Raw genomic sequence first — 69,650 nt, 5'->3', positions numbered from 1 at the left:
CCCTGCAAAGAAATACAATCCCCTACAGCAGGCAAGCAGAAGCAGAGCCATCCCTCTCTGGGAGCATCCCACATTGGCAACAGTTGGATCCCGTGCCCCTCGTTGTGTTGCAGGCGGAGGGCCGGGCCGCGGCATCGCTCAGCGTCAGTGTTAACCCCAGCTCGTCAGCGAGCCCTTGCGCCCGGCGCTGCGGCAGGCAAGCGCTGCGGGGCAGGGCACTGACGCGGGGATTAAAGCAGCCATGATTCACCCCCGCAGCCGCCACTGATGGCCGCTGGCTCCTCTCACCAGGGACGAAACCTCTGCAGAGGCATCGGGAAGGCCGGGAACAAGCAAGGGGAATCTCCAAACAGTCCTGGGGACTTGAGAAAAACTGCAGAACTTCTGTGGATTTCTGGGCAGACGGGCATGCACAGGAGCAGCAGCTCCCATGCAGCAAAGCTTGCGCATTATGAGTGTGTGGAAGGCATTGCCTCCTCCACCACCGTGATGGAAGGCTTGGGTAATTAGCTAAGCCATTAATGCTGATGCTGTCAGTCATTAATGAGGTATGTATTCACAGAAGGTGAGCAGGGCGCATGCACTGAGTCTCTGGGTGCTGGCAGCGAGCAGCAGAGGACATCGGCTTCAGTCAACGTGCAGGTCCCGGGCGCTCTCGGACCATGCGTGCTTGACCATACCTGCTGCGGCAGCAGGCTCACCCCAGCAAGGAAATACAAGAAAAGCAAGATCAAACACACCAAAAGCAGGTCACAGAATTGCCTCTGCTGCAGCTGGGCAAGACAACTACTCATTAGGGTGATTACAGGCAAAGGAACTACCCCAGCTCTCTGCTAACGAGTGGTGTGGGCTGCCTGACCGGCGCAGGTCTCTGCAGCCCAAACAAGCCCCAGGGCTGTTATTGCACGTTCAGCTATGGCTGGCAGCTTGGGAGGTTTCCCCACTGCTCCAGCTCATCCCAGTCTCCTGCCCTGCAAAGGGTCTCCTGACCCAACCAGCGCTGGGGCCCCAAATCTCTGTGGCTGCAGCACACCCTGGGTAGGCTCACTGTGCATCCTCAGGGTGCAGTGTGGAGCTGGGGTGCATCCTCAGCCCATCTGAGCAATGCTGCTGCCATTAGGAGCCTGCAGCTGATGTACAGCCAGGGGGATTGAGGTGCAAAGACCTTCACTTCCCAGGGATGGTGCAGGGGGACTAAGGGGAGTGAACTTCAGCCAGGCCCACCAGTGAGGCCAGTGGAGAAGCACCCAGGAGGCTGCTCACAAGCAGAGTGCTGAGGGTCTGGTTCTCCATCACACATGATCATTAAGGCATTGGCCTCAAAAATGCCTAAGGAGGATGTGCCATTGCTCAGGTTGTGTTTCTGAGAGATCCTGAGTGCCCTCAGCTCCTGCCCGGGCAGTGCAACCTTTGCCTGCCCACCCATCCTGCCTGGCTCCTGAGGTGTGGGCATGTGCCAGCACATCAGATGAATGAGAGGTGCTCAGCCTGTAGTCCGGGACCTGCAGCAAGACCTCCAACACCTCCCCACGCAGTGGGTTTAACCTGGCGTGCTTCACTGTCTGCGTTGCATCGCTCATTGACTGTCCCAGCGTTAATGTCCCACAGGGTCCCTGTGGCTGCTGCTTTAGATAAAGAGACAAATGAGCGGAGAGCCACAGGGCTGCCTGCTCAGATAAGGTGCTGAGGGAAGCACAGTGCCTGGGCCAGCAGTGGAGGTTCTCTTTGCGGTGGAGGTCCCATTTGCGGTAGAGGTCCTGTTCATGGTGGAGGTCCCATTTGTGGTAAGAGCGGACGGCAGTGTGGGGCTGCCTGCTCTGATAACGGGGTACGGGTCCCCAGCGCAGAGGGGACACGTGGGAACACCCCACCATGACACATGCACGTGTAACCACAAACATCACTGAAAATAGACTGTGGAGAACTGTAGGAAGAATCAGACCAAGACACTACTTTTCTGGCTGAAAAGGCATGATAAAAATGGGCCAAAAATAGTGGGAGTTTTGTGCAGCCTGCAGCGAGGGGCCAGACTTGGGTGACAGAGGGCCATGGAGCCACCCCACATGCTCGAGCCACCAGCCCGCCCCACACAGCAGGGACTTGGCTGGACCAAGCATGTCCCCGTCCCCGCTGCACCTGCCTGGCAGGCCGGGCAGCCCCTTGCTGCCAGCCCCCACCTGTGGAAACGGAAGGAAAAAAGGGATTTGTGTTCGCTGTGGGTGTGCTGCACACACCAACTGCTGCCTGTGAATTGCTCTGAGCGCCTCTGATGAAAGAACCGAAGAACAAAGTGTTATTAACATATTGCCTGCAACGCGAGTGGCTACGTGGGGAATGGCACCCGCTCCATGCCAGGAGCCACTGCCAGCCCTGCTAGGCCCACCTCTGCTGCCTTGACGAGCTCTTATCCCCTCCTTAAGGCAGGGAACCCTCCCACCGAGGCTCCTCACGGCCATGCAACCACTTTTCAAAGGAAATCCCTTTTTATTCAATCTTCAGAGGAGCCTTTTGGTTCACAGCTCACCCTCTTCCAGCAGTTTAGACTCAAGCCCCCTCCCTATCTCCTGAGCAGCCCTCCAGAGCATCCTCTTCACCCCCGGGATGCCATCCCACAGCCGTTCTGTGTTGACAGCTCCCCTGGTGTCCCCGTGTCCTGGGACCCAGCTGAGAGACAGAAAGGACCAGACCCAAAATGTGATTTCCATGGAAAATGGGAAACCACATCCCAAGCTGCCACCCTGAAGTCACCCTCCCACAGCCCCGGGGTGCCTCAGCTGCAGAGACATGCCATTTCATCAATCCAGCTCTTCTCCAAGTGATGCATGGCCGCTGCTCAGGAGCCAACACTGCTGCAGCCCCTAGAAAAGCCTCAGCCCAAAAACAAATGAAAAATTGTGAAAACACAGTATTTGCTCAGCTCCCAGCCCAGCTGCAAAGGAGGGAGCTGCACAGTGCAAACAGTAACGCCAACGCTAGAAATCACTTTACTTGAATGTATGCATGCGGGGTAATCATTATACAAGTAACTGCAAATCAGTCTGAGAAAACTGTCTCCTGCCTAGAGACTGCTCCTGAGCAGAAAAAGAGGCAAAAATCCTCAAGTTAATTAAAAAGTGCTGGCAGCTCCCATAATACATGAAAATAAAACCAGCACGGCTTGCTGCTACCGCTCTGGACTGGCCTCTGTAAGCATCCCTGGCTCCCCCAGCGACTGCAGAACAGGGCTGATCTGCCAGACTGCTTCGGGACGAGGGAATCTTCCAGCAGCAGGGACCTGTAGCAGCAATATTTGATTTCTTTAGAAGTGTACTTTCTTTAAAAAACCCTTATACCATTCATTAGAAAACTATGCATATTAAAAAAAAACCTATATATATTTTCTTAACCAAAAAAATTACCTTTGTTAGAGATTTATGTTAAAGGATTGGCCTGAAAGGTGCTGCTCCAGGCTCTCTGCCCCATCCCTTCCCTGAGAAGAGCTGCCTGGCGGCAGCGCCGCCATTCCCGGCCAGTGGGCCCTGGGCTGCGGCACTGCAGGGGTGGCTGCACGCACCTTTCCCTGGGACTGGGTCACGAGTTTGGGGTTATTGAATGTTTTTCTTACAGCCTCAGCTCCTGGGCTGAGGTGAAGGTACAAGGATAGGCCGCCCCAGCCCCACAGTGGAGCCACCCGGGAGTACCTCCACTGCACCCAAAACACCCACCCGGGCTGAGCCCTCACCGTCCAGCATTCCTGACACTACAGAAGGCACAGAGGAAGGCTTGCTGGTGGAAAATAAAGGAGTTCTGCAATGCTAGTAATACTAAAACTCAGTTAACGAGTGCTAATTTGCTGTCAGTTTGCAGTCACCCTGTTTGCAAGCGCTCTCCAGCAATGCCCCTGCGCCGGCTGGGAAAGCATCCTCCAAGCAAGCACCCGATGTTTTCTGAGTGCTCATCGTTGCTCACAAGCTCAGAAACGATCTGTTCCTTCTGGGAGCAGGGCCCGCAGGGACAGGTCCTCACGTCCCTGGGCACCTCTGCAGGAAGCAAGGGCAGCTCCTCGTCCCCCCTTTGCAGGTGGGGAAGCGGGTGCTGCGGTGGCACCACATGTCCTTGGTGACACGGGTGCGGCTAGCGAAGTCAGGAGCCCCAGGCCCTGCTCCTGCCCTGCAGGACATTGCTGCTCCATGAGGCCAGCCGGGAAGCAGCTCATTGCAGATGCCCCAGAGCACGTGTTGCTGCATTTTTTTGCTTGTTTCACCCCCTCTAATACCTCCTAAAGAGCTTCTGGGCTGGGGGGGTGGAGAGGCCCCGCGTCCCCCCAGGGCTGCAGCCGCTCCCTGTGCCGGGGGATAGGTTTGGTGGGGAGATGCCATCAGGCGAGGATGTCCCCACTTCCATCCCAGCTGGCTCCCACTGCTCCTGCAGCTGCTGCCTCCATCCTCCCTGCCGTGGGAAGGTTTCTCATCCTTTCTTCTCCTCTGGTTTTGCAGCCCAAGTTCTCCCCGGGGAGTCGCTGTCTCCCAGCCTGCAGCCCCCTGCGGCAGGGGGTTTGGCACGGGCGCATGGGCAGCCAGCATCACCCCAATCCCGCTGCTCCTGCCAGGCTGGCCCAGTGCCAGCAGGGACCCGGCTGGGGTCACCGACCTCATCCCCCTCCAAAAGGCAGGTCAGCCCCCGGCAGTGAGCCCCAGGACGGGCATTAAAGGCTGGACTTAACTGTCGCAACATGCTGCACCGTGCGTACTTTTTCTCCTTAGTGCAAAATTACTTTTCAAAAAAAATTAAACATTTTTTCTCTCGTGCAGGCGCCAGAAATCCCCTGTGCTGAGCTCCGTAAGGCAGCCCGGCGGCCGGCAGCCCGGCGGCCCGCAGCCCGGCGGCCCCCGCCGCGGCCGCCAGGGGGCGCGGGAGAGGCGCCCGCCGGCGGCGGGGGCTGCAGGCGGCCCGGCTCCCGGCTGCTCAAAGAAACTGATAATTTTTTTCCCAAGCGTGGGTTTTGCTCCTGTTTTTTGGGGGCACCCTTGGCCGCGCGGCCTCTGCCCACGCGTGCCGGTGTCGGGAGCCGGCAGCACGGCTACAGAGAGCCGCAAAGTCCCGGGCCTCGCACAACCGGCTTGCGCTGCGGGCACAGCAAAGGCGGCACCGGCTCCTGGCTGTGAGCTGCCCCGGAGCTGGGCCCAACCCTGCGCCGCTGCGTGCGGCTCCTGCATCTCCTCCTCTCCTCGGTGCAGGACCATCGGCCTGCGGCTTGGCTCTGTGCGCACCGCGGCAGCGCCCAGCCGGGCTGCGGGGTTGCAGGGGAGGGTGGTGCGGTCACCGGCCCCTGCAGCCCCTGTCAGTGCTGCTGCTGGAGGAACTGGGAGGTGGACATGATGCAAACCAGCTAATCGGCAGCCATAGGCGCCATTAATCACCCGAGCAGCTTTTTGACGAGCGAGCGTGGCATGACCACTCGAAGGGCTTTGCTGCCCGGCAAGGCGCTGGAGGGGCTGTACCCTGGGGTGGGCAAAGGGGGTCCCTGCCAATGCAGGTCAAAATTGCCCTTAAAAACTGCCAGAGCCCTTGAAAACAAGGTTCCTGTGTTTCTGACCGTTATATGAATTTTTAAATCTGCTTTCCAATAAATGTCATGGTTTCATTTATATATACTGCAATAGCTGTTACTGCTATGACCGTCAAACTCAGTGCTTCACTTCAAGGTTCCTTCCCTTTTTATTTCTAAAGACTTTCCCCATTCAGTGCTTTATTTGAGACAAAATTAAATGAAATTAACATAAACTCATATCCTGTCCCCAAATGACCTACCTGCTATTCCAGGACCGGCAGTAAAGATGACTGTAACTGAATGGGTGAACAAAACCAGTTCTCTGTTTTCATGTGGATGACTGTGCTCAGTAGCAGGGGTTGTTTTTGCACGGGGCGGGGGGGCAGCCCTCCCTGCTGCTCACACCGGGGCTTTCCTGCAGGCATGGGGGAAAGCAAAGCGCTTGGGAAACGGGAAACATCCCCGTGGGATGCAGGACTGGAGGAAGCTGGTGACTGCCAGGGTGGCTCCCGCAGCAATTTCACATGAAGCCAATTTCCTTGCAGAGAAAGCATGCGGGCCAGGAGAGTGTTTACTCACGCAAATGCTGCTCGTGGACTATTTTACGATTCCACACAGCTATTAAATAGGACAAAGTTTGTTTTTGCCTCTTGCTGCAGGTTTATCTGGGGAGTGGCGCTGCGGGCGGCGAGGGGGTGTCCCGGCTCCCGGACTTCGCCCGGTGCTGGCAGGGCTTTGCCTCCGGGCCAGGCAGCAGGGCTCTTGCAAGCGTCCAACGCCACTGCGCGTGCCCGGCCTTCCGGCACCGCAGCCCAGGCCGCTGGGCCCCCAGCCACAGCTCTGGCACAGACCTGGGTTGTGGGGGCATCTGCAAAGGCAGACGAGCGCAGAGTGGGGAAAATGCCTTCCTCATCCGGAGAGAAGGGATGTAGGGATGCATCTAGGGCCAGGGATGGCAGTGGGCAGGCGCAGGCAGAGGGAACATTGCTGCTAGGAGCAGCAGCAGCCCTCTCCGGCACGTTTCAGGTTTCATGAAGCAGCACCGGTTTCTGCTGTCCTGAATTAACAGGTACCAGGAGCTGCTTGAGCCTTAACCGCCTGCAGCTGGCAGCGGGGCAGAGGCTTGCTGAGGCAGCACAGCCACGGGCTGCCGGACTTCTGCTGAGGAAGGAAAAGACATTCAAGCACCTACCCAGGGTGGTGGAACAAGGGTGAAGCACTGCCAGGGCTCCCACTTGTGTTCCCCATTTGCAGGGTTCCTGCTGTCCCAAAATCACTGGGCCTCTGCAATAAAAATTCAGGCCTGGGTGAATAAAACTACCCCAGCTTGAGGGGCACGGCTGGCAGCATCACTCCGGATTTCGGCATTTTCTCCGGTGCCTGGTGTGGGAAGGCACGCTGCCCCGCGCAGGCTGCCTGCACGCCTCTCCCAGCCCCGTGCAGGCTTTCCTGCAGCACCAACCAAAGGCGCTGCTTTTTTATTGCAGTGCTCAAAGCAGTCCAAACCAAACACGGCTCCTGGCCCACTCGCTGTTCCCTGCGCAGCCCAAAACCTCATTTTCTCAGTGAGAGGGGCAGCTGGGATGCTGCCGCAGATGCGGCGCAGCTGGGGCAGCAGGAGCCGGCAACAGCACAGGCTTTTGGCCGCAGGTGAAAACATCTGCTGATGGGAAGCGGGTCCTTTATTTTGCACAAACCCAGCTGGTTCCCGCAGCCCGCTCAGCACAGCAGCCTGCTGCCAAACCCCAGTGTGCCATGGCCGGTGAGACCCGAATCCCTTTCAGTGATGCTTCAGCACCGCAAAGGACAGCAGGAATGTGCTGAGCGCTGGCAAACTGGGGTCAGATAAACACATCCCAGATCCCTGCACCCCCGCCTTTGGGAGAGGTAACCCCCAGGTCAGGAGTCCGCAGCCAGCCCTGCTGTGCAAAGGGCAGCAGGCAGCATTATCCTGAATGTGGGGTCATGCACCCCAACTTTTCTCCTTTCATGCATGCAGATGGGGTCACAGGGGGACAGCCAGCATTTGCTGCCAGCCCCTTCGCTGCTGTTCTCTCGCTGCTGTCCTTGCTTGCAGTTTCCACCTCCGCTGATGAAAGCCAGGGCTGCAATTGTTTGCTTTTGGTGCAGGGAGCCCAGCACTGTATGAAACGCCTCATACCAGACCAGTCAGCTTAGTTTAGTATAAAATTGCCAGCACCCCTTTCTTCCTGAACCCGCACCCAGTCTTCTGGGGCTGGGAGTTGGGATTTTGGGGACAGTTGGCCTCTGCCACCTATGTCTGCACAACCCGACCCCATGGCTGTGGGGAGGGAGTATGGCCATGGCTTGGCCCAGGCTGCTCCCCACATCTGCTGGGAAAGGCAAATGCCTCTGTCAGGAAAGTCCTGTCCCTCGTCTGCACCACCTGTGAAGTGCCACCCAGCCGGGCTCTCGGCCGGACTCCTGCGACCTGGGCGGTTAGGAAAGCCGCTGGCTCAGTGCCTGGCTCTGGAGCCAAACCAAGCCGGGGCCGTGCTTCCTGGCTGCCCTGCACACTCCCAGGCGCCGGCCAAAGTCAAACCCCGAATGCCAGCAGGGATTGCTTCAGCTGAACCCCACTTTTATTTCCATCAGGGATGGAGAAACTCCTCCAAATAAAATAGGGAAAATGTTTGTTTTTGTCTCATATACACAGGGGTCCCACTGCCCCAGGGTGGCTTCAGAGCCCCTGTGCCCCCATGGGGTGGTGTGCCTGCCTGCCCTTCCCCAAGCTCTGATTGCTGGTTTTGCTTTTTTGGTGGTTTTAGTGCCTCGTGGTTGTGCTGCCAGGGCACGGGCTGCCTGCCAGCAGCTTACCCGGAGCCCCTAACCCTGCCACAGCTGGGCTCAGTCCTGCGTGGGGTGCAGGCTTTGTCCATGGCCCCATCCTGTGGCCCCCACATCTGCCCCTGCTTTGCTGCCAGCGCTCTCCGGGGACACAGTGCTCTGTGGCCAAGCAAGCAGCATGCACTGATGGTGCACAGGGAAGCCAGGTCCTACAGACCTGGGGCAAGCCCGGGCTCTTGCTCTGCTCTGCAGGGAGGCAAAGCCGAGTGTGCCAAAGCTTGCAGAGCATTGGAGGCTGGGGGCTCTGCTCCCACAGGTGTCCGGGGCAGTGCAGGCAGGGATGCCCTGGCCTGGGAAGGTGAATGTGGATGCTGCTGCCTGCGCTAGCTGGAAACAGCAGGGCCAGCTGGAGTGCTGGGGTCAGTTCAGCGACACAGGACCGGGTGCTGCTGGGAAAATGCAGTGACTGTTGGACCAGAGGCCACCCCGGGGAATGTGCAAGCTGGCGTTTGCTTTGCAAAGGCAATCGCTGCCCTTGTTATCCAGCAGATTGAAAGGGGAGTGAAAACGCTAGCCCGGAACACATGGCTCCACCACACGAGTGTTGCTGGGGTGCTGTCCTGCTCAGCAGTGCAGGCAGTGCGTTTCTGCAGCGCTGAGCAAAGGGCCAGACCTGGGACCTTCATGTAGCAACAGGATGGCTGGGAGGTCAGCAGAGCTGGCGAAAGGTCCCACGTGAGACAGAGCAAGGCAGGAGACCGAGGGAGCGGATTGCTGAAAATGGGAATGGGGCCACATGAGCATGGGGACAGCACAGAGCTGAGGGAAAATGGAGCTGAAAGGCCCCTGGCACTGCGCTGTGGGGCTCATGGTGTAGGAGCAGCAGTGGTGGCCAGGACCACCCGGTGGGCAGCCCCCCACACTGCCCCAGGAAGGGCCTTGGCCAGCTGCCGGCCCCTTCTGCAGTGACGGGGCTTAGTCATCTCTCACTGACACCGTTTGATGTTTGGTCTCATTCCCAAAAACTTAAATTAAACAACTTGGTGCTCTTACGTGCAGGAAACATGTCTCCGGCTGGCTAAGAATGTCCTCCTGCGGTGGCAGCTCCCACTGAACTGCAGGCAGGTCTTGAGTGGCCATCTCCTAAACCCCTGCATGTTAACCCAGTGCTCTCCAACCTGCCTCAAACCACCAAGCAGCTAAAACCCATGTCCCCAGATAACATTTGGGGCCGAGGGTCTGCCAGCATGGGGAGAAGAGCTGAGCCCCCCCGGATGAGCCTGACACAGCTCCTGGGCCCCCTGTCTCTGTGATGCTGAATGCGGAGGGGATTGCAAGCATCAGCCTGGCGAATTATGAAAGTCAGGATGAAAGGGCAGGGGGGGAGCAAAACGCCCCAGACGCTTTTTGGCAGGCAATGAAAGGAAGGTTTAGCAGCAGCTGCCAGCTGGGAGCTGGCGGAGGGACAACTGTGAGTCCGACTCCATCCCGGGCTCCCCAGGACGGCAGCCACAGTGCATCCCCAGCACAGCCACTTTCTCTCTCCTCACTGCAAAGCAGGAGGGACCCATGTGCCTCCGAGGCATCCTTCCTGCTTCTCTGGGCAAAGCAAGGGAAGGAAAACTGCTTCCAGCTGGGAAACCTGCAGGGAAAATGCAGTTTTAGAGCCTCGCCTGCCGTCATTACCAGTGCGGGTCAGGGAGCTGCTGCTACTGAGGAGAGAGAAAAGAGGCTTCAGCTGCTTTTCAGTTGCCTTCAAGACAGATTTAGCTCTGTGGCCGGCCACAGATGGGGCTGCGTGGCCAGACTGCCTGTGAGATACAATCAGATCTCGCAGTGAAGCCGGAGACTTTAGTTGCTAATAGAGATACAGCAAATTAACCGAACTTAATTCGGAGGGTCACCACACAATGCTTCCACCTGTTTTGCTGTGGTTCTGCCATCTGCCACCCCTCTACCTGATGCAAAAGAGGCTTTTTTCCCTTTCTCCTGACGCCGTGGGCTTCGTTAAGTCGTGTCGTATCTCATCAGGGCTGCAGCGGCAGGACAATGGGCAGTGAGAGCTGAGCTGAGGGAACATATGCAAACTTTTGGAAGCTTTCCTTGCCAGAGCCAGTGCAACCAAGGGGCTACTCAAACCACTCTCTATATTCTGCTACGGAAAACAGTTTCATATGCAGATCTTGTTTTCCAAATGGCTAATTAAGTGATTCTGCAAGCAGCGTATTGAATGTTGCTCTGCATCTCTCAGCTGCGCTCACTGGCACGCTGCACCATGCTTCAGCAAACACCGCCTTGGAAAAGCGGCTGCTGCTGTTTACGAGCCGAAGGAAAACGCTAACACAAGCAAACCTTTAAAGCACACACTGCCAAAAGCTCCGCGAGGGACCGTCAAGGGTCCCGTCTGCAGCCCCAGTCTGCTGGAGCTAGTGGGACCGTGCCAGCTCACAGCCCAGGTTGGGCAAGCGTTTTGGCACTCACCACGGGAGGATGGAGGCCTTTAGGTGTGACAGCTGAGAAAGCATGATCTTTGACACAGCCCCCATTAGAAGAAATCCTCCCCGGAGGTCTCCCAGGCTGAGACAGGCCATATGGCAGCAAAAGTAAGTTCCCGGAGAAACCCCAAGTTCAACCCCGCGCTTGGAAACCCTGCTGAGGGGCTGGCCAGGGCGAGATGCTGCCCACCCCCTGGCAGCCAGCTGGCCTGGCGGGGCTGGGGGAGTAGGTCTCCCCCACTGGGCTCAAACACCCACGGTTTAGCTAAGTCAGCATCAGAAAAGCAAGCTTGAGCACCCAGTTGCAGAGCGGTCTTATGGCTCTGGCTGACATGAAGCATTGCTCTACCATAGCAGCGGTCGAGAAGAGTCCAGCACGGCTCCCCCCATCAGGGATATTTGCAGGTGCAAGGACTGGCAGGCATCATTTGCAACATCACTGCCACCAGCAACACACTATGCCTTTGGTCAGCACGCGCAGGCTCTGGGGCAGGAGCCTGCCAGCCGGTGAAGCACGGCCTGGTGCGCTGGTGGCTCTGCTGAAACACCACCGTCCCCGCTGCCGGTGCAGTAAGTCAGGATAACTCTGTGACTTCGGACTATCGCAGGCTTCAGACTGCGCTCAGGAAAGGTATTTCTTGCAAGTATTAGCACAGGCTGCAATGCCTGTGACTCACCAGCAAATTATAATGTGGCCTAGCAGAAGACAAATTGGAGAGAGGGAACAGATCACTCCTTACAGCAGAAGGATGCACGCTGAGCTGCAGCTGTCGGACATACCAGCCGTGCGCCGGAGCTGCTGCTTGCCTTTCCTTACTGCTCACGTCGGGAAAGGTGCTGGTCACTGTGCTGCTGCTGCCCCCCCAGCCCAAGGTGCAGGCAGTGTCCTGGCGGCCGTCGGGCTGCACAGCCTGCAGCACTGGCCCGCGTAGGAGGGTGATGTGGCTACCCAGCAGCTGGGCGTCAACATCACCTGCACGCGGGACCTTGCACCGGACCAAACACAGCGGCAGCCGCGGTGCTGATCCGCGCGGCAAGCACGCGCCGTGCCAGCCCCGGCTAACCTGTGAGCTGGGGGCCAGAGCTGCTGAGGCTGCCTCCAAAGTTTGGGGTTTCTCAACAGGCCGCCCTACCTTTCCCAGCCAGCAAGGCTGGAAGTGAAACTACACTGTTTACTACACACAGAGCACGTATTTCAAGATTCTGCTGCCTTATTTGCCTCCTCTGGGTCTAACACCGGTGTCCCGAGTAGTACAAGAGGTGGTGGGGTGTCCTCTAAGGCAAGGCTTGGGGTAACCCCCACCCCGGGCAGGGATCGGATGGAAAGGTCTTGCCCTGCTTCTGACCTCCCCCATGCAGGACAAGGGGGAGCTAATTCAAAACCAACAAAAGATACCACAGCAGACGCACGGAGCAGAAACCATGTCCCAGGAGACGCCGCAGATGTGAAAGCCAGAGCCTGTGTGAAGGAAACTGTGAGCTCCTGGAAGGACAGTGGCACGTGGGGGCAGCAGCCCCCCTGCTCGTGTCCCCAGCATTGCAGATGCTCCCCAGGGCTGTGGGCTAAATCACATTGTGCAACTCCGGACAGGCGCTGTCTGCAGCCCGCGGGTCCCTCCCACCTCCCCAGCTGACTCTTGGCATAAACGCAGCTACGTCGGCGCTGTCATGAACTGCAAAATGCTGCTCGTAGCATTATGCCGAGGGATTGCCGTATCACATTTCTGGTGAAAACCGTGCGTCAAAATATTGTTTGCTTTCACTGCTGCCAGTGCTACAGACTGTACCAGATATTTCACAATATTGTGTGCTGAGGTTTTAAAGAGCTAGTGAGGTTATTTCCTGAGCGTGCCGGCGTTCACTCGAAGGGGAACAGCAAGAGTGCACTCTTTGTGGTTGCAGGGAAGACGGACAACTTCATCCTAGCTGTGAATTTAAAGGGAAACATGTGGTCTTTGGAGGCCCGACAGGTGACGGCGCCAGGCTGCCCTGACAATGCCCCGGTTCGGAAAGATGTTCGCAGCTTTGCCAGGCCAAGCTCTGCCCCGCGCTACTGACTGCAAAGCCAGAGCGAGATGCACGACCTCTGCAGCGAGGACGTACCTGGCCCTCGCTTAACGCGTGACCTGGCGGTGCTCCCGCGGCTTCTCTCCGAGGGTACAGCCCGTGCTCCCAGCTGTTATCTCCAGGTATCACCATTAATCGGCGACGCCTGCCGCTGACTCAGGCGACGCAAACGGCAGGCAGCGAAGCACCTGCGTCGCAGCAGGAGTGGGCAAACTTCGCGTTGCTCGGCCCCGCCGGCACCGAGCCAGAGGCCTGGGGCTCGGCCTGGCCTAGCAAAATAAAACACAGGTGAGGCGTTTAAAACGGTGCATTCGCTCCGCACAGGCGCTGCCCATCGTGTGACACCCGGGCTGCTGCGCCGACCCGCGGCCCAGCTCTGCTCCCCAGCGCCGCAGGCAGGGGGGCACGGGCCGGCGCGCGCTCAGCCAGGGCTCACATCCGTGTTTCAGCTTTTTACGCTTTTGGGAACGAACGTGTGTCACCTCCGCACGCAGCCGGCGGCTGGACCGGCCCCGCCGAGCCCGGCCTTTGCCCGCTCCGCACCGGGACCGGCGCCTGCCCGTTCCTGCGGGGCGAACCAGCGCTCCCCGCGCACGCGCTGCCCGCAGCGGCCGCGCTCCGCTGCCCCGCGGCGCGTGCTGCCCGCACCCCCCGCCCCACTCTCTCCCCAGGCCACGCCCCTCCCTCCCCTCCCTTGGCCAATCAGCAGCCGGCGCCCCGCCGGTTCCCGTGGCGGCCCGGCCGGCCTGACCCCGCGCCCGCGCCGCGGCTGCCGGCCGGTCTCGGCGGCGGAGGGGGAGCGACCTCATTTGCATGAACCAATGGGAGGGAAGTATGCAAATTCGGCCGGCGCGGGTTGGCCGGTCGCGGGTCGGATAACGCCCGGGGGGCGCCTTTGTGCCGCAGAGGCGGCGGCGGCGCGGAGGGAGCGGAGCGGAGCGGAGTGGGGCGGGCGGCAGCGGCAGCACCGGCAGCGGCAGCACCGGCACCTCCGGCACCTCCCCGCGGCTGCACTATGACTCTGGAGGAGCTGCCTGGGGACCACCGCACCGCCGGGAGGTACGGTACGGGTACCGGGGCGCGGGGGCGCGGAGGGGTGTCGGCCCCGGGTGACTGGAGGCCTGTCTGTGCTTGTCCCGGCGGCAGGATGGAGCAGGCGGGGGACGCGCTGGAGGAGGTGCTGAGCAAGGCGCTGAGCCAGCGGAGCCTCACCCTCGGTGTCTACGAGGCCGCCAAGCTGCTCAACGTGTGAGTGACCCCCCCCCCCCCCCGCGATCCCCCGGTGTTTCCCCCCTCCCCGCCGGTGACCGCGGCTGTCCCCGCAGGGACCCGGACAACGTGGTGCTGTGCCTGCTGGCGGCCGACGAGGAGGAGGCGGGGGACGCGGCTCTGCAGATCCACTTCACGCTGATCCAGGCCTTCTGCTGCGAGAACGACATCAACATCCTGCGCGTCAGCAACCCAGCGCGGCTGGCCCAGCTCCTGCTGCCCGCCGCCGGCCCCGAGCCGCCCGCCGACCTCCACTGCGTCCTGGTGACGGTGAGCCGGGGCCGAGCGCCGCCGCCGCCCGCGCCTGGCAGCATTGCCCTGGCTTTCCCCGCGCCTTGCATCGCGCTGCGAGTGGGCGAGGACGCGCTCGTAGGCCTTGAGCCGGCGGCTCCGGCCGCCCCCCGTCCCCGGGGGAGGCGGGGTGCCGCAGGGGGACCCCCCGGTGCCGGGCGGCTCCCCCCGAAGCGGGCAGCCGGCGCGCTGCGGCAGCCCGGCTGCAGGGCATAACTCGTCTGTCCAGTAAGCAGTGATGAATGTGCAGAGCATGTCTTTTATCCTGCAAAGCCTGGAGCCGAGCACAGTTTCAAAATGTCATTTGGTAAAACCGGGACTGACCGCGCCTGGGCACGGCGGCGGCCCTCGCCTGGGCTCGGACCCGCGTCTGGCAAGCGGGCCGGCACGGAGAGGGTGCCACCGGACCCGCGAGGGCCCAAAGGAAACCTCCCCCCCCTTTTTTTTTGTCCTTCCTCCCCTTCTTTTTCCTTTTCCCACTGCCCTGGAGTCCAAGGCTGCAAAACTCCTCGCATGGGTCTGGCGTTGGTTTGTTTGTTTGCCTTAGTGGCAATTTAAGATGATTCATGCTCCTGGGTTTTCTGCTGTGCTTTTTCTTTTTTTTTTTCTTTCTTTGTGGGTTGTTTTTGCTTCTCTGTTACAACGCTCTCTCCTCTCTTTCCAGAACCCCCATGCCTCGCAGTGGAAGGATCCAGCGCTGAGTCAGCTGATGTGCTTCTGCCGGGAGAGTCGCTACATGGATCAGTGGGTGCCAGTGATTAACCTCCCCGAGCGGTGACCGCGCCGGGCCGAAAACGAACTGAACCGAATTGCACTGAAGTTTTGCAATACTTTTAGCAGTTGCTCAGGAAGTAACTCCCTGCCCTGGCACAAGGATTACAGGGGAGGGGGGAGGGGAAAAAAAAAAAACCAACAACAACAACAACAAAAAAAAAAAGATAAAACTGATGTCAAGGGGGTAGGCTGAAGTTGAACCGCATCTTGTGTGGGACTGAAGGAAAGTGACTCCGAAGCAATGGGGATGAGCGTGGAAGCGAAGGGAAGAGCAGCGCCTGCGTTGCCGGAGGAGCGAGCCCTGCCTGGGGTGCCACACAGCCGGGTTACTCGCCGAAAACGCCCAACACCCTTCACGGTTTTTTAAAGTGCAACTTAGAGTTTCTGGTTTAAATACTTACAGAGCAGAAAAGTTAATCAAAACATTTTACAAACAATTTTATTGTATTTTTGGGATGTTAATTCTCAAGTTTTTATGCTAAGATATATAATAAGTTATTTTATGATATTGATGAAAAAATTATTTATACTCTGAGGTTTGAGAACCAGAATGCCCTTAAGCAGTTGGTCTGCAACCACATATCTTTTAACAGTTGGCTGTTAAAAGCAGCTACATTAATATAATTGTTTGAAATTGGGTAGTGTTTTGTTTTTCGGGGTTTTGTTTTGTTTTTTGGGTTTTTTTGAAATAAAGTTTAAACTCCAACCCTTTGTACTGGGTGTTATTTTCTTACTCCGTTCATTAGTGTAGAGTCAAAAGGGGCTCATTTGGCAGCTGCTTCATTGTTCTGGCCATGGGCAAGGTCCTGTTGCACTGGTCCTGTGTGGGTTTATTCCTAGCTCCTGCCATGCCATTAAATGAAAAAGCAGCTGATGTGCTGCAGTAAATGGTGGAGATGTTATTTATTTTTCTTAAACAGAGTTTAAAAAAAAAAAAAAAAAAGGAAGCATTATTTTTGAGGCTCTGACACTCCTGCAGAGCCTGAGTCTTCTTGGAAGGTGGGGAAACCTGATTCCGTGTAGGAGGAAAGCTTGACCTGATGTTTCCTTTCCTGGGAAGGTGTCAGCCCAACCCTGTGCACCCCCAGCACTGCCTGTGCCCCCTAGGGTTAGGGGGTTTCTGTGCTGGGCTCCTCTTTTAATTACACTGGCACACAAAAAGCTGTACTCCTTGTGGCAGAAATCTCTCTCCAGGCCCCAAGAGAGCAGGAAAACAGCCTCCCTCACACCCACGCCGCTTGCTGCCAGCAAGAGCCCTGTGCCGCCTGTGCTTCCACCGCCGCGCTGCCTGCGGGAGGCCGCAGAGACGCCAGTGACCTACATCGGGGCTTCCCTAATTGCACGTCTGTGCCGCACCCCAGCGCGCTGCCTCGTGGTACCGGGCTTGGATGCTGCCACAGCCCTCGCGTGCGCCCCAGCAGTGGCAACGGGGGGGGTCACTTTGTCCCCAGCCCCAGCAGGATGGTTGCCCCGCTGCCGCTGGCGGCTGCCAGCCCAGCCAGGTGGCGAGCCCGGACCAGTTCTCCCGCTCTCCAGACGCACGGGACAGCACGCTCCGGCACGAGGCCGCCCGTCCCCATCCCGTGCGGTGCTGCAAGGCCACGTCACCTGCCCCGCAGTGGCCTCGTGCCGTCTCTGGCACGTAGCTCGGGACCGGGCAGGCACCGTCCTGGGCCCCTGGGGACATGGGATGGCTGCGGGAGTGAGACGGCGCAGGAGCAGCGCTGCCATCGGCCCATGGCAGCACGCAGGGGCTCCTGACCACGGACGCCTTGCGCGGGAGTTGCACTCGCTGCCCACCACAGCACGGGCCTGAGGGAAGAACACAGGGAGCCCCAGCAGCAGCCACCAACAAGGAGGTTGCGTCAGGCTCAGACACAGTAGCTGCACAAAATGGGAGTTTTCTGAACATAGTATTTTTAGCTTCATTACTATGGCATGCATTCAGCATCAGCATTTCAACAGCAAATACACTCCCAAGAGTTGATCTGTTGGCTCTCGCCTCCATTCGCACATAGTTAAAAAAATCCTCTTTCTGTTGCAAGTTACTTTAGCAGCACAAATGTAAGATATTGAAGAGAAAGTTTAACCACACCTAACACATGCAAATCCAGCTCTGGGGATCTTTTACCCTCCTTTGCTGTTGTACAACAGACTCTCTGTTGCCCTTCCCTAAGAGTGTAAAAGAGGGTGGGTGGCTCAATCACATTTTTGGAATTAAAGTTAATTGCAAACATTTGCAATTTCACTGAGCTCAACCTTGAGCAGAACCCCCTGAACTCCTGGCTTCTCCAGGCTACAAACTGTGTGGCCAGGACCCATGGGTGGCCCCGGGGACACATGGCCCAGCACACATGTGCACCCAAACGCTCTTTTTTCCCCCAAAACTAGCCAGCTCCGAGGAGGGGGGGGGTCCTGTCTGGCCACGTGCCAAGCCCTCCCAAAAACGCCCAGGCAAGAGAGGCCCCGACCCCGCGAGCAGCCGCAGCCAGAAACGGCAAAGCCGGACGGGAGCCCAGCAGCGCCCACCCACCAGGGAAGCACCAGCTGCTGGAGAGGCAGGAAGGGTGCCAGGAGAGGCGGGAAGGACGTACAACACGTACCGGAAAGGACGTTAATTCCGATAACCAGGCAAAAGGAGGAGTAAGTGGTAGCTCCATGCAGCGATGGGATGTCGTCCGATGCCAGAGCAGGGCCTGGAGAGCTGGACTTGAGATCCTGCTCTGCCCTCTGATCGCTGCACCCCTCATTTAAAATGGGCGCTGGTTTGGGGCTTAATTGCACTGCAGCCTCAAAACCAAACACCATCAAGACAAGAGCGACAAGTTCAAGCAAAATCTGATCATTTTTGGCAAAGCACAGCATGAGAAGCAGCCCAGCTGGCCTGCCGGCTCCCTGGGCAATGGCTGCGCCTCGCGCAGGGGACCGCAGCCCCCAGGGGGCCCTGGGGAGGGACACCTGCGCTTTGGGGATGGGGATGACAGGCCTGCACCCGGCACACTGAGCTAAGCCAAAAGAGGGATGGGTCAGGATTGCCCTGGGATAAAGGATGTGGAAAGTAAGGAAAAAAAAAGAAAAAAAAAATCACCTCCCCCCAACAGAACCAAGGCTTTACCAAGGGTCTTTAATAATAATCTAAACTTTTTTTTTTTTTTTTTTTTTAAATGAGGAACACCTAGCTTCTGTCCCTGCTCCAAGGCCGAGGTGTCCTGCAGCTCTCAGCCCTGCGGCCGTGCTCACCCAAATAAAACCCCCCCAATGCCCAGCCAAGAACAACTGTGAGCAGATCTTCCGCGATCTCCTTTTTTCCCCCTTTGAGCCCCATCGGTTTGATATGAACAGGTCCTACCTGAGACAAGACTTAAATACTACCTGCAGGCACGCTTGAGGGTCTCAGTAGGCACATCCTAGCCATCCCACCTGGGGGCTGCAGAAGACCGGTCCTGCTGTCACCCAATGCTATGGGGACAGCCAGGTTCTTTTGGGGACCCTTGGCAGATTAGGAGGGGTCAGGAGCAGGGGGTTCTGGTCACACCTGCACCAGGCCATTCCCATCCCAACCCCATCACCACCCTTCCCATGGAAACACCTAGCAATGCACCAGCACAGCAGCAGCGAGTCCAGCCTCTGCAGCTCACCAGCTCCAGGAGGCCAAGGAAAATGAATGATGATAAACTGAGAGCATAGAAAACAGACATGTTTCAGCAAGGGGCTATTTTAGCAAGAGTCAAGTCTCCAAGACACCAAACAGCCCTTCTCCCTTTAATGCAACACAGCATTAAGTCAAATTAGAAAAATACAGAGAAAAAACACAAACAACAAGCTGGCTGCTTAATTTATGGGGGAAAAAAAAGAATAAATACCCATTCTGGAGTAGTACTGTGTTCACTTGATATAAAAGAGAGGGGCAGCATGGTGATGCCGCGTGGCATGGCTGTGCCGCCCTGCCACACCACATCACCGTACCACCCCACCATGCTGCCTCTGTGGGTTTCCCCAAGCAGCTGTGGATGCAGATGGTCTCGTTTCTCCTTTTTCATTCTACTACAGCAGAGTCTGTATTTCCCCCGAATTTTACAATTCCTGTTCTTTCACGGGAGTATTTATAGCAAAAGAGCAAAGTGCAAATGTAACCACTTGAGCTTTCGCATGTCCCTATATATTGCATTTAAAAAATAAAGAGTTTACCGAAAATCTATATGCTAAACGTCATCAGAAGCAGGCAGTTGCGTGGTGCTGAGTTAGCTGATGATCTCAAGTCTTCTACCTAAAACTGAGAAAGCACCTGAAAAAAAACCTGGCATGGTGTTTTTAGTCCTATGCCTCTGATCACCAACGTGACCATGGCCACCTACAATCAATCCTTTTGCTCTTTGGATGTGTAAGCAAGTGTGAAATAGATGCTGGCATAAATCTTGCCCCAATGCTGCAAGGATGTCAAAATTGCATGGAAAAAGTTGGAAAATACACTTAGCCCAGCTGCTGGGCTGGGACAGAGCCACGGCCACAGCCAGGACACGCTCGACATTGGCTTGACAAATGCCAGTGTGTTCGTAGGAGACGAGTGACAGAGCGAGCCTGAGGAACGTGCCAGAAGCTCTTTGTTAGAAAGTACAGAGTTACATGCCGCTATGGACGCGGCGTGATGGGTGGGAATGACGGGAGGTGGCCAAGCTCCAGCTCAGGGCAGAGTGCCGGCAGGCCCCCACGGCTGGATCACCAACCAGTCCCTGCTGCAGGCTTTATTTAAGGGCAGACAATAGAGAAAAAGCCAGACAATCTCTGCAGCTACACAGGTGATTGGGGGGGGCAGGGGGGCCGGGAGCTCTAACAAAATAAAAATGCAGATTACTATGGGGACAACAGATTGATGGGAGAACAACATTCAGGCAACACCACGAGGTTATTTACCCTCCCCGTGCCCCACGTACCTGCCTGCACACTTCTGAGCACAGCTGGAGTTCTCTCAACAGGTACAGTCTTGCATACTCAAACTAAGTTAATTACTATTTTTAACATGATATAAAATGATAGACACAAACACAGTAAAAAAAAAATTAATGTGGATCTACATTATTGTTTTTTAAATTGTCACTAGAAAAATACTCTAATTATAAAAATAATTTGCATGTAAGCACAGAATAAGCAGTACAATTTTCTATCAGTCTTGTATGTCGATTTTTGAACTCTGTTAAAGAGGCTTGTTAAACAAATTATAATTTCTCAATATATATCAATAGTGTGTATATAATTTAATATAGAAATGACAAATATGCAACGTAAGACAGTAAATTACAAGTGGTTAATAAATTCTGTAAATATCACTACAGAAACGCACGGTTATGGCAGATCACAACTTCAGCCTCTGAACCACCAGCTACAAAGACAGACATTTGTAGCCACCTGAAGTCAGTATTATTTTCAATCCCTTCAGTTTTCCGTGAATATGCAATGTTTGTATAAATATACTACTAAAGTTTATATATATATATATACACACGCACACACAGAGAAAGACTTTTTTATTATGTGTATATATAAAATCACTTGATGGAAAGGCCCTCCAATTATATCTGCATAACTACAATCTGGATATAATTTGGCATTTTTCCCCTTTAAAAATGAATTTAAAAGAGTCAAATTCTGACTCCCTGCACAAAATATAACTGGGACTTCAAGTGACAGAACCATGCCTCCAGCTCAGCACAAAGCCAGGGCAGTACTAGCTCAGAGTCTTTGATTCTTTTGACAGGGTTTTTTTAGACTAACACAGATTTTTAATTAGAGAAGATAATTCAGAGAAGCAGAATCAAAGCTGAAAATTCTGCTTTTTCAACTCCTCTTAAAAAGCAGGAAAAGAAATCCGCAGATCTCTGATTCTTGACACTTCAGATTTTACACTTAAAAAACCTCTGTCAAGAGAAGCCAACGTAAGGAAGGATGCAGGCATGGCTCCCTGGAGTTCACCAGAAGCTGCTACAATAATTTTTCAACGTAGCTTTTGCTAGATAATGCACTTCGAAATGTGTCTGTGCATAAACACACGCTACCAACACAGGTACACCTCCCCCTCCCCGCATACATAATTTAAAAAAATGTAAAACCAGTGATGTTCAATCACGTTTCTACACCTTTGCCTCTGCTCTGTCAGCAAAGCTCAGGCAACTTTGGTCTTGTTTGTGTAACTTGAAAAGTGAAACTGGGACCTGATCCTGCAGAGGACAAGACCCCTGGCTCGCCCTGTCCGTCCCACCTCGGGGACGCCGGCGCAGCGCTTGCAGGCTCGATGCCCGAGATCCCATTCCTTTGGACAAGAAAGAAGTTAATTCAGTTTGAAACCTTGCTTCCTAATAAAGATAGGGAACAGAAAAAATGCTTTAGAAAGCTTAAGAAATCGTTTATACGCTTGGTAAAAGAACGGCCGCTCTTACACAGTTAATAGCTGGTACCTTACAGAGTATTTGCCTATACGCCCGCCAGTGGCTGGCTTTGCCCAGGAGGGCTACGGAGGAGCTGCTGCTCTCCTATAACAAAATGCAGGTCTTCTTGTCCTTGAAAGGGTTCTCAGAAGCAGGTATGCCCATTAGCAACGGATCTTTCTTTGCATGTTCTTCACAGTAGAGCATTAGGTCTGCCGATGCTTTTGACACCTGCAGAAAACAGCGGGGAAAAAAACAAACAAACAAACGTAAAATGGTATTTCTCTGTAACTAGTAACATGATCAAACATGCTGAGAGCTGCTGACAGGTGCAAAGTCCCTGCGTGCGACGGGAGAGGTGCTCAGACATCAACACGCTCTCTGGGGCCCAGCCTCCTGCGAAGACATGCTGCCGCTGGCTCGCTCCGGCTTTATCTGCAGGGAGGAGAAAAGGATGGACCCCGGTGCTCTGTGGGGTTAGTTTGCGACACCAGGCAAAAGTACCGCTCGGCTGCTACACGGCTTCTACAGAAGACTAAAAACAAACAGGAGAAGGTTCAAAATAATACAGTAGGCTCGTAATGAGGAACTTCTCATCTATAAATTTGGGGACAGTAAACAGAAGTGTCCTCAGATGACTAGTCGTTTCAGGAACCCAGTGCAGGGTCTTTCCTCGCACAGCCCCGCTCCTGACCCCCGCCACCTGAGGAAGGGCACTGCTGCTCCGTCAATCTGGACATTTGTTCTACTGGCCTTCAAAAGGGGCTGGGCAGCAATTCAAGCAGCCTGACAAAGGGCCAGTTGCCGAAAATGTAATATTGCCGAAAGGCAACATTACTGGTGTAGCCAATATCCTATCCCTGCTAGCTGGAAAAAAAGTTTGGCTTCTTTCCTGCCTTAAGTTAAAGGAATCCAGTTTCTGCTACCTTCTTTTTTTTTTTTTTTTTTTTTTTTTTTTTTTTTTCTTTTTTTTTTCTTTTTTTTTTCTTTTTTTTTTTAATAATGTCCCTACACATTCACCTTCCTTGCAGACGTAGTATTCAGCCAGCTGAAGAGTAGAACAAAATCAATTAACACAACATGCATGAAACTGGAAACTGATACCTGCCTTCTGTTTCACACATTTGATTTGCACTTCGTATTTTGCTTTGGTTCTCCTACAAGTCCATAAACATGGAGCTACCTGAGGATACTGCTGGTAAGTGGCCACAAGAATTAGATTTATTCAGATTTGTTGGGCTGAAACGTAAATGTCATGTTCAGAGATGGGGGGGGGCGGGAAATGAACTATGGGCACACACATGCACACACACACTCCCTTATCTTATCACCCTACATCTGGAAGGGGGAAAACAAACAGGAAAAAAAGAGGGGTGAAGAAGGATGTGCTCTCACCTTTATTCTTTCTATTGAGGCTTCTATTCTTAACTGCTGGACAGTCCTTCGGGCCTGGGCTATGTTGTTGGTTGTGCTAGCTGTTTTGCCAGACATTTTCGGTGAAGCTCTGTTTTGAAAGACAGCGGGTTATTTTTCCAGGAGGTGGCACAGCATGTTAAACTGCTTTTACACAGAGGCAACTGTGACACGCTGCAAAAAGTGCCTTTTTTTTTTATTATTATTTCACACAACAGGACTTGTCAGCTGAGAAGCAGCTCAGCAAACGATGCTCTGCAACCAAAATACCCCCCAGAAAAAAATGGATTGAGCTCTTGTGCATCCTATTCCTTCACTCTTTCCTGTGTTAATAGGTGATACGGGTTTATCGACTCGTACTTTTCCCAAGCCGGAGGGCAGCCAGCACCGCACTGTGTGCCCACCCCTATGCCTGCCATTTGCACAGGGGCTGGATGCAACATGGTCAGTCCCTGCACCAGCCGCTGCCCTGCGGTGGGACGGATCCTGCTGCATGGGAAGGGCCGGTTGCCCCAGGTGGGGCCGGGAGGGAGGAGAGCTGCCGCCCGCCTGCCCGAGCACTGGGGACGAGGAGTGTCCTCTCCTCTCCCTCTCGCAAGCAGAAGAGGATTTCATGGCCAGTTACTGCCCCTCTGTTGAGCCCGCTGCAGCGAGGAGGATGGGCAGAGGCGCGGACACATCGGCCGTGCCGGCCTGGCCTCTCCGCTTCCTCCAGCTCGCTCCGGACAGGCTGCATTGCAGGTCTGTGGCAGCCCAGCAGCAGCTTTACGACACGTCAGAGGAAAAGGAAAACAAGAAGGCAAAGTTCAGAGATGCATTCCCGGCTGCTGTCTGCTCCCATGTGGCCATATATGGGGGGATGGCGGAAAAAAAACAAGCAGCTCCGGGACTTTCCTTCTCTGGGTAAGAATGCAAAGCATCAATCCTGACATGGGGCCGGCGGTTGGATGGTGTCCAGCGAGAAGGGAGGATGCTCTGCACCAGGCTCAGCTGGCCAGTCCGGCAGCAATTCAAGCACAGCTTTTGCAGCTTGAGCCCTCACTTGCAGCTACCCGCGGGATGCCCACAAGCGGCACGAAGGCAGCACGTGCTGCCAGCTTACGGGCCCAGTCCATGCCAGGATGCCATGTGCTTCCCTGCGAGCTGGCACAGGGAAGAAGACATGCTCCCGACACCACCAAAGAGCAAGGAGTGAACTAGGATTGTACGTGGGCAACCCTATCCAGACAAGGAAGACAGCCTGCATGCCAGCTCTGACTCAAGACCAGGTCCAAGAGGACAGGCAGCACCAGTAAACAGTTAAGGGTTAGTTTTGCTGATGCTGGTACTGCTGTCCCTGAGCAGCTTTGCTGCAGGCACTCTGCAACAAAGACCTGAATGAGGTTCCTTCATTACGTCTAAAAAAGTATGCTTAATTGCGCGCTGTAAGTCAGTGCTCCACTGGCATTTACACTACTCGGGATCTGGAGGTCTTAACCTCCGGGTGGTCCCAGAAAACCTCAGGCTCTTCAGCTGTACATAACTCATATGGCATGTTTGAGCCTGCCCTGGCTTATTGGACCACCACGAGCTGTCCCTTCACCCATGCCACGCTGAAGGCCACCTTGCCCCATCTCCCTGCAGCACCCTTCTTGCTGCATGCTCCTGGCATCCCCAGATGTTTCTCATCCCGTGTAGCCATGCAACTGCTGCTGCTGCTGCTGGAAGGAAACTACCCACGCATGGAGCAGCAGGAGCAGGGAAGGGCTGAGGACTGTGCAGCATCACGTTGAAAAGAATCTCTCTACAGGCATTGCAGCGGCAAAGAGCTTATTGCTAAATTATTCAGGTACCCAGAGGTTCAAAGAGCAGCTGGTTTGGGACAGCCCCAGCCTGTGAAACTGTCCTTTCTGTGCCAATCCTTGCATGCAATCTCTAGCGGGACTGTACACAAACCCTGCCGTTTGTTTTCCACAGATCCACGAGAATAATTGGCTCCGTGGTGCTGTGCTTAAATCATTTATTGCATTACAGGGACTTGAGTCCAATGTAGCTACATGTGACCTTTCCAAGTGCTGCATACAGCATTTTCTTGTAGGCTTCAGGTTTCTCATGCCTCAGCCTGGGTAGAAGTGCTGTTTTTCCAGCCGGTGCTCATGCCTGCCCAGCCAGCTGGGAGCAGCGTCATTTTGCACGAGGTCCCCATTTCGGCACGTGCCATCATTTCTAGGCTGCTCAGCAGGGCCCAGATTTCCAAAGTTTTTCTCTCCCTCTGCAGAAACAAGGCCTGGGTTTGAAGTTCACTCCCTGGTGCGTGCCAGGCCAATACAGCCCGCCCCGGCGGACAGCACCCACGGTAGATGTGGGATGCCCGCAGAATGCTGCGGTACACTGCCCAGCTCTCCTCCAACAGTAGCGCAGGCACCCGTGGATGCTTTCTGCTGGCCGGGAACCGTGCACAGCCAGCAGCAAGCACCCCATGCACAGCATCCTCGGTGTTTTCTATTAGGAGCGATTCACTGGCCTGTGCTCCCGCAGCACCAAGCGCACTCAGCTTCCTCTGCAGCCCTGCAATCTACCGGTGAGAAGTACTGCAAGTGGCGTGCTAACTGGTATTTCATGCTTTACAGCTCACAGCTGACTTCTGCCGCTCTTCTAACATCCCAGCAGTGAATCGCAAATGAAGCAACCTGCTGTTTTTCCCAGCTACATCCGCACCAGTAACGGCAAAGCCCAGCGAGAGCAGGATCAGGCTGCATGTGGCAAGCAGCATTGCAGAGCAGAGCGAACGCCGGCCACACTCGGCGGCCGAGCTGCAACGAGAGCAGCGCGGGGATGCTGCCATAGCTGGGGAACAGCCGGCAGCAGGACGCGGGGGGACTTTCCTCGCAATGGCTTTGAGCAGAGTAATTGCCAAGCAGCACGTAACGCTGCCTGCTCACACGCAAGTAGGAGGGACTGTTATCAGGTATCACTAAAAACTTATTTCCTGAAACAAATATTAAGAGCATACTCATGAATCTCTCCAATCTGCATGAATCTGAGTGGCCATATAACAGCCCCCTCTTTAGCTCACTGGCCTACTTTCCCAGTAACTCTTTGCATCCAGGAGCAGGAGATGAGCATGATACCCAGAACTGGTTTAAATGCTGCATATACTCCAAATGACCTATTTCGGGCAAATCACAGGTCTTTTGTAATTTTAGAACCTTTAAACATGTGCCAGTTCAGAGATCACAGCTCCGAGCAAGCGCTTTGCAGCAGGTGAGGCACCGGCCTTTTCAGGGCTGCATTTGAAGCGCCTACCTTCCGCTCCTCTAAATATTTCCACCCAGGGTTTCTGTGTGCAGCTATCACAAGTAAAGCTGCAGCAAAGCTGAGGAAATTTGAGCAGAGCAGACGCCCGTGACACGGAGGCCGAGGAGGCCAGGCTGGCAGCACACGCTGCCGGCTGACTCATCCCGGCTGTGCAGGAGGACAGCTTGTAAACTGTGGTTGCTTCACCTCCGCAATAGCTGGGTCAGTAACTTGAGCCTCAGTCTGTAGCAGTCATCCACTGCCCCAGTTCCCCACAAGCCCCTCACCGCCCCAAAATTTCCCGCTATGCTCCAGAGAGGTCACCTATGGACTGAGTTGCACATGATTTACTGCTTACCACCCATGGAAGGTACTTAATGTAAAATTAAAAAAAGCCAACAGGATTTTTCCTCTGTGAAGCAGCGTTCCCTCTATGGCACTGCCCTAACCGAAGACACAGGCACTCATCCTCACTAGGCACCTACTGCCCCACCGCTCCAGTGCTGCATTCAGAGTGGCACAAAGGAAACGAGCCAGGACTGTCTGCGTGAAAGCAGCTCATCCCCCAGCCCTGCAAGCCTCCTCCAGCCCTCATTTAATCCATGCATGATGAGGCAGGAGCTGACAAAGCCAAACCATGAGTCAGCGCAGGGCAGCTGAGGCACAGCTGTGACCGTGCAGGACCAGGCAAGGCCGGGAGCAGGGCTACCATCTCCCAGCACCGCCAACTACTTACTGGGCACGGCCGTGGGTACAGAGTTTTGGGAGCGGTGCTTGCTCTAGGGAGGTGTGAAGTCTTTGCATGCTTTGGCTGTGAGGAGGAGAATTAGAGATGCACAGCTGTCTGAAATACCCTCTGTATCAACATCACAACACAAACTCTCAGTTACTAACCCAGATCCACCGTATTACAGTCGAGTTATTGCTAATCATGGAGCTGTAACATCCTACAGCAAGTACACAATGTATGCATCCCGAATTACTAATATTTGTAGCACCCAAATATTAAAGTGCATTTTAATGGCACATTTAGCGATTCAGTCTGCGAATTACCCAAGAGAAGAAGGAGTGCTGACTGACACAGCATAAACACATTTGTCTGGAAATAGTCATAAATCTGTTCATAAAGGTTTAATAGTCAGACGTTTTGCTTTATTGCTGGGAAAGGGCAAGCTACTTGGAGCATGTTTCTCATTGTAAGTGATGATGAGAGGTGTAGGTTGAATGCATGTCATAGTATTTGTAAAATACAAAGTGAAAACTCCCTGGAATTCAAGGCAAAGGCCATGGTGCATTAACCACCTCTGACATAAGCCTTGCAGTGCCATGACACCGACAAGATCTTTTCCAGTTCAAGTCAGCGATGGCCAACTCAACAAGCCGGAGAGGCTTACACCACACCAGGCAATGCAGGAACGCACTGTGGGCTTCGCCACCAACACAAAAGCAGATTTTTATAAAATCAGGAGAATTACCTCACATCTCAAGGAGCAGGCCATGTTTTAGCTGATGTGAATTGTCAGGGTCAGGACCACATCCAGGGCTTGGTGCCACAGAGCGGGGGACACGATGGCCACAGGGAGCCTCCATCTCCTCCAGCACTGCTGCAGGTCCCGCTGGCCCTGGAAGCACGGGCCGCTTTGCAGCAGACCTGCACGCGGATCCTGACCTCCACCAGCTGCTCACCGGAGGCAGTGAGAAGGACGAAGCTGGAGCACCCGTGGCTCTTGACGGCAGCACCTGAGCCAGGACACATGTAAGCTCTGCTGGTAAACCTGCCACATGATTTTGTGATGCTGTTGCCAGACAAATGGAGCCTGGAGACCTGCACATCTTGGCACACCGGGACTGCCCAAGGAGCTGTAACCTCAGATCCAATAGATAACGCAAGCAGGCTCCACTCCACAGCACCGTCTGCTCATTTCAAATAGCATTTAGAAACATAATAGAGTCTTCTGTTACTAGACTTTTGGGGTATTTAACCTGATAATTTGAGGAATTTAATTATTCCAAGGCTAATTGTTAAGCTAGAGTTCCTAGAAAGGAAATTAAAAAGGACATAGATTTTGTGGCTTTTGTTCAACGCTTCCTGCCTTTGCTGGCGTGCCATTAGAAGGGGGCAGGGGGACAGCTGCTCTGTTGCCACAGCCCCCTTCCGACACACAGAAATCACACCTGGGTCCTGTTCTGCTCAAAGCCATTAATACATTCAAGCCCAAATTTTGAGACTCCTTCCCACTCAAAGCAATTGACTGCAATAGGGAACTACCAGACTGGGGGCTTTGCTGGATCTGGGTTTCCTTGCCTAATCCTGGCACTCGCTTAGGCTGCAGAGTCCAACTGGGACTTCTGCTCAACACATAAATGAGGCTTAACTCATTTGTAAATGGGATCACCCGTGCAGGCAGTGCCTCCCCCTGTCCCCCCACCACAGCCCCCAGGGCTGCTCGCTGCTGTGACTCCCACCCTGGCACCCAATGCGGGGTTGCAGACATTGCTCCCAGGTAGGCAACGCCATGCCTAGGTGCCCGAAGCAAGGCACCACTCGCTGAGAATATCAGCAACCCTTCTCCGGGCCCTAGGAGAGGTGCTGATGCCACATCTGGAGGACATTCTTGCCATGGGATTGTAATCCCTGTAAGAAGTCCTCCTGCACCATCAGCAGTGGAGGAAAATGACCCTGCTCCTGATGGAGAGCGAGTCCACAGACACCAAGTGGGAGATGTGCCAATACAAAACAGTGTCTTGGCTACGTGGAACTGAAATGGTAGAAGAGGAATTTAAAAGGAATTTCTCATGTTTAGGTAGTACTCTCAAGAAAAGATAATAGATATGAGACTATTGGCTACGTTGGGAAATTTACTCTGCAAAGAATACAGTGAGAAATCAGAAAACCCTACCTTCTGGGGGGTTTCGGTTTTCATCAGAATAAAACCACAGGATCAGAGTACTGCGTTCACCCCACTCTCCCTACCTCCTCATCACTATCATCAGAGGGCATCTGGCCAGAACCTCTGCAGGACCCTGGGGCCAAGGTGGCCAACTGACTCATGGAACAGACACAGGCACACTGAACCCAACAGCCTCGCTGCCGCGCAGGTACTGCCCAGAAGGACCCACAGAAGACGGACACAGCTGCAAAAGCTTCCCCATACCCAACAGGCTCAGATGGTCGTGAAAAATGAGACTTCCAACCAAGAACCTTCAACACGCACTGTTAGAGCTGATGAATGCAGCTGCTGAATTTGATAATGAACTCTGCTGGTGTGTTCCAAACTGCGAGTACTTTAAAATAATCATTGCTGGAATAACAAGGAGTCGTTTCATATAGATACAAAAGAAGCATGGATCCACTACAAACTGAACCCAAACTCCCATTCCAGATCCCACAGTTTTCACTTACTATGTTGAAAAACTATGGTGTGAAAAAAAACAACAAACCAAACAACCCAAAGCAATTTATTTTTATAAAGTAATGCATGCACCTCTGAGAAGTAAGACAGTTCCACATTTGCTGATTCCTCTAATTTTAGTACCATTTTCAAGACATAAGGTTAAAAAACAATTACTGCAAAATTAAATGATAAACCATTCTCTTCTCATTTCGCTGGGGCAAGCCTAGGCTGACTTTGTTCAGCCTTCCTTTCCCCACCCTCAAGCCACAGCCCCAAAACCCCTTTTGCCACTGGAGAGGTTGGAGTTTCTCTGGAGTGCCTTCCAATCGTACATGAATGACCTCATTAGGAAAGTTTCAGTGCTTATTTTCCCAGCTGGTTAGCTTTGTTAATAAATTAGATGTTTTAAAAAAAAAAAACAACCAAAACACCATAACATTTGAAATTAAATTGCTGTGTTTCCTCATCTTCAAACAAACATAAGCAGCATTACTTTAATAGTCCTCCTAAGATTACTAAATCTCTTCTACAGAGAGATTTACAAACAACTAGGTCATCGCCCAATAATACTGTTTTCCCTCCGAGTTCCTGGCAACCTACCCTATTAACTAAGCTGCTGCGGCCATCTCGAGCCACAGGATTTCTCGTAGGATACACTTGATTTCAAACAACAGCAACAAACTGCATAAAACTGCAGATCTATATCGGGGGTGTACACAGTTCTGCAGAACTTGAGATTTCGTGCCCTCGGAGCCCGGGGCAGGCCTTTCTGGGGCAGGGATGTCTCCAGGGATGTCTCCCAGGAGAATTAAATCACTCTCTAAAGAAAAGACCACTCAGTCGGGGAGAGCACTGCTCCAATTTCTGGGAAACAAGCCTTCACTGCTCAACAGGCAGCCCTCAGCCAAAACCAAAGACACCCCGAGAGCCAAACTCACCCCATCACTTTTCTCAGCAGGATTTTTCCTGTCCCCCAGCACTCACAGTCACAACTATTCATTCTCTATTAAATGGATCAAAACCAAAGTTCCAACAAGTTTTTCAGTTCACCACCTAAGACAAAACACGGCTGGTGTGATCTTGTGCCATTCTAGGCAGGAGGCGAGCAGGGGGCCAGCTGCGCCCGCTGCTGTAGGAACACACAGCGAGTGACAACCTCGGCCCCGCAAGTGATAGCACTGAATGAGGGCTTGCCAGACCCGAGGCTGACAATGACAGAGATTCCCTAGCCCCAGAGCAGCTGCGGGCATGGCTGCAACTCTCACTTGTCTCTGACTCACACCCTAAAAAGAGACAAAATAATCAGTCCCACCAACAGCCTTCTCTGGCCATCGTGACCAAGGCAAAGCCTTTCTGCAGAAAGTGCTCTGAAAACATGAACAGCTATGTTTGAAAACAGAGCGGGTATGTTTTTTCCAGCTGTGCTGGCTGGTCTAATAAAACAAGGAAGCTTTCATGCCTGTGCTTCATGTCGGCTAGCGAGGGGCTCGCAGGTTTGTCTGCCTTCTCCAGCTACACCACCCCACAACCCTGCCCTTCGGTCCCCCCAGCTGCAAGGCCACCGCCACAGCACTGTGTTTCTTGAGTGAGCCAGGATGATCTTTCTTTATTTTCAGTCCCAAGCACATCATGCAGCTTTGAATTTCGCCTTCTTAATACAAGGAGGCTGCAGGAGCAGAAAGGTGCCGTGAGACGGACAACTGGAAGAACAGTTTCCATTGCAGCAGCCATTAACCCCGCCGGGACCCCACGGCTTCCCGCAGAGGAGACCAACGTCCAGCCCACGAAACACCACGGTACACACTACCATGCACTCGTCACCTCCTGCCCTTTTTCACTGTTCCTCCCTACCCCTGCTCTGTTTGAAAGTTGTCAGAAGTGAAAAGAATGATCATGAGAAAGGTACTAATAACAACGGGAGGGAGCAAGGCTGCCTGCCCTCCCCAGGTACCGCAGGCTTGCAGAGGCACATGCTGGGCTAGGGCTCTGTAATTAACAGCAGAGTCAACAAACGCATGGAGCAAATATGCCAGTGGGAAGGCTTAGCTCACCCTTTGGGGAAAATACCTTTTTGCACAGAAAACTGAAGAGTTAGGTTTGTTTAAAAGAGGAAGATGCTCACCAGCCACACTTTGCCAGGCAAAGGTTCAACCACTAAGAGTAAAACACATGAAACTTCCAGTGCATTTCATGCAGGCCATACACCTGCATTTTTTTTTTTCTTTCTTATAAATAACAGAAACACCTACAAACAGGTGGAGCTGCCCCTCTTCCTAGGTTTTTCTCTTCCCTAGCTTCCCTCTTCCCTAAGTTTTTCTACCCTATTTTTCAAGGCTTTGTCCTTTTTCTTTCTGCCAGCTGCAGGTACCGGGGTTACAATGCAGCAGGCCCTCAGAACAGCAGCCTCAGCAGGTACGCGGCTGGGCATTGAACTGTAGCTCCAACCAGGACAATTAAACACCAATGTATCTTTTTTACTCCTGTAGATCCATGACTGACAACGAACCACGTGCTGAGCGAAATGTAATTAAATCATCAGTGCTAAAGTACACCTGGGAATCGCCCAGCAGTTCTGCCTTGCAAACAGTTCCCTATTTGCTCCAGTTATGTAAAGTCAGTTTATACTGCAGCTCCCAACCCCAGCTAGCAGCAGAATAAAAGTTTAAAAGGGTATTTTGTTACTGTTTCTTTTGAAGTAAAATAGCTTTTAAGCTGAATAACTCAAAACTGTAGATCAATAGAGGAGACTGAACAAAACACAAAATGACAACACTAAAAACTATGGCATCTAAAATCGTACAAGATGCACACCGCTTTAATGCACCCTCAGCCTCTGGTTTTCCAGGGCAACAGCTGGGGGTTGGCGCGAGTCTAAAGTTACAGCTGATCTGCAAATGCAAGTTCCTAAGGCATCTCCTTTTTCAAGCCATAGAAGCCGCGCTGTGGGAAATGCCCTCCGCACTCTGCCCTTGGCGCGGGGGCTGCAGGGAAGCGGTGGCATGGCAGGCTTCAAATTCAGCAAGGAAACAGTGGGCAAAGGAGGACACGAGCAGTTCCATAGAATCATAGAATCGTCAAAGTTGGAAAAGACCTTTAAAATCATCAAGTCCAACTGTTAACCTATCACTGCCAAGTCCATCTATACCATGTCCTCGAGCACCGTATCTATCCGTTCTTTAAATACCTCCAGGGATGGAGACTCAACCACTTCCCTGGGCAGCCTGTTCCAATGCTTGACCACCCTTTCGGTGAAGAATTTTTTCCTAATATCCAACCTAAACCTCCCCTGGCGCAGCTTGAGGCCATTTCCTCTCGTCCTATCACTCGTTACTGGGGAGAAGAGACCGACCCCCACCTTGCTACAACCTCCTTTTAGGTAGTTGTAGAGAGCGATAAGGTCTCCCCTCAGCCTTCCCTTCTCCATACTAAACAACCCCAGCTCCCTCAGCCTCTCCTCATAAGACTTGTGCTCCAGACCCTTCACCAACTTTGTTGCCCTCCTCTGGACACGCTCCAGCACCTCGATGCCCTTCTTGTAGTGAGGGGCCCAAAACTGAACACAGTACTCGAGGTGCAGCCTCACCAGTGCCGAGTACAGGGGCACTATCACCTCCCTGGTCCTGCTGGCCACACTGTTCTTGATACAAGCCAAGGATGCCATTGGCCCTCTTGGCCACCTGAGCACACTGCTGGCTCATGTTCAGGCAGCTGTCAACCAACATCCCCAGGTCCTTTTCTGCCAGGCAGCTCTCCAGCCACTCCTCCCCCAGCCTGTAGCGTTGCATGGGGTTGTTGTGACCCAAGTGCAGCACTGAGCCTTGTTGAATCTCATACAGTTGGCCCCAAACCAGAGGGGGATGCCAGCCTTCCCGGTGACCCCCCCGCAGCACGCTGCAGGGGGTGCTGGCAGAGGGGATCCCTCCTCGACAAGGGCATTGCCCAGCACCCACTGCAAATGCCCCTGCAGCAGCCCCAGCCTTTGCTTGGGTGGCCGCCCCTGCTGTGCCCCTGCAGGACAGAGGAGCGTGCGCCCCAGGGAGCCGCCACTGCTGCTCCTGCACCCGGCGCTGAATCGCCGCCGGGAGCTCCTCCAGCTTGGAAATGTTTGGATGCTGCTGCCTGCGTGAGCCTGCTGAAGGAAAAAAAAGAAAAAAGAAACAAACACCACCACGGAAATTATTTTGCTTCTCTTAAAAACACAGTAATAGAGAAAAAAGAAACAAACAAGCAGCCTGACGAGGTCAAAGCCAGAAACCCCCAAGTGTTTCTTTTGCTTTTCTGACAAAGAAACAAATCGCTTCACACATCCCTCATGGGGGTCCAAACCCCCAGCACACAGCAGCACGCTGCGAGCCCAGGGCTGTCCACGGCCGTAACCAGCCACGAGCGTTTTATCAACAAGAGAGGTGCAGGCTCGTGCCTGGGCTTGGAATCACACAGATGCCCTGCACCGTGGGGTCGATGCACTGCACCGAGGGGTCACTTGCAGCAGGAGAACGGCAGACCAACGCGGGGACGGCGGGACACAAGCTCCCTCTGCCTGCACGGCTGCCTGGTCCCTTGCTTCCCAAACTATGTGGGCTGTCGGGAGAGCAGAGCTCCTGCATGCTGATTGAACCCGGGGTGGCAAACGTTTCCTGGCCCTGAGGCTGGACCTTTGCTAGGCCATGTGTGAAGACAGACCCCTCGCACTGCTGAGCGCCCCGTGCAGCAGGATGCAGTGTGACCAGTGGTAGGACGGAGCTGCTCAAGGGCTGGGCTGCACCCAGCCCACGCTCCTCGCCTCTGCCCAGAGCTGGGTACCAAAGCCAGCGCCGGGCACAGCTGCTGCCAGGAGAAGAACATGCATCCCAAGGAGGTGCTCAGCGGTGCCGGGTGGCTTTTGGGCAGCGTTTCTGCTCCAAAAAACAACCACAACATAGTACCACGGGAGCTCGTATTTACGGTTCCAGTGATTCCACAACAAATGCTGCAGGTTTGCAAGTGAAACTGTCCCCAGTCCTGCAACCTCCCCGGTCTTTGCTGAAACAGTTTTAAGCTGGATCCGTTTTGCATATCGCCACCAACAATAAAGACTCTGCCCACCAAATTACACCAATGACTCCCCGCTACTTCACAGTGTTGTCTGCAAAAACATTTTGCAGTGTCCTTACTTACCAACACCATCCTCGCTGGCACCCTTTCACCCCTGCTGCCTTCAGCTGGGACTCTGCAAACAATTCGGTAATAACACAGCACCAAACACCAGATCTGGCTCTCTCCTCTTACCTACTTACACTCTCCAGAGCTAGCAGGAATAAAAAGCCAGGTGCTTACGCCTATCTCTGAAGTCAGCAATTTTGCTTCTGAAAATACAGAGAATAGATTTGTTGGGCAGGAAGATGGTGTTTCTATGGTTGCTTTTCTGCGCTTACACAAGTTTTGCTTTTGCTCTATAAAGCCCCTTGCTCCTCCCAAGACTGAGCCATGCCACTGCCCAGGATGCAACTGGGACAGCACAGCGAGCTGCCACCTGGGGCTCATTGCCACCACCAGGCAGGGGTGCTCCTTCCTCAGTGGGGTGACCCCCTGATCAGGCAGCGCTCTGCAGCCCCTCTGCCCCCGTGCAAAGACCCTGTCCCACTCCTGATGGTGAGCAGGACCTCCTCTCCCGCCTCAGCACTTATCCTGTGCGACTGCAGCTGGACCTTCAAAGGAGCTGCCTGCTCAGCACCATGCAGCCCGTCAGCGGTCTGCTTCAGGGGGAACAGGCACTGCAGGAGGCAAACCCCCCCTTCACCCCCAGCCTGGTTAAGCAGGACACCATACATGGGCTCGGGAGGCTGGGAGGAGCACGAAGGCAGCAAGAGGAAGAGCGGCTGCAAGCAGCATGGAGAGGCACCAGCAGCTACAGTAAAGGTCAGTCCTCATGGGGAGCGGGCAGGAAGAGCTGCAATGGCCCCTGGAGGAGGTATTTTAAGGAGGGGCTGATGCCAGAGCCCCTCTCCAGCACCTGGGATGACTGTGGGCTACGTGCACCACTTACTACGTGCACCAGGCACAGAGGCAGGGTGTGGGGTGTTTCAGTGCAAGGTTTCCACAGGTTCTCCGGGTGCTGCGAGTGCTTTTGCACGTGCCGCTTTCCCAGGCACTTGTGTGGGAGCATGAAGGCTGGCGGCTGGTTGGGACTTGACTGCTGGTTGTTGGTTTTCCTACAGGGCAGACATGGCTGCTCGGGAGCAGGTTTGTTATGACTTGCAGAACCTAAAAACTCTCCGAGTCCAAGCCAAGAGGCCTGACGCTGGCATTAAAGGCCATAGCTGGGTGCAGAAATAAACAACTCTATTCTGAGGGTATATACATAACCAGGTATGTCAGGGTACAGAAACATGGTTGCACGCAAGCGTCAAAAAGTCTCTGTCATTGTGATATTTCATGGCCTTGATTTTTTTAATGTTTAGATGCCCGAGGGAAGAATCTGCTGGAGGAATCCCAAGGCGCCTGGCACTACCTTCAGCCAAACTGCTTCCCTCTTTGCGCTGGAGCAGACCTGGAGGGGAACGGCATTTGATGTGGAGCAGAGTCCCAGAGAGCGTCAACGCATTGCCCCCCCAGATCCTGCACGCCCCGGCACGCAGCGGCGCCCTTCCACAACCACCTGGGCAAAGGAGATGCCAGCTCCCACGGCCAACTGGGAGGCTGTGCTCTCCTCTTCCCTGCGCCGAGGCTGAGCATCCCAGCGTAGGGCTCCGGCCGCTCCTGCCCTCCCGCATGGAGCGGCGGGGGATCCCCAGGCCCCTTCCCCAATACCACCTTCTCTTTGCTGCGCAGCGGGACTGGGCACATGCTTTTTGCTGCTGTCCAGCCCCTGCGAGGTGACCCCGATGGCAGCAGCAGGTGGGAGAAAGGTGCATCCGGGGGATGCCTCTACCCACCTGAAACCCAAATTGCCCTCAGGGATGCTTCTTCTCACCTAACATTGACCACAGAAAGTCGAGGGGCCTGAAGGAAGTGCCTCAGGTTGGCAGGACAGGCAGCAGGCCCAAGGATTTTATAAAGGACTTGGGAAGCCAGGATGCATAGCGAGTGTGGAAAAAGAGTGTAAGGGTTGGTGTGGAGGAAGCACAAGGTGAGCAGCCCTGATCTGCCACACCTGCCGGACACAGCCCAGCGCACACCGATTCCTGCATGCATATATCCACAGCACCTCTCTGGGAGCACTCTTTATCACATCCACACCTTCAAAGTAAATACTATGAAAGTTATGCACGGTGATCTTCCAGAAATGGGGACCCACTGTCCCAGATGTAACCCTAATTAGAGAGCACTGGAACGAGGAGGGCATGTTCAACACTCCTCCTGCTCCAACCGGTTGCTCTGCTCGGAGAAGGAAACAGTACCTCCAGCAAAACAGCCCCTTCCCAGCTCACCCACCTCTTGCGCCTGCGCAGGGTGATCCCATCATCTCAAAGCTGCACCTCAGCCAGCACCTTGCTCTGCCTATGCAGCCAACCTAGTTTTTCCAGCGGTGGGTGCAGCCAAAGGGAAAGCCCAGAGGGGCTGGCAGGGCTCCTGCCGCCCTGGCCCCAACGCGGGGCCGTGCTGACACCCAGTGGAAACCACGGCGAGACGCCCGGCGGAGGGAAACACCGCGGCTGAAATCTTTTCCTTCTGCTATGCTACTGGTTAACAGGAAAACATCAGAGCCCTGCCCTCAGCAAGGAAACAGAATTGAGTACTAAAATTAAACAGGGATTAGAGATGCTTTCTGGTCATTTCTCTCTTTATGATACTTATACCACACCCAACAAAAGGAGAGACAAGATTGTGTGATATGCCAGAGCTTACTGTGAGGAGAAGGACTCCGAGGTGCTCGTGCACTTTGCAGTACTGAACACAGGACCTGTGATGCAAACTTCCCAGGGAAAACGGCGACTGTGATTGCCCACAACCTCCCCACTGGCTCTGGGGGTACCACGGGGGGCCGTGAGCAGCACCCCGCTCCCTCGCCCTCCCTCCGCACAGCCCCAGCCAAGGCCTGGGTAGTTTTCATCAGCGAGGCTGTGGCTGCCAGCTGTGGTGCCTGCACTAGCTGCCATCGCAGGGGACCGGCAGCCAGGGGAAGGTTTCTACTCCTGCCTCTGCAGCTACTGCAAACCAAACTGTTAGTAGCAGCAGTGACAGTGATGGCTAGCTGGTTCCTGGCAGGTGAGGAGGACTTGATTTTTAAATAGGTATCACGCAATATTTACAATCACAGCACAAATATTTTACACACACTAGAAGAAGTTTGTGTTTGGTAAAAGAAAACAAGATTCTCCCCAAACAAAAACAACTCCCTTGCGTATTCAAGGATCACAGTAATACGATGCACACAGAAAACTGAAACATCTGGCAGCTGCACTACTTGCACACAGCGTTTTTTGTGAAGGACATGGATGCTTTGGGATGCACACCCTGCACAGCACCACAGCTGAAGGGATCAGGGAAACTCGGGCGCCCCAGAAGACCCAACTTCTGTTTTGCTGGGCACAGCTGGGCACAGAAGCTTCTGTTTTGCACAAAGTCGCTTGGTCTTTTATACAGCCTGCACAAGTACAGATCTTACACGCAACACGAGCTTGAAGCAAACACAGAGACAGGGTTTTACACATCAGAGGTATAAAAGTGAGGTGTAAGCAGGGGACGAGCATGCCTCAGCTCTGTTCAGTCTGTTCACCTCGTTTGGATTACGGTATATACTAGCAGATTTCAAAACCACTTTTACAGCAGAAAAGATACAGTACAACAAACTCTACTTCCATCTGTATCGCTTGGAGAAAGTGCAGTAATTAGGGCTAGGTTAGCAATGGGAAGTCTGGGCATGCAGATACACCTGCTTGCCCCAGAGGCAAGCAGCCTGTCAGTGCACATGGAGAATAAAGCTCCTTAAAGCACAGAACATGAATTTGTGGTGTTTCCTTCTTCAGAGAATTTACACTTGAGAATATTTACAGATTCTACAGTTGAAATCTTTTTTAAATTATAAACAATACTGCCAGTGTCTTAATTAGTCTTTCTAAAATGTATAAAAATTCAAAATAATGTGAAATGAAACAAAACAGACAACTCCCAAGATCTTCAATTGGATTTAGCGTCCTGGGTATTTAATTAAGGATGTATTCCTTCATAACCTCCATTTTACAAGTTATCCCAGTACCATCCTGCCTATCAAAACTGGGCTAAAGCTACATTTGATTTTCAAAGTCAGCCTCCATACCTGTGATTCTGTCAAACCCAATTTACTTGTTGGGAAACGAGTAGTGGAAAAAAAACGCTTTTATTTTCCTCCGCATTTTTTCTGACTTAGCTTTTTATATCTTTAGTACAAATGAAAGCCATGAAAACTGACTTCTAGATCAAGATTACTTTGAAAAACATCTGAGCAGTAGTATTTTAAAGACATCAGCCTGAAGTCATTAGTAAAGAAAACCTGTGCTCCCTAACGAACTGTGGTGCAGTTTCCCCACAGAAGGTACCTGTTTCTCCCCACAGGGCACTAGCCAGCTAACTCACACCAGAAAAGACATACACAAACTACAAAGAGACATTTGCAAAGAGACTTTTAGTTGTATCAAAACCAGTTCATCTTACAGCATGTAAAGCAGGAGTGGTCCGTGATTAAAGCACCAGACTGGGAGTCACGAGATCCAGCTTGGCCTCAGGTTACGTGACCTTCAGCAAATTCTTCAGTCTGAAAGAGAGATAAAGCCGAGGACACTGGTGGGAGATGCTCTGTGAAGAGCTCTGTAGTTCTGAGCTCAAAGCCACCAACAGGGTGCAAAGTATTTCACGAGCTTCTTGGTTATGTTAATTTATTGAAGTACCTATTTTAAGGAAGGGGCAAATACAGGAAGAGGAATTTGCATACTGAGATGGTCAAACAATATACATGTAACACAGCAAATACAGAAATTATGAAGGCTTCCATGCTGCCCTTTGCTAACTGGTGTAGTAAACAAGGAAAAGCCTAATTTCCATGGGAGAAGCAGCCCATTTAAAACAGCGTTTCTGCTCCCCAATATTGAATGGGAAGACGGTCAGGTAGCTAAAAGGGAGATGAATGAGTACCAGCAACCACTGCTGCTAATGCCATACAGAGTGGGCAACAGCCAGCACTGCACTGAGCGGCACGCACAGAGCCTGCCCGGCTGACGCGCCTACCACAGAGCCAGTGCCATCCTTGTGGTCTCTCCTCCATAAAGCTGCCGAGTATTTCATATTTCTTCTACTCCAGAACAAAATTAAATCACTGGGGTTTGAGACTTGTCATGCTGCTTTATATTTTGCATGAAAGAAAGGAACAAGTGTGTACTGGAAACTCACCTACATAGGCAGTCTTGCTACGTGTCCAGCTTGCTTTGATTTTATTGGTGTAATGATCCTGAAACAAGAGTAAAATAAAAATTGTAAGTACTTCATAGCGCAAGAAAGCCAAAGCTAAGAAGGGTTAGCACTTGTGGTTTAATTCTAGTCACAAAGACTACAGTATTTTGAGATTGGCCTTACTGAAAAATCTACCTCAAACCTTTCTTATGGCCAGCTCCCCTATTTCCCTTCCCAAGGATATGGCCATGGGTGGCCAATTCCCTCTGGCCACCTCCCAAATGTGAATGAAGTCAACACGTTTTCACAGCCTTTTTGACCCCTCACTGCCACTACAGCTCCTCCTGAAGCCCATGCTCCCAAGGCGGAGGTCCCACCCAGACCTCGGCAGACGAGACGAGATTTAGAGGCAGCTGTTAGAAAAGCTACTGGCTTTAAAACGAGTTAAACTACTCAGGGTAAAACCCTGAGCAGGTTTACATTAAGTGCCAGCATAGCTGATGTTGGGCACATGTATTCCTTTGCCTCCTCTAGACTACTCTGAGATGTAAGCCTCCATTGATATATTCTAGCAGCTGTGCTTAAACCACAGGAGAAACAAATCCGAGAGCCCACGTTTCCTACGGAGGCCTTAACACACCCAGAAAAAAATCCTGGAATTTGATCAGTCCTAAAAAGCACAAGTTCCTGCACCAGATACTGTTCACTGTTCCAAGACTGGCAAATCCGGAGCATGCTATATGCAACGCCCTTCTTAAATTTTCATTGTATAAAACGCTAATTTTAAACTAAAACCATACAACAATGACAATTCAATGAGGGAAGCAATTTTCTAAGAATTTTGGTCATGAACGGTAGTGGAGGTGTGCACCTAATACATACAGCTCAGCACTGCTAAGAACAGAAACCAGCGACTGAAGACGACAAGGGTTTATTTGTTTAAAAATATCTGTCTATAATACAAACACAAACCAAGTTGGCTGCCTTGATGCTATGGGTAAAAGAGAAGGTGACAAAAAACATAAGGTGACATGCCTTCTGTGATAGCTAGAGGGGGGACTTTATTTACAAATAAAGTTGTCTTTATTCACATTGCTTTGCTGCTGCATGAAGCCTAAGGGCGTGCACATTCAGTGCAATACACACACAGGTGTGCAAATACACGTCAAGTTCTAAAAACAGCAACTAATAATCTAACATTGACTGGTAATTGCTATGTTAACCTTTCCTGTAATTTATAATGTGTGTTTATATACCTTTGTATCCCTGTAGAGACACCCACTGTCAAATACGGTACAAAACAGATTATATGCACCAGGCATTTACTAAATTGGCAAAGCAGCTGGGGCACAGACAACTCATTAACCAGGGCACGGCAGGATCCAGAATCGCCACTGACACTTTTTGGAAGAAAAACAACCGCCATTTGCCAAATGGCCAGCGGAGATCTGGCGCAGAGCCCTGGCACCACTCAGTAACCGGCCGAATAACGCAATTAGCTACAAGATTTACAAGCCCCGGTATGCATGAAATGGAGAGCCAATTCCCGGCATACTAAACGCAGAGTGATTCACGGGGGCAAAGCGATAGCAACGACCACCAGCGGGGAGAGGGTAGGAGCGGGTGGCTGTTGCCTTTTGGCTGGCACACGGCAGCACACAGTGACCACGAAAGGCTTTGGCAGAGGGGCTGCACGCAGCCCCCAGCCTTCCCCAGGCAGCAACGATGGGGTCGGAGGAGCCAGAGCAATTCAGCTCCCCCATTCCCAGGAAACAAGGGGAAAAAAAAAAAAAAAAAGCACTGAAAGTTCCCGAGGGATGGTCCTCAACAAGGCAGAGAGGTGCTGACTGCCATGGGCTGGCAGCACGGGCAGCGACCCCATTATAAATCACACGCCACTTCCCGTGTTGGAAATGGCATTGAAACTTTAATAGCTGCTGTTAAAAATCATTGTATGGAGTAGCAAAATAAATTGCATTCAAAAAGAGTCTGCCTCGCCGCAGCCAGTCCTTGTTGTACCAGTGCCAAGCTTGTGCTTTTCACATACAGCAGGGAAACAAAAATAAATGCAATGCGTAACCCTCCTTTACATACGTGTGACAGCTGTGCCGCGCAAAATACGAGTTTCAATGGAAAAGCTTCTGCTTTGCTTATCTGTGCTAGTCCTCGCTCTGGTCACACACCCTGACAATTGTTAAGGAAAAGTAAGAAAAATTTTAATCTGTTGACTTCTGCTTCCTGATGGAGATCAAAACACATAGTCAAAACAATCATTAAATGCATCTAAAAAAAATATGGCTCATAGGGGCCGCTTTCCACCCTAGAGCCATAAAGACTCGATATTCCTGCCTAATCAAAGCTCCTATCAAATTAGTCATGAAAACCCACAAACCCAACATTACTAGCATAGTTTGAGGCTGGTGTAATGCACCCCCTCCGAAACCCTCCTTAAGACATGCTGCATAGCTGGAGCGTAAGCATTCAGAGGTCAGGCCAGACTCGGGAAGGAATAAATCAGGGAAGGGCACGTGGGAGAGAGGCGAGGAAATACTGCTGCCAAACTGGTCCCAGACCCTCCGGCCAAGGGCAGCTGCCCAAGCCCGGGTCCTCCTGTGCCACGGGCCCTGGCAGCCAGCTCCAGCTGGAGCTTCCCTGCTTTGCAGGATGAATCCCTTGCAAGTTTTACAGTAACATAAACCGTATTTGGCTGGAAAGAAGATGGTCCATCTCCCAAAACTGTCAGCGACATTTTCTGCTTATCCCAGCTCCAAGCTTAGACCAGAAAGCCTGACTTATTTTTTGGCTTGATCTAAAAACACAGCTGAAAACGTATTTTGGGATCTGCTCAAACTTATTCACAGCAACGACCAACAAAACAGAGTATTTTACGTATACCACCACCAACTTCTACATTTTCAGGGCAGCGACCCCAGTGGTTTAACACACACTCCAGACAGCTGCAAAAACAAGCAACAGGAGAACAAAACACCTTTTGTACCATGCCTTACAAGAGTAAGATGATGCAGGAAAACAAGAGCTTGGCTGAAAGATTACGAATTTTCATTAACACAAATAACAAGCTCTTTCCATGTAATCTCACATTTCTGAGACTTTTTGTTGCACTTGCTTAACTTCTTCCTCTGCAGCACAGATGGACCCTTCTCCTGGTGAATGAAGTTGGAGATGCTTTCAGAATTATTTTGATTCAGAAACAAAAGCTCCTGGGCTTCTGCAGAACTGTTACACGACTGCAAATTCATATTGCATGCTGGTTTATGTTCTCCTCGAGTATTTCCTACAACAGTGGAGCTTTCCAGAGAGGATAACTTCTTGCCAGTTGTGCTGGCGGTGATTAATAAGGACAACTGAAGAGCGGGATCAACAAGGGAGAGGAAGATCATCAGTGGAAGATTTTGAAAGCTGCACCATAGTATGGCACGGGATCCTTCACAAGAACTTTGTTTTTCTAACACAAACTATAACGAACTGCCCTGGGACAAAATTTCTTGCACTTCACTGTGATATGGCAGCACACAAGAAATAGCGTAAATGCCTTTGGTATCTGCTTGATTTTGTTTTTAAAAACAGAAAGGAAATTTTCTTCTGGAAATACTCTGGCTATTCATCGAGATGATTAACGACATGGCAAAGAACCTTTTTTTCTTTTATTAACTGAAAAGGTATACACAGATACATCAAGTATCTCAGAACTGCAGACTGCACCAGTCGCCAAGAAAATTTAAGCCCAAAGACCTAACAACAGAGGACAGAAATCTAAACGTATCCAATTAGGGACAGACAGCCCAGGAAAGGCCCTTCTGGAGACAGACTTCCTACATTACAATCAATTTTAAATTAAAACTTAAATTTATAAACAATTAGAATGGCTGTTTCTGCTGAATAAGCCCTCTCCTCTGCAGGGCCACCTTTATACCCTTCCGTCACCACCGAGTCCCCGCTTGCAGAGCTTCCCAACCCTTCCCATGGCTGCGGCGGTTCCTGCTCCGCAAGCCAGACCCGCAGCACCAGCTTTCATAGCCACAACGGCTTTCCCTGGTTCTCAGCCCATATTTTCCCTTTCTAATGATATCCACCAGTCCCTCACGAGAACATCCTGCACCTTACCTTACGCTTCCCTGGTACAGAAGCCCAACACAGCTGAAGGAGGCTGCGAGGGCAGCGCTGGGTCCCATGGCATCATCTTATCACAACAGAAACTGGGAGGGAGGTTTTTTTGCTCTCCTCAGCTTAAAGCACCAGAAAACCTTTTCTCTTCCCCATGGTTAATTCTACACCCCCCCCTACAAATAACACAGCCACCCGCTCTCATGTGCATTTAGTGTCAGCTTCTGAATTGCCCAGTTCTTGCCCCAGCAAGGGAAAGAAGTGATTCTGGATATCAGCACCTAGCTGGGGGAGCTTTCGCACAAAGATAATCAGCATTGCACAAAGATAACTATAATTTAAACAGCAAGATCAGGCAAAATCTCCCGTGTGCTCCAACTGCCTCTGCACAAGGAGAGGTTATGAATAGCGAGGGGATGATTCAACAGAGCACTGCCGGTATCGGCCTGTGCAGCTGCCAGCACAGCCTGGGCCGGGGAACTGGGCTGCCCCCCACCCACCAGGGCAAAGATCGGCTGTGCCACCTCCAAATGCTCGGGAGAGCCGGCGTCAGAGGATCCTTACCCGCATGGCAAGCGAGGGCTCGGAGCCGACGCCGTGTGTCAGAGCGGAGGCATAGCGGGGGGAAGCAGTAAGGCTCGGGTCATGCGTACGTCCAAAACCAAAACATGCCAAAAAGTAACCTGTTCCGGTACGGCAGGTTTGTAAAGACACGGCAGAAAGGACGGGAGTTAAAACGGTGTAAACAAATGGAAAAGCAAGCCTGGTTCCTGCTTCAAGTTGAGCTGACTGTTTAAACAAGAAGGAGACGACCCCAAGCTGACGCACGAGTCCTGGGCGAGCCCATGGGAGCCAACATGGGGTGCCAGCCCTCATGTGGGGGCTCAGGACCCGCAGCATCTCAGAGGCCACATCCTGCAGTCGTCAGCTGCTGCAATACAAATAATCCTTACAGCACACTTTTTTTTTTTTTTTTTTTTTTTTACTCTGTAACTCCATCACATGCCAAGAGGCTGATACAGATACAGGAAGCTGAATATAAACACATTGCCTGCTTTACCAAAAATTCAAAGGAACACAACTAAAAATACACAGGCGATGGTGTCCCTGAACATCTCAAAGCTATGAAATGCCCACACCCACGCTGGCAGGCTACGCTGCCTGGGGGCCCCCAGGAACCAAAGAGCTTGCAGATGCGGGGTACGCTGTACCCCAGGTCTCAGTTTTAAGGACCTCCTCCTCCCCACGGACACCCGGCTAGAAGGGGGCTGAGCTGCTCCACAGTATCGAGCGCTGTCATGGTACATGGGAATGCTGGATCCCCCCGAGCTGCGTGCCTCTCCGGGGACAGACATGCCCGCTCCGTGCTCCCAGCTCCCCTGGGTACCCCCACCGCTCCCCCCACCTTCCCGCTTCTACCTACCTCTGAAAAACCCCACAGAGAATCCTACTGTAACTCAGTCACTCTGAGGACTTTCGTCACTACCCCTGCTCTTTCTGCTACTTCTCATTAATCCTTGCAAAATACAGAGTGAAAACTTTTTGCTTGTGTCATTAGTATTTTCTCTTCTCCCTCCGTACTACATTCCTCTATAGGTTACTGCTGGGTGCAGAAAAGATGTGATTTCAGAAGAGACCACAGTGTTGAATGCAGGATGAACATTCAGGTTCAGAAAAATGAGGTCTAGTTGTGTAATGTTGCAAAATTCAGAAAATAGCTGCACGATTCCAGCAGTGATTAATATGAAGCAAATCCCGAGAGTCATCGAACATCTGCAGCTTCAATTTCCTAAGAAATGGCAAGTCCACAACTACTTTCAAGATCTGGGGAACTTGCTTTCCCCTTCCATTAAAGCTAACGAAAGTTTCACTACCGATTCCTACCTCTGCACAACGGCATTTCTGTGCTAGAACGCGAGACCCGCGAGCCCTAGCCATTCCTATAGTCTTTGGAAGCGCAGATGAATTTGCAGCAATACAATCCTCCCAGGAATACTGCTCCATAGCTTGGCCAAGGTTGCGGTGGTGCTTCCCATGCTAACTATACGCTGTTTGGAAAGTACTTCTCTCTGTCCCCATGAAGCCAGCTCCTGTGGTAATCTCTGCTCTGGCACTGGGGACAAAGTGAAAGGGCTCAGGGTGAGGATTTATGGGGCTGTACCACAAACTTCTGCAGTAATTTGAATTTGCTTTTGCAACAGCGCCTAATCAAAGGATGATGCATCAGGGTTTGGGAAGCTGTGCCCGGGAAGGAAGCATGTTCCCACCCCGCAGAGCTGTCGTGTTTAGCATCTTCCACAACAGACTCAACATTTCAGCAACATTTGAAGGGATTGTGGAGCCATCACCATGCTACTGTCTGCATCCCAGATCTTGCAGCACTGCAGAGAATTTGTGAATTTGGCTCAAATATACCAAGTCTGTTGAAGAAAAGAGCCTAAGAAATTAAGAACTTTTGGTATTCGTAAAAAAAGTTATTATATAGCCACAGAGACATGTATCTGAAACAAAAGAAGTCTCTGAAACCTACAGCACAACTCGATATTTGCATTAAAGTATAATGCCAGTGAGAGATGAGAGATGCTGCTTCTGACCAGTGGTGTCTGCTGTTTGGGAGCCCTCCCAAACTTCTCCAAATAGCAATAAAGCTTAAATTTTAAATGAAGGTGGTCCCATCAGCTGGGTGATTACACAAGTGAGCTTGACCACAGCACCAGACCCCATCCACTGTTCTCCTTTAGAGTTTATTTGCTGCTTTAGTGCTTGATTAAAGCTATCCTAAATGACTGCAATACGTTCAACGCAAGGATGAAATATGGGACTGAGAAGTCATTAACTGTGTACTAATCCCTCAATCTCATTTAGTGCTACTGGAGTAGCATAAAATGCTACTGCTGTCCAGTACTCGCTATTTACTCACAGAATTTTATTTCTAAACCAATTTACAACCAAGATAAATGCAAACAAGTAACTTGTCGCTGATGCTATTAGCTCTAAGTCAATAGAAATGCTGTCTAATAGCCTGACAAATTACTGTGAATTCAATTTGATATGCCGTGCTAATCAAATTGTTTCCTGATCGTCAGAACTAACGAGGCCGAGCTTCCTACATATTCAGCCTGGCTTCCCGAGCCCTCCTCTGCTTTGCAGTAACTCCGGTGTCTGTCCCCGTCGTGTTTGATGCGACAAATCCCCCCCAGCTCGAAGGCACACTTTGACGCAAGTCCTGCTGCCTTTCCTCCAGCGGTGACAAGACCCCAGTGTCCCCCACGCACCAGCGGCAGGGTCAGTGCCAGCGAGGGGGGAAGGAGATGGATGGGCTGAGATGGGCATCGGCCCAGCGTGGGTCCTCCTTCCCAACAGCACCAGGCTAAAAACACAATATACACTCCAGATACCCTTTCCCCCTCAAAAAAAGTAAAGAATTTCAGCTTGGAATAGAGTATTGCGATTTAAAAGTTACTAAAGTAAACTTATTACTGCAGCGGGGTGTGTAATCTTCTCAATATCAACATGAAACCTCCTTGAATAATGACGCTTACCACTAATTAAACTCCTTCCCACACTAATCCCACAACTCCTCGCACATGGGAAACTTCCTCCGTCAAGCAGAGCGCCGCGACCCCAGCGGGGCGGAGGAAAGCCCACCGCCTGAGGAGCGGGAACACGAAAACAGATCAAGTTTAAAGGATTTATCTGAAGGCTGGGGATGCCCCTCCGCCGTCTCCCACCCCCAGCCCTGTGCATCCATCGCCTCCATACAGAAGGTCTGGAGGGATGGAGGCGGGCGCTGGGAAGGCCGTCTGCTGCTGCACAGACCTTGTCTCCAAGAGAAAGGCCTCTTTTATTGTTTTGGTTTTTTTTTTTTACATAATTTGAGCAGATTTCGGCCCTTTCAGGAGTCGCACGCAACTTGTTGAACCGCATCAAAGCGGCTCCGAGCTGACTCTCGCCGGGACTGCTCCTCAGGAGAGCTGGGGGAGGATAAAAACAACAAAAAAACCAAAACCACAAAAAGCCCAAACCAGCCTAAAAGCTGCCCGGGGACCGCGCGGGCCCAGCCCGCCCCGCCGGGCCCAGCACCGCCCGCGGCCCACCCGGGGGGCCCGGCCGCCAACGGGGGCCGAGCTGGCGCCTCCCGCTGGCGCCTCCCGCTGCCCCCCGACTCCGTGCAGCCGTCCCCCGGTCAGCAGAGCCCCCGACCCGGTGCCCCTTCCCCGCCCAGGCCCGGCCCGGCACGGCACTCACCGCCCGCCGCTCCCGTCCTCCGCCCGCAGCCCGTCTCCACGGGCGACCGGAGCGAGCGGGCGGCCTGGCCCCGCCCACCGCCTGCGCTCGCCCCGCCCACCCCGCCCGGCCCCGCCCCGCCCCTGAGGGGCGGGGCGGGGCCGGGCGGGTGTGGGCGGGGCCTCCCCGCTCCCAGCGGGGGCTCGGGCATCCCGAAAATACGGCGTTCCTGCCTCACCGCGGCCCCCCCGCTTTCCCAGCTCGTGGGATACCTGCTTTCACGTTAGAAATGGATTTCTCCTCTTTTTTTTTTTAAGGTATAATGGCATTTTTTTGCTGGTGTGACATCATGATGACATAAGCATCAGGGAATTCATACAGCCTGTAGCCCGGCGGCAGCGTGTTGGGTGCCTCCTGATCTGGAGAGCTGTCGCATCTTCCCTGGTGAGACTCAGGCACTGGTACAGCAAGCGTGAACACTTTTAAGAAAGATATTATTGATATTTTAATTTTTTAACTTTAATTTTTTTTTATTCCTGAGCTCGAGTGTGCGCAGCCCCAGGGAGCAGGACATGGGAACGGGGAGTTTTTACAAAATGCGGTGCCCATTCCCAAACCCCACCATCCACCAAACCCCATAGAGACGTGCAGGTGACTGACGTGCAAAGCGCCTGAGGTTCAAAGCTCCTCTTTCAGATCTAGGGGAGATTGCACAACCAAATCCAGTCTCTCCTGCTCCGAAGGCCGGATTCAGACCCGCCAACGCTGTTTCCAAAGGGACTGCAACAGGAGTAGTGTGTGCCCGCAGACTGGAGCAGAGCTGGCCTGCAGGGTGCAGTGGCTGAGCATCCCGGACGCTGGACCGGCTGGAGCATCCCTGTGCCCCTGCGCCCGGGGACGAGCTGGGCGTCCCGTGGGGTTTGCAGGAGCGTGGGGGCAGCACCAGCCCCCAGGGAGGAGCAGGCCTGGCACCTGCAAAGACTTGTCTGCTGCCCGAACGGGCCCGACGTGCCTCTGCTTGCGGGCCTGGGTGCTTTGATGCTGTGAACTGCTCGGGAATACATTTGTCTTCAGAGGCAGAGGAGGGCGTTGATTAACACTTAAATACAGGTTGCTGCCTGGGAGCCCGCAGGAGTGCTCATTAGATCAGACTAAGTTTGGTCTCGGTCTTGTTTTTATACCAGACTCGCTGCTGTTAAACTCCAGGAGGACATGTGAACATGTGGAGTTCCATGTTTCTCCCGTACCTCCTTGGCTATTTGCAGCAATGCTGGGTTTGGACACTGGGCTTCCCCCTCCGAAGGGAGGCCAGGGCAGCTGCGGGCGGTACAGGGGGAAGGCAGCCCCGTGCCCAGCACCCAAACTCTGCTGCCAGCTCTCAGCTGGTCGCCTTCCCTGGGAGGGACTGGGCACTGAGACTGGGAAAAAGGAGACGGAAGGAAGGGGAAGCAGCTGGATGGGAGGAAATGCCAGTCCCATCGTGGGGAGAGACGAGGAAGCGGCTGTGCTCATCACCAGCCCACACCAATTTTGTGCAGAGCGTGTCCCCACGCGGCATCCTGAGCTGCTCCTCGGCTGCACAGCAGGGCTGAAAGCATCAGGAAAAGCCCTCCGTGGTCCTTTCCATGGCCGTGTTCTGTTTGACGCTGATGCAGCCTGGTTGTTGCTCTCCTTGGCGCAGTCAGGTCTTCATGGACGTTGCCAGCCCGTCTCCGCAGCCAGGGTTTATAGGAGAGGAGGTGATATCGCCATCCTGCTTGGCTCCTTTTTATTGCGCGTTATAGCTGGTAACGCTTCAGGACTATAAAGTAAGCGTTGGATGCACAGAAGGACATTGTCACGTATTATGCCCTGGTGCAAAAAAATCACCCACAAACCCCTTAGGAAAACTGTCAAAAGAGAACGAATTCCTCGTGCAATTGCTAATTAAAAAAAGAGAAAGACACTTTTCCCAAGCTTCACCACCAGCCAGCCGGGCGCCGGGAAGCAATGCCCTCTTGTGGGCTAAAGAAGCAGCTACCCACTAATTCTGTTCTAGTCGTGAACTTAATTAACCAGCCTGTTGGTTAATTACCTACCCGGTGCCTTCCTGGGCGAGCAGCGCCCGACCCGCTAGGGCAGCGTGGGGCCATTGCCTGACCCGAGCGGGAGCTTTTGCCTGGGGCTCCTGTCTCACCCCAGCCAGTTTGCCATGCAGGGCTCACATGCAGCCCTTGGGGGCCACGGGCGAGCGGGGGCCCTACTGGGCACTGTACTGGAGGGGTGTTTTGTGTGCGCAAGAGCACACGCTGGGTGCACTGGAGCATGCACTAGGCACACTGGCATGTGCGATAAGCACAGTGGAGCATACACTGGGCCCATTGTTGCATGTGCTGGGTGCACTGGGAGCGGAGGCGTGCAGTGCCCAGGGGTTTGGGCAGGGGTGCGAGGCTGGGGGCCATGTGTGTGCATTAGCGTGGGTGGCTCCAGCATGGGGGATTCTCATAAATGCCCCAGGGCCTGAGCCTGGGCAAGAAGAGTCCAGACTGGGCCAGTGGGATGCCTGGGGTGGAGGGGTTTGCTGGTGCAGAAAGGTTTGGCAGCATGGGATCTGCCTCAGTCTCCACTGATAAACCCTGTCGTGCTCAGCTTCAGCTCTGTGTCTGCAAAAGAGGGCCCTGGGAGCTCTCTGCAGCCCGTGCCTGCTCTGCGCCCATGCTGGTGCAGGCTCTCCTCCAGCACAGGCTGCCCCACAGCTTGGGCTTGCGCCTTCATGGCGCATCCCACAAAGGCTCCTTCGTCCCTCACCCCGTCCCTCGCATGCCTGCCCTGCAGCAGCATCACCCAGCAGTGGCTGCCCCCGCATCGCCCTCCCCTCCCAGCCACAATAGGATTTGTTGTTCCAACCATTCTTTTGGTGATTAATGAGCTTCATTTCTTTTTCTCCACTTCTTCTCAAAAAAGGCATTTTTATACGCCATTCGCAACCATTTTTGCAACTGCCAAACAAATAGTGACCGTATGTCAGAAGAATGCTGCTGAAGCTGGTGGAGGCCCCGGCTGCAGGGCTCCAGCCACCCTGCTCCTCTGGGGAGGCAAATGGAGCTGACATGACACCAGGTTATACAGGAGTGTTGCATTTCTGCAATGGGCTACATGCCTCTGCAGCATCCTGCACTCTTAAACGCTTCCAAGAAAAAGAGCAAGTTGCACCAAGTGGCCATGCATGGGACCAGCCTCACCGCTCTGACTCTGAGCAACTGGACCGCAAAACTTAAAGCGAGTCTGAATGTTGTATTTCCTCTATTCAACTTTTATTTTCCTTTTCACCAGGGGCTGGATAAAGACGCAGCACGAGATCTCTTGGCTTTCCTTCCTTTTTTTCTGTCCCAGACATTAAAACAAAGGGTGCGTCACCTTTGTCTGAAGTCAGGACTGAGTTCTTCAGATCTGCAGGATACAAGCACAGTTTTTCCTTTCTCCTCCAAACACAAATATATATCTATAAATATGTTTACTATTATTAGAGTGTATTAAGACTAGAGCACCCATGCTACTAAAGAGCCTTTGCTTCAAGACCTTACCTGCTTCCCATCTTTTGTCCATTCAGAAGGACCAGGGGGAGACGAAATCACTTTCCCAAGGACACGACACAGATCAGTGACTGAAACTGGTTCAAGGAAAACCGTGAAAATCTTCCCTGCAGCCAGGCCAGTGGTGCGGCACCCCCAGCCCACCGTCCTGTCTTAGCCTCGTGCTTACCTGCTGTTCTGACCATAGACATGCACGAGGAAGATGACACAAAGCAAAGCAATGGTTTGTTTTGCAGCTTGCTTTTCACACATCTTACACCTATATTTCAACCTAGGCTATTGCAAAAACTTTTTTGTTATTTGATTCTTTTATTTTGCTCCCCTTAACCCATAGCAAAGTATGTGAACATTGTTTTAAATGTGAGGTATTAGCAGCAGCCCACGCCTGTGGGATTCAGTGCGGTACCCAGGGTGTATTCCTGTCCACCACGATCATTTATCTTTGCTGAACTCTCATTATTTCCTGTGTAACAAGGTTTAGAGTTCAGCCAAGGGACATACTGCAATAACATAAACCTGGAAGAGAGAAGATCTGGTCTCAGCATGTACTTTGGCCATGCTAAAGCAAAGCCAGATTTCTTCTGCGTGTTTGACACTGCGGCTCCTTTCTGCCTCGGGTGCACTGTAGCCCATTCCAGGGCTGACTGAGAAGATGCTGCAGCTCTAGCGCATCATCAGCCAGGCATCACCAGCGTCCTGCCCTGCCTGCTGCCAGTGAGTGGGGTGGGTTTCACTGAATGAGCTGGGGGGTCTTCCCCAGCCGAATTGTGGAAACCTCTGATGCTGGAGAAAAACAGCCAAATCACTCCCAGCCCTTATGACCCTCCAGTGCACAGTGAACCAAGTGTGAGTGGGTTAAAGGAGTGGGGCCAGCACTATGGGAAAGGCAGAGCTTCACCCTCACCCATGGGAAAGGGACAGCACTGGAGCCTGCCCGTCACCGGGCTCCTGAACGCTGGCACCCAGCAAAGCCTATTCCCAGGGACCCCCTGTCTCTCACACAGCCACCCTAGAAAGGACAGCCACCTTTTTGCCCAGAAGTGGTTCCTTGTGGCCCAAGGAGGCTCCGAGCACCCTGCCAGGAGCAGGCGCTTGCCCACCAGAGCCCCGTGCTAAGGGATGCCGAGCAGCAGTGACCACAGAGGATGCTCCCAATGCCTCGGGGCACTTAGGCTGAAAAATGATCGCACATGGAACACACGGTGCACAACCAGCTGAACAAGAGAAACAGCAGCGGTTGCATAAATCTCTCCTTAAAGGCAATTAGTGGAGCTGCTGTTGGCAGGAGCGTTGCAGAGAGCAGTGAGAGTGCAGCTCCTGAATAATCCAGTTTCAGAGGTGAGTGTGTTGCCTCTTTCCTGCCAGGCAACGAGACACAGCGTTTCACACAATGGAGTGGCAGCAGACCTTGAAATGAAAAGTAGTGCATGGTTGCCAGCGGCTAATAACTTCTGAGGTGCTCGGAGATGCCGTGGGCACGGCTGCAGTCAAGGGGTGGACCTGCAGCCCCACTGACAGCATTGTGGAAAATCAGTATTAGCCTCACATTTGCAGTGCTGGATGAGCGGTGCCCGAAGGTCAAGTGTGTCATCCCAGGGGGAGGGATGCACAAAGAGAAATAAAGCCATTTTTTTCCATCCATTTGACCAAAAGCCAACACTAAGTTAAATGCTGCCAGTAGCAGGGCTGGTCTCTCCGAGGACTAAGAAGCAGTTTGCCTTTGCACTGAGGTGGGGTCGGTCTGAGGCCCTGGTGCAAGTATGGTGCACCCACACAGTGTCCATGTCCAAAGCTGTATTCAGTGGGAGTTTGTTCTAAAACTGACACTTTTTATGATGCATTTTGACTTTAAGCATTCATCATTTTGTAACAAAAACATATTTTGTCAGAAAAACATCAGCCAGGTGCCTTGCTCTGACACTACCACGACCAAAAATGCTTTCCTCAACCTGCACCTCAAAGTTAGGTGCTGGACACGCTAGCAGTACTCAGCAAAAATGAAATACCAATACCCTGCGTAAATTGCCCACTTCTTTTGCAAGATGTCCAAAGAAGTCAGCATGGGCGGTCCAGGCTGGGTGGGCTGGCAGGCGTTGCAGCTGAGCCCCCAGGCCCAACCATTGCCCTTCTCCTGGCAGGGAGGATGGAGCAGGCAGGAGACAGGCAAGAGCAGGCAGAGCAGAAAAGCTCAGTTCTTAGCTTTTTCCCCTCCCTAAGAAATCCTCAAAATTGTATCATGTCCCCCACCACCACCCAAAAGACAGTGATTTTTCCTCAGGATTTGTGCAGAACGGGGATTTTGACTCAGTAACTCTGCTGAGCTTGTACTTAACCAGAAATGCACAGAAAAATGATCCTGAAAATAGCTGAGAGTAGGCTAGTGCTTGCTCCCGGTTAGGTGCTGGCAGGGGGCGGAGGTGGTTGTCGTGTCTTTCGGGAGGGGTTGGTCCCCGCTATCCTGTGGGTTTAGCTCACTGGGCATGGAGTCCAAAGTAATAGTTACAGAAAGGCACTTTATAAATAAACCAGACAGATGTGCACAGCCAGCAGTCAAGAAAGCTTTTCTCTAGAGCAGAAGAGTAATCAAATTCCACATAGACATGCGGGGAAGGAGAACCGGAGATACAGCAGACAGCGCAATGTAATTTACAGGGCAGCCATCCCTCATTGCTCCTCTCTGCAGGGGTCAGAGCCTGTGCCTGTGACCGTGGTCCCTGGCCAAGAGCAGTCCTTGCTCCCCCGTCACCACCCCTGCCCCGTTAACAACCAGCGTTCCCTCCCGTGACGGTCCCCGTGCCACACTGAGCTGCGGGACACCCACGCTGCCACCAGCCAGCTCTGTCCCAGCCACCCCGGCACTGCGCTTTCTTGCATTTGCAGAGCAAAGCCTGAATTAATGAGTCCAAAAAAAAAAAATCAATATCTGGCTCTTTTGTTGAATAGACTCTGCTAAAGGAGAAAGACCAAGAGAGAAATATTGCTGTTCACCTCTCCCAGCCAGCTCCAGCACAGAAAAGGGGTTCAGCCTGCCGGGAGGGCCAGCCAGGGGAGGGGGCACCAGCACCTGCAATGCTCGGGGAAGAGGGTTGGAAAGGTCCCCCAAGCCCTTCTGGCAGCAGAAAATGGATAAAGGGGCAAGAGCTATCAGCCAGCTACAGTATCGTCGGAGAAAAAAACAGAGCCCAGGCTCCCCTGGCTTTGCTACCTCTACTTGCCTACCCATGTCCTGCGGAGCCAGCCCCTGGCAATATGGTCTGAAACCCTCCCTATGCTTATTTTCCCTTACTATTTATCATGTATTTCTTTCACAAATGAAGGAGTATCTTACTGAAATCCCCATCACCGGGTGGGTGGACCCAGGCTTCCCTGGAAAAGGCTGTCCAAAAGGAGCACATGTGATAGATTACCCTGTCCCATAAGAAAACCACGCTGTTTTACATCATGCATATTACAAGAGCAACTGGCACCGCACTGCAGACTGAAAACACGCAGTGGCCAAAAATTGCTTGATAGGGCTGCAATCTTCCCATGCTCCATATAACTGAAATCCTCCAACTGCAACATCGCATGTAAAGAAAATGCAGGCCTGTTAGATTTCCCCAGACATTCACAATTTGATAGAATAGCTGAATATATTTCAAATTGCACAACCTGCTTTCTTTTAAAGGTGTATTTCAGTACCCACAGCACTGGCGGGCACACCATGGAGATGGCTCTGGGCCGGCTGCTTCTCACCCTGTCCGTGTCTGTAGGCCGAATCCAGTTGGGACCACAAGCCTGCCCCGGCTGCTGCTGGGGGGGTCCATGCTGGGCACCCCTGGGAAGAGCTGTGCCAGGCAGCACCCTGGGCCATGCTAAGGCTGTTTTGAGCAGTAATGAATGCAGCAAAAAGTATTAAACACCAAATATCCTTCTGTTATGTGTGACTCACATAATGGACAAACACCAGCCACACTTCAGCATCCTCTTTCTTGCGTGTAAAGACAATTTTTTCACCTAAAAAAGAACGTAACAAATCAATACCTGGAATTATGCCTGTGGAAAAGAGTAATTTCTTACAGTCAATAGAAATATTTTCCATTTTTGAGCCACATTCTGGCTAATCTTTCCAGATAATCAAGAAATCAGCCAATCTCCCTGTTCCAGCTTGTCCAGCTGGTAAAGCATCTGACAGCAGAAATAGCTGAAACAATTTGAGCACAAACACCCCCTTATTTATTAATTTTCCTCCCCTTTCCTTTTGTGGGCTTTACTTTGTAGAAATGAAATGTCAGGACCGCACGGGGACAGACCTATGTCTTGCAGCTCTGGTGTGCTGCTCCTCAGAGGCAGAGGGAGCCTATTCAAGTTAACCCCTCACCTCCATATTAATTTCAGCAAGCCTATATGGCCCTGGATAGGGCTGAGCATTTTGCAGAGGTAGGTTTTATCTGCTGGCCAGGGTCTGCTCCATCCCCTGCCCGCCTGGGATGCTCCGAGCCAGCAGCAGCGACAGCAGCAATGCAGCCAAGAGATGTCTGCTCAACAGCAGCAGGATGTGGGCAGCGCTGGCTGAAGAAGCCTTTTCATCGCTCCCTCCTCAGACAAGACCTCAGTCTTGGTCCAGGGACTCCACCGGACAGATGGATTTTTCCCTCCAAGGAGGGATTTTCACTGCCTGGGTGTGAGCTGCTCGTCCCTCATCTGCCGGGAGACCACAGGCAGCCTGAGGCAGATAATGTGAGGCAGGGATTGGAGAAAACCACGTAGGAACAAAGGAGAAACGACCACAGAGGAGAGAAGAGTCTTCATACGTCCATCCTTAGATATTTTTAGTCTCAAAAGCATAAATGCATCACTGAGATATAAAAAGAAAGCTCCCTGCTGCTCCCCATGCTGGAGAGTTCGGGGTGGTGCCCTGCCTGCTTCCCACCCCAGTCAGATGCTCGCCCTATGGCGGGGTGGGAGCAGGGACTCTCGGGGAGTGGAAGGGAGCCCAGTTAGGAAAGGAACAGCCCGCATTCACCCACCTGCCTGCACGACACCCCAGCACAGCCCTCTCTGTTCAGGGAGAGGGGCAGGCGATCCTGCTGCGGGAACAGCCTGGACGCTGGCGGCAAACAGCAGCACGTTCAACCATCCCTTCTTTGCGGGCAACAGAAACCTTGTAACAGAAACAGGGGCACAATACAGCGTACGTGCATAAGCTTTTCAGATACTGATCCCTGAAAAAAACCCAGTAGAATTAGGCAGAATAAATCTGTCAGATATGACTGATTTCCTCTTACCTTCATCTGGGTGGAAAAACAGGATGCATTTTTAAAAGGAGAGTCTCTATCAAGATACATGTTACATCCTTGCCCATGCTGTCATTCTGGGAAAAAGGAGCAACTTTTTCTGTTCTCCACTGGGAGAAAAAGATTTTGATTTCTGCAGGCCAGCTCTCCTTACCTGGCTGCGCTGTCTCTTGGTGTCAAGGATGTGATTGTGCCACGGTGCTGTGTCACACTGCAGCATATCCTGAACACGTCCTACCCTCCTCTCTCATGTAAGAGGGGCTGCAGGAGGTACTTGTGGGCACCGACAGCCCACTCCTGCACTGCTGCAGACTCAGCCCCAGGAGGCACAGGCTGGGTAAAGCTCCCCCAAAGGCTTTGCTGAGCAGTGAACATTGATGTTTGCCAGATTCTGCGTATTTCTGGTTGACAAACTGCAAACCCAGCGTCCATGCCTCTCCTGGGTAACTCGGAGCGCTGCTGCACACTCGGGTTGCTCAGCCTTGGCTATTGTTGTGATGTTGATGTGTTTTATTTTAGTCTCACCTCTGGGTACAAACAGCTGTCACCTCAGAAGTGCCCTTCCCGAAAAGCAGAGGTGAAACAACAAGACACTTGCTGACGCTGAAGATGCAAGGCTTTTACTTCTGTGCTGCCCAGATGTTTTAGCACTAGGGCAGCATTCACAAGTGTATGAAAACCATCTCCTTGTAGCTGGAGGAGACATCATGGTCTCAGCTGGTGAGATGCAAGGGTCTTGTCATGGGTCTGTTAATAATATATCATTATCAGTAACATGTTTTAAATTGCAGTCATTAAAAATAGATCAAATACCTTCCAGGAGGAGACAGTTTCCAACTGGGAAACACATGTACTTTGCTCTGGAGTTAGCACTGTATTTACTAACACCATCAGTGAGGTTACCTCTGCCTACAGCTGCTCTTGGAGGATCAAGTTTTCATTCATTGATTTGTCTAGATGCACAGCTGCTGTCTTAAGAAGTAGCTCAAACAGACAAGCTGCAGACCTGCTGGCCATTTGGTCCAGGGGAGCAGGCTGAATTAATTCTGTGTGTTAAGGACGGTACGAGTGCTACGCTGGCAAACTATGCAGGCTGCGCAGTGCCTTCGACCTCCTAGAGCCAAAGGGACTGGGCACCTAAGTCACTTCAGCGCTTCTGGGGAAAACTGTGCGCAAGAAGTGAGTTTTGGTTGGTTTCAGCTTCTGACTCTTTGCCAGCACTTGCGCAAGTGCTTGATTTTCACCAGAGTTAAATAGGAATCAGTCTCCAACAGATACAGATCATTGCATTTACCAGAGCTAAATAAATACACACACAGAATTGACCCTGAACTGCTTGAGAAAAATCCAGCCTTCTCCTGCAGCTGACTCTGTAGGCACAGCTCAGGACACACGGGCTTTGCCTGTCCCTACAAGCACTGTCAATGATACCTGCTGTATGCCAGGCCACTGCTTCCAGGTCTCAGTTTCCTGTGGCAGCGGGAAGAGACCCGTAGTCCCATACCATTTATCCTTGTCAGCAGAGCTCATGGGAGGGTTCACAGAGAAGCTATCTTCCAGCAAATCAACTGCATTTGCCATCTCCTCAAGTCAAGGAGCAAGTCCTGAGCACTGGCTGCCGAGGAGCGATGGGCCATGGTGGCTCCCCCACGCCCACCTTTTCCACTCAGCTAAGGACCAAGGGGCAACAGGAGGGTTGCAGGAGCAGTTAAGACTTGCAGTTTAGACTTGCTAAATATCTGAAAAGAATAGACAGCAGCAAATCGGACTGGATGAAGCAGACCAAGCCAGACCCCGTGCTTGCTGCTGCTGCACCAGGCGCCCAGCCGTGCCAGCGAGGCTCAGCTCTGCCACCGTGGGACATCGCGACCTTGAGCAGAAGGAAAGCGACCATGCCAAGGCGGTGCTGGCACTTGGGTCTTTCCCTCCTTTCTCTGCTTCTGTTCTTTTGCATTATTAGATGTATGTTCAAAAGTGGGGAAAAAGGAAACAATCGGGTGTAGCAGTGCCAGCCTAGCATCCATTAACTAGGAGGCTGCTATGCTGCAATTAGTTTTAAGCAGTCTTCAGCATTTTCATTAGCTCTTAGATGCTTTTGATGTACTTAATTTACACCACAGAAACTGCAGAAGATGGCAGACGATGATTAAGATGTGCTTTTACTCTTCTAGAGTGCGCCAAGTACCTTGTAGCTACGGACCACGCATATAAAGCAATATCGCTTATTATTCAGAGCTGTTTGTTACATTAATCATGTGCCTGCTTTGCTCTGGGAAGAGAAATTAAAATATTGCAATATTCTGTCTGCTTGTTTTTAAAATACATGTGTGGGTGGACACTCCAGCTACTGCTCACATTTTTCTCTTGCAAGTCGCAGAAGAGCTGTTAGTGATTCTCCTCCCTGGTATTGTCTTGACGCTAATTTTGTTGGCCAGACTCAGGAAGAAAGCTGCCTTAAGCCAGTTGACAAGCATTGCATGGAAATAATAAGTATTACTAATTGAGAAATGTCTGAATTTCTGGATTGCAGAGAGGAAACCTTGGAACAGTTAAAATGAAAGGTGCTATAATATTTTTCCTCCAGCAAAGAAACGGAAGGCCTGCAGTGCTATTATCTTTGTCCATTAAAACACTTCTGATTTGACACCTTCTAGGCTGAATATTGCTTAATAAGTTATTGGAAATGTACTGCAATGCTGCTTCTGAAAATTACTTAAGAGTTCTACAGTAGCAGAAAGCAAGGAATTGATTTTTAAGAGCAAAATTTGAGCCAAGCTTTAAAGCAAGCTTGAGCTTCTGAAATGCAGATCTCAGGAAAACCTGTATTAATGCTCCACTCAAGAAACTGAAAGACAGGGTTAAATTGCCGCTGTAAATACGTACCTAGCTGGTCAAAGCTAGGAACCGCCAGTCCTCAGTGAGTCCTGAGACCGAGGGTATCGAGTAAACGCAGTGACTTTGCCTGGAATGCCTCAGCCTTCATCCAGCCACTCAGGCTACTGACAGGTCTCATGATTCATTCAAGACGCTGCACAGAGAATTTTTACAGTCAACTGTGTTCACCTCGTGATCCTGGAAAAACATTATGGAGACATTAATAGCAACTCAACAAGGTCTATCAGCGTCTTCCATGACCTTGTCTCGCTGCATCTGAACTCATGAAGAACATTTTGGAAAAGCAGTGAGTTCTGAGATTGAACAAAGTTTGATTGAATGAGAAAAATAAAATTAAAAAAAAAAAAAAGAGGAAAACAACCAACTCGAGAAATAGTGAGTTACCGTTCTGCTTGCCAGATATGAACAGCGTGTCAAGGCATGTCTCCAAGCTGAAAAGTTCACAGGATGCATAAATAGCTCCATAAAAAACATGTTGTCACTGCCTCATGAAAAAGCATGCTGTTGGCAAACAGCAGCTAAGGACAAAGCCTGTAACGTAATACAGGAGCTGTACCGGAGATCAGAACTGCTTGTTTACTCCAGACAAAGGATTTTACCTGAAACGTCTTTCATCAGAGTATCTTTTGCCTTTTTTTTTTTTTTAAACAACCAGATCTGTTCACTTTTTTAAACTGCACTTATTCGAAAAAGGATAAAGCATTTATGTCTAACATATACTCCTTACACTACAAAACACTTTAATCCTTAAAGAAAAATCATTATTCTGTTAATTCAGCAAAATGCTCCTACGTGAGAAACAAAACTTGAACGTGCACAATAAACTCCTCAAATGCTGTCTGTAAGAGGCACATATTACTTCAAGTACAGTTTTAGCAAAAACTTATCCATCAGTCCCTAAAATCGGTGGATCTTCAGCTCTTCTCCAGTTAGTCTCAGGGCCATAAGGCTACAGCTACGCTCCAGAATTCCACAGCTTACTCCAGAATAGCAACGTTAGCCCAAGATTACTGGTTATCAGAGCACGAGAAGAACGAGGCCACCAGCTGTCCCAGCACACACAAACGCACCAGATCCAGGGCCAAATACAAGGTTTATGAAGTAACATTCATTTACAAGTGGAACGTGGCCACTGTTTCATAACGATTAATGAGCATCCCCAAGCAATATGGTATTTTTCACTCTGTTACTAACTATAGTCATTGTCTACATAGCTCCCTGGAAGACTGTGAAGATATTGCCCTTTAATTTAGATTTGTACAGAGCTTTTAATAGCCAACATCTTGACAGGCATCAGTTCAATTAAAATAAATATCCTTTCTTATAAGAATGATAGATTACACACACACAAAAATCAGACTAGTTCAGTTTATATGGAAACAAATATAATTATACAATTTATTTATTAATACAGTTTTAATTTACAATACAATTGATCTAGCACACACAAAACACAGACGATTTACACAGCATGAAAGGCAGCCCACACCAGGCGTCACTTGTTGCCAGTCAGCTCTAGGCTGCTACTCTGGGACTCGGGGTGCTGGTGCCCCCACAGCACCATCCTGCATCGCCAGGAGCTCCCGAGCACCTCCATCACCCACGCAGTCCCGTGGGACCTCCTCTCATAGCCACCAAAGGCAGCTTGGGGGATCTGCCAGCGATTCTGTCAGGTGCAGGAGGGATTGAGCCCGTTTCGTTCACGTTAGTTGTGCCTTGTGCCCTGCCGGACTCTGGTCCTCTGCGATCTCCATACCACGTACAGGGGAAACACCGCAGTGATAATGATACATTACAGAACACCTCGGCTGCGTGAATAATCACAGATACACGCTGCCCTGCCTTTGCACAGGCATCTCCATGAAGGCAGTGGGAGTTGCAGAGACGTTATTAGGTCTCATGACATTTTGAAGACTTAAATATAAAATGTCTTATAGGGGGTTTAAAGGCTGGAATGGAACTGAAATAGTCTTTGCAATAATAATTGCTAGATGCTAAAAACGACCCACAGAGAAGCACTGCATAACTGCTTGGAAATGAAAGAACAGGGAGATCAAAATCCATGCACAAAGTTAGAGAGGAAAAAGCAAGAGTTATTTTCAAGCAAAGCCATTATGGCTGCTTCTTCAGCCGCCCTTCAGCCTGACTCACCCCTGACTGCAACAGAAGTGGTGAAGGTTACACACAGCAGTGGCACAGAGGACTACACCAGCCAGCACCACCGGTCCAGCACAGGATGCTCACGGGACCTGCAGGATGTCATCTCCAATAAGAAAACTCAGGTGTAGAGCCTTTTTATCAGCTTGGCAAATCCACGCTTTATTTCGGCAAGTAAGGATAACATTGCGGTCGGCACTGAATGCTCATGCAGAACTTGCTTGGGTTTCTGAAATCATAATGAGTAAGATTTTCTGCTGAATCAAATGGCCTGAGGGCTTCAGCTGTAACTGGGGCAAACGCCCCTGGCACACACCAAGCCAACTGACCCCTTATGTTTGTGCAGGAACAGCCTGAGGAGATAGAGAAGCAGCTCACGGACAGACATAGGAGATAATGGAGCATCAAGGAGCCAGCATAGATTGTAAGAGTTGTTCAAATATGTGAGATATTAACACAGATACAAACCTCATGGCTTTGTGTATTAGTCTGCAACACATGAACAAACGATGGCTGAGAACAGGCCCTTCTCTAGCATCTTACACAGAAAACCAGCAGTTATTAATAGACATTACTTGCAAACTAAGAAAGGGTACGTACTTTGCAGCATGCCCTGTTCCATATTTTGTTCATCTTCTACAATAAAATCATTTCACTAGTAAAGTGGTATAAAAAGAAGTGACTCCTCTCTCCCATGCCTCTTGTGTCAAGACTATGTTGCTGTGTAAAAATCTAATCTACAGTGCAATACTGAAATCCTTACAGTTTTCTGCTTGGACTAATACATACACAAAGTAGGAGATCTACGGCATAGGCTGACAGCAAATACTTGCACTTATTTTCTTGAAAACGCTCAACCATGCATTGCAGATGAGGCTTATCATGCTTGTCTCTTGTTAGCGATAGCCAGGAAAAAAAAAGCCAGGGAGGGGGAAAGACAAGAGATAGATTAAGCCCCTGTCTCCAGTCCTGTGATTTGTGGGAAGTGTCTGCTAAAAGTTTCCGTCGGCAAGGAGTTTGCTTTAAACATGCAGCTTCCAGGTGTAGATGTTTCTTCCTGAAGCAGTGTTACCTGAACTGACTTGTCATAAGCCTCAACTAAAACCTGGGTAACTTGGATGAAATAAGGGGGGGGGGAGGGGGAGGGAGGAAATTTAAGGGAACTCCAGGAAGGCTGCAAAAGTAGCTTCCACCACATGCAAAACCAGACTGACAGTTGAGAAAGGAAAGGCAAATTGCCAGGATACCCAACCACTACGTCAACTGGTACTTAACAACCTTCACGGAGGAGGCAGCTGCTGCTTAAGGAGGCCAGGAGTCACCCCTGGATTTGGAGCCAGAGCACATGGAACCTCCTACCTCAGCAAACAGGGGAAGTCAGAGCAAAGGGGGGAAAAAAGCAGACAGCCTGATAATATGCAGATATAGCTTTAATCACTCACAGAACTGCAGAAGTTTCAGGAATTGCATAGCACACAGGAAAACCTAACTTTTACCACGGGAAAAAAAAAAAATGCGTCTTGGGTAGACAAGCCAGTCTGTCTGCCAGAAATGTAAGCATCTGGAGCCACATATACGTTCATTTGCAGTGCAAACACCTAGCTTTGTTAAAGACTTGCGCTGGTCAACAGATTCCTGAAAACGATTTTTGAAGTATATGCATTATAGGTACCGTGATTTCTTTCAAGCTAATAGGCTGGAAATACTTAAAAACTAGCATGTACCTACAGGAATAGAGACGTTTGTTTCTGGCTGACATTATCTTCTGAACCTTCTTGCATTAAAAACTTCTAGTCACATGTAATTGCTAACATTGAATATTTATTATTTAAAAAAATACACATGCAGAAAGCCATCCTCTTTAAAACCAACACATTAAATAATCCAGCACAGACTTCAGAGAAAAGCAATAGCCCTATAAGGCATGGATTCATCTGAAACCTCCCGCAGAAATATATTTTCTGTGGGAGCCCATGCTCCGATTACACCATGCAGTGGTGCGAGTCCAGCCAAAGTCAATCACATAACAGAGCACTTGCCTTGCAGTTTATCTTTCTTTTTCTGCTGCTTGGATTTCTTTCCATCTACCTGGAGACTGACAGTTCTCCTCTTCTCCAGATTCAGGAGCTCCTGGAAGAGCTCCTGCACATTGTAGTTCATTTTGGCCGATGTCTCCATAAAGGAGCACTTCCATTTGCTGGCTAACGCTTGCCCCTCGCTGGCATCCAGCTCCCTCTGGGTCTCATCACTTTTGTTACCCACCAACATTATTGGGATTTTTTGGATGTCCCCTTTAATCTGACAAATCTGTTCAAAGATGGGCTGAAGATCTTCCATGGACTGCCTGCTGGTGACAGAGTACACCAAGATGAAAGCATGCCCTTTGGATATGGACAGCCTCTGCATAGCAGGGAACTGATGGCTTCCCGTGGTGTCTGTAATCTGAAGGGTGCAGATGCTCTTGTCACAGCTGATTACCTGCCGGTACGTATCTTCAATTGTGGGGATATAGGTTTCCCTGAAAGTTCCCCTTACAAAACGAAGGACCAAGGAGCTTTTGCCAACCCCTGCTGCTCCAAACACAACCACCCTGTAATCATTGCTTTGTTCAGGCATGTTTGCTGTGCTGCGATACAAGTGAAGATTTTAACTGAAAAAGCCCGAGTTCTTCAAGTTTACACACCCCGTTACAGAGGTGGCCTGCGGAGAGGGGAGGGGGCAAAAGGGAAAGAGAGGAGCAGGGGGAGAGAAAGAAATCGTTCACACCATCTCGGTAATTTTACAGTACGTTATTGAAATAAGCAATTAAACAAGTCACTCCCCTCCCATCCTTTTTTCTTAGGTTAAAGAGAAATAAACCACTATCCCCCCAGGCATCCATCCCATGCCCACTCGGCGTTACGAGAAGTGAAAACGCGTTCACCTGTAGCCATCAGCTCCACCGTCCAGCGAAACGAGACTAAAATCGCCTACCAGCAGCGGGGAAGCTCTGCCAGCTCCGGCCGGAGCCCCGGCGCTGCGGGGAGGCTCGGCTCGGCTCCGTGCCTGTGCCTGCCCCTGCCGCCGCCTCCCTCCTCCTCCTCCTCCACCCGGCCTGTGAGGAGCTCCCCCGCTCCCGATCGGCACCGGCGGGCAGGCAGCGCCCCAGGGCCGCTGGCTCTCTCTCCCCTCCTATGTGCTCCATCCACCCCTCTGCCTGCGTGCCCCCGAAAGCGGCGGGAGCTGCCGGGCTGGGAGCGCCGGGCGCTGCGGCGCCCCTGACGAGGGATGGCAGCTCCCGCCGCGGGCTGCGCCGCCTCCCCGGCCAGGGCGCCGCGCAAGCGGCCGGGCGGCACACCGCGCCCGCGGCCCTGCGGGGCTGCCCCGCCGCGCCCTCCGGGCAGGGGACCTGCCTGCCCCTGTGCCTCAAAAGCACCCTAAAATCCAACCTGCCCCTCCAAAGCCCCATAAAAATAAACAGACAATCAGCACAACCGCCTGAGGCTGGCGGTTACAGCTGCTGGAGCCAGGTCTTGGTGCTGCGTCCCTCTCACTCCATGCACAAACGCGAGTCTCTTCCCCTCCCTCACCCCCCAGCACGGCCCGCGGCCTCCCGCACCCCGGGCGCGGGCAGGCCTTGCCGGCAGTCCCCCGGCCTGCACGCCCCCCGCTCACACTCAGCGCTGGTTTGGCTTCAACACGTAAAATCCCGGTCAGCCGTCCGCCCCCGCTGCCATGAAAAGCGGCGGGGATGCCCTGAGGTACTCCTGCAGCCCGCCCCCAGAGAAGCCGCCCAACCGTCCGGGCTATGGCCGCTAAGGTCCGCTACTTTGATTCGGCTCCATCACACTGGCAAATAAAAGAGCGGTATTTCACAATCACAGTTGTATTTCTCCTCATTTATGAGAAATTCCCCCAAAACACCGTCTCTCCACACACCCTCTCCTAAGGCAGACCGGATCAGCAGTCCGGAGAGCCCGGTGCCTGACAGGAGGCGCCCGTGTCCCCCCTGCTACGCCTCCAAAACGGCCCGGGCCGAGCCGGGCCCACAGCGGCCGCTCCCGCCGCCCTCAGCTCCCGTCCCGCCTCGGCGCCTCCTCGCCCCGCTCCGCCCGAGCCGCCTCCCTGGCCGCCGCCGCCATGGCGGGCGGGAGAGGGCGCCCCGCGCTCGGCTCCCGCCTCACAGCCCCGCAGCGGGAGGCGGCCGGGCGCAGCCCCTTCCGCGGCCCCGCCGTCCCCCCGGCAGGGCCTTCCCGGCCGCGGAGCCCCGCTGAGGCGCAGCCCAGGCCCTACCCCACGCCGCAAAATGGCTGCCGGCCCCCATGGAGGGAGCTCAGCACCGACGACCCCGGAGCTCAGGGCAGCCACCCCCAGTCAGAAGCCGGCAAGAAGTCAGGCTCCTGGCAGACCCCAAAGCCGCTTCTCCAGAGCCACCCACCTGCACCCAGAGAAGGGCCACACCAGCCTCCACCCCAGGGACTAGGCCTGGCCCATTAGCAGGTTAATATGGACATCTTAATTGGCCAGCTGGCGACTCCAAACCACCACAGGAGCACCGCAGTGCTCGTCTGCCTTTGCTGGGCACACTGGCAGGGGTCAGCTCTCCTCCCCAGCTCCCGGCCGCAGAGAGCGGGAGGGCTGGAGGGCCTTGGAGCAGAGGTTCAACATTTGTCATGTTGACAGGCACGATTTGCTTAGCCCTGATTCCTGAGGATGCCAGTCTCGGCTTGTACTAACAGCAACATGTCCCACCGCAACAATTAAAACCATCCCTGTGTCTGACTGTGACTGGGAGGGGGGTGCTGCATTGCCTGGATGAGAATTCTGCTCTTTTTTTTTTTTTCTCTAGAATGTTTTTTTTTTTTCTATGAGCGCAACCTCAGGCTTGGACTAGAGCTTCCCATCTGGAAGTCTGCAAAAAGCCGTGGGTCCCTGGGCGACTGTCGAGGAGTTGTCAGCATGGAGCTGAACGGCTTCGGGGGGAGAGGATGGTCCCCAGCCGGCACGTGCGGGCAAGGACAGGCCCTGGGAAAGCTGCAGCCAGGGCTGGGAAACGAGGAATATGCCAATTTTAAAACGTGACTAAAGGGCATTTGTGGTGCTCTGCTGCTGGCACATTCAGCAGGAACAGAGCAAGGGGGACAAACGTCCCTGTTAAGCGCTCAGCTCCGACTGTGAGACTTGAAAATGGGGGTACCCTTGGCCAAGGGGTGTCTTCAGGGTCTGGCTGTCTTGTCTGTAACTCTCGTGCTGCCCAAGATGGCTGTGTTTAAGAAACGCTTTTGCAAAGCTTCACTCTTTTATTGTTGTTGTTACAGTTAAACTACAGCAGGACAAACTCTACAGCTGAAGGGGCTGGTACACCTGCCTGAGGACCTCCCTGTGCTGCCGACCTCAGGAGGGGATGGTCCAAAACTCTTTCCCCCTCACAGAAGCTGTAACTGAAAACATGGTTAAAGACGGTGCCATAGGTGTTTTCCCTGGTTCTGTGGGCCACAGGGCCTGGTTTGGGGAATAACAGCTCTAAAAGGGGCAAATAAAATACTTCTGAAAGTCTACAGGAACGCGGTTCTCCTCAGCTTCTCCTGCAGACCACCTGCCTTGCCCTGGCCTCACATCCACCCCAACCACACACGTTTCTGCCTGGCCCTTTGGTGGCATGTTTTGGACAGCAAGCTTGCCCGCTCCGGTCCCCTGCTCCTCCTGTGCTCCCCATGCAGATTGGCAGCGACTGTCTCTTTCAGAGGCTAAACTCTCCAAGAAATAATTGCTTATCCCAGCACATGATGCTTAATAACCCTTGGTTTCAAAAGCCCTAATTACATCCTCGTCACAGAAGGGCAATGCTGCTGCTTGCAGTCTGGGATGAGTATGCAAGCTTCTGGCGGGGGCACGCTCAGGTCTGTAAGCCGAAGAGTTAAATCTCTTTGGGGGCATTTGTCACAGCCCTTCCTAGAAAGCTTGGAGCCTGGGAAGAGAAGGATCACTCCCTGGTGGGATGTTTCTCTGCCATGTTGACACTAACTGATCCAGAGCAGCTGGGAGTAGCCGTAAAACCCAAGTGGAAGAGGTTAAGGTAGCCTGGATTTGAATCCTGCTGATGACTTACAGAGTCATGAAATTAATGAAGTAACTGAAAGAGGAAAGACACATGTAGCCTAAATACTGAGGCAAGTTGCAGAATAATTACAAAGAACAATTTGGCAGCAGTGGGAGCCTGGTTCCCCCGGCAGGGACGTAGGCAAGGAGCTGTGCCGTTCCCCACGCAGACCAAAGGAGAATGGCATTATTGAAAGTCCAAGGCTTAATCCCTTGGCTGCTCCCCAGCAGTCTCCCCCCGAGGCTCCCGGCTTCCCTGCAGCCTCTCCAATGCCAGGGTTGCCTTCGGAGGGCAGGCAGCCGTAGGGCATACTGTGCACGGCGCGGTGGGAGAGGGAGGGAAGACCTCCACGGCAGAGGATGACCTTGGGAATGCAATTGCAGGTGCCTGGCAAGTTAAAAGCTCTGTAAATCTCCTGCTTGCTCTGGTGCAGGAGCTGGAGAGCAATATGCTTCTAGGTGGTCTCAGATGAATCCTGGAACAGAGGGAGTGCACCCAAAAAGGAAAAAATGTTGACAAAAGCACAATTTCCATTGCTAAAATTAGTTTTTCCCTGTCTCAAAATCCCGCTTCTGCAAGTGTCCAACACATCTGACCCACCGACCCCAGCTTTGGCCATGTCACTGGGAGCAAACCAGGCAAAATTGCTTTTGCTGGGATTTGTGAACAGGTTGATTTTGCTCAGGGCCAACTGGCTGTGCAAAAGCCTCTTTAAGGCAATATCCTACCATTTTGCCTCTCCCCAGAAACCCTCCCCTACTTTACCGTAGTAGTTTATTCCCGTGTTCCCTATAGGCAATAGACTTCTGCCAGTTGAGGCTCTGGCCTTAAAATAAAGCCTTGGACCTGGCTAAGTGGATAGCCAGCAGCAGACTCTGCAACCTCTTCCTCAGCATGAGGGAGGGCAGCTGGCAGGAGCTTGGATCTTGATACCAACACGCTGCAAAGCACTTGAGTGTTTCCCGGAGCTAACACCTCCCCTTCCTGCAGGGCACAGCCCGCACCAGCCCTTGCACCACCCCGCACGAAAATTATTGGGTGTTAAGGCAGCAGTTGTAGTTGTTCACTCGGGAACAGTACAGGATCAAGCAACAGACCTTTCAGGGAGAAAATGGTCCAGTTCCCTGCTTGAAACCATTTCTGCAGCTGCTCAGCTGGCACCAGGGTCTGGTTGGGTCCTTTCCCATCAGCCAAATGCTGGGCAGAAACAGAAAGGTATCACACCATTCAGAAACTAT

The 69,650-nt window shown here is 52.2% G+C and overlaps 3 protein-coding genes across 8 annotated transcripts; 1 reads left to right on the top strand and 2 right to left on the bottom strand.

Annotated features, from left to right (window-relative positions):
• The first annotated feature begins 13,778 nt into the window (after positions 1 to 13,778).
• Positions 13,779 to 15,945, top strand: GADD45A (growth arrest and DNA damage inducible alpha). The gene is made up of 4 exons (XM_087732239.1): positions 13,779 to 13,959; positions 14,047 to 14,148; positions 14,226 to 14,439; positions 15,125 to 15,945. Exons 1-4 carry the CDS (start codon positions 13,916 to 13,918, stop codon positions 15,236 to 15,238), a joined length of 474 nt encoding a protein of 157 aa, XP_087588365.1. The 5' UTR covers positions 13,779 to 13,915; the 3' UTR covers positions 15,239 to 15,945.
• A 3,038-nt stretch (positions 15,946 to 18,983) lies between these two features.
• GNG12 (G protein subunit gamma 12) lies at positions 18,984 to 48,550 on the bottom strand. Its single transcript, XM_087731807.1, has 5 exons — positions 48,455 to 48,550; positions 40,082 to 40,139; positions 39,350 to 39,449; positions 23,049 to 23,157; positions 18,984 to 21,884 (listed from the first exon to the last, which is right to left on the bottom strand). Exons 3-5 carry the CDS (start codon positions 39,352 to 39,354, stop codon positions 21,759 to 21,761), a joined length of 240 nt encoding a protein of 79 aa, XP_087587933.1. The 5' UTR covers positions 39,355 to 39,449; positions 40,082 to 40,139; positions 48,455 to 48,550; the 3' UTR covers positions 18,984 to 21,758.
• Positions 48,551 to 51,691: 3,141 nt separating this feature from the next.
• DIRAS3 (DIRAS family GTPase 3) lies at positions 51,692 to 66,802 on the bottom strand. 6 transcript variants are annotated; one of them, XR_015699063.1, is made up of 5 exons: positions 65,257 to 65,580; positions 60,165 to 60,309; positions 57,015 to 57,148; positions 55,937 to 56,001; positions 51,692 to 51,862 (listed from the first exon to the last, which is right to left on the bottom strand). XR_015699063.1 is itself a non-coding variant. In XM_087733568.1 (3 exons), the coding sequence occupies exon 3, from the start codon at positions 64,947 to 64,949 to the stop codon at positions 64,353 to 64,355; it is 597 nt and encodes a 198-aa protein (XP_087589694.1). In that variant the 5' UTR covers positions 64,950 to 65,033; positions 65,988 to 66,161; positions 66,751 to 66,802; the 3' UTR covers positions 61,531 to 64,352. The 6 variants fall into 6 exon arrangements, 3 of the variants coding, with proteins under 3 accessions (XP_087589694.1, XP_087589696.1, XP_087589693.1); XR_015699062.1 differs by having other exon boundaries at positions 51,696 to 51,862; positions 60,165 to 60,353; XR_015699064.1 differs by lacking the exons at positions 60,165 to 60,309; positions 65,257 to 65,580 and adding an exon at positions 57,436 to 57,576.
• Between the last annotated feature and the right edge of the window lie 2,848 nt (positions 66,803 to 69,650).

Source organism: Nipponia nippon, unplaced genomic scaffold (genome assembly GCF_047370975.1).
Source record: "Nipponia nippon isolate SJK-2023a ecotype South Korea unplaced genomic scaffold, ASM4737097v1 scaffold_5, whole genome shotgun sequence".
Taxonomy (NCBI): Eukaryota; Metazoa; Chordata; class Aves; order Pelecaniformes; family Threskiornithidae; genus Nipponia; species Nipponia nippon.
This window is presented reverse-complemented; position numbering and strand designations above follow the sequence as displayed.

Coding starts and splice junctions, on each gene's coding strand:
- GADD45A (XM_087732239.1), top strand. CDS start 13,916: ATGACTCTGGAGGAGCTGCCTGGGGACCACCGCACCGCCGGGAG. Junction 13,960..14,046: donor GACCACCGCACCGCCGGGAG/GTACGGTACGGG, acceptor TCCCGGCGGCAG/GATGGAGCAGGCGGGGGACG. Junction 14,440..15,124: donor TCCACTGCGTCCTGGTGACG/GTGAGCCGGGGC, acceptor CTCTCTTTCCAG/AACCCCCATGCCTCGCAGTG.
- GNG12 (XM_087731807.1), bottom strand. Junction 21,885..23,048: donor CCTCAATAGAAAGAATAAAG/GTGAGAGCACAT, acceptor TGTTTTCTGCAG/GTGTCAAAAGCATCGGCAGA.
- DIRAS3 (XM_087733568.1), bottom strand. CDS start 64,949: ATGCCTGAACAAAGCAATGATTACAGGGTGGTTGTGTTTGGAGCAGCA.